The following is a 72,089-nucleotide window of genomic DNA, read 5'->3' on the forward strand; positions in this document are numbered from 1 at the left end:
TTATTGCCTCAGACGGAGGGAGCAACGAATACTCAAAGGTATAACTAGGTGTTTAACGTGGAGAGAGAATTATTTGAATAATATGGGTTCACAATCACTGACACCTACCCTTTTGTTGTTTTTTATGTCTCACAGTAAAGGCCACTTCCAGTCGACGTCCTGAGGAGAACCCTAAAGTAACCTCGGGGTTCGAAACGTGTTGAGCCTGGGCTGACGCAAGAATAGTAGTGGGGCGCTTCAGGGAATGATTAATAGGATGTACTCCCCCTGTCGAATTGAATAGTCTTCAGCCTAGTAAACAAGCAGGACCAGTTGGAACTATTTGTTGTCCGCTTGTTTATCCATGTATATGCTTTACATAAGGACTGGTGCCCTCTAAAAATGTTAGGAGGCATTTTACTTTTTACATGGTGTTCATGTCTTACATAGATGTTTATTATAGCCTTATAGCCCGCCGTAGCGGGCTATACCGGCTATTAAAGGCCCGCTGAATCGTTAAAGGCCCGAGCCGAAGGCGAGGGACTTTAACGAAACAGCAGGACTTTAATAGCCGGTATAGCCCTGCTACGAAGGGCTATAAGGCTATTAGAACATTCTGCCACTAGAGGGCAGAATGTTCTAACAAATTAAACAAAGGGTTCTCGAAGCTTGAGAAACCTTTGTAGAACATTGGAATGTTGCTCTGCGGGCCTTTACCGGCCCGTACAAGCAGGGAACACTCCATTGTCTGCAATGGAGCTCCCAACATTCCAATGTTCTAATATTCATTGTGTGGATTATGTTTTTGGAATTTTTGAAAGACTGACTTTGAGGATGCTATAAATTACTCAAGTCTGCCCGAATTGTGTGGGTAAAATTGATACCTAGTCACTTTGAATAAGAATGTACTTACGTCTCGTCTAACATTTGGAAGAAATATCTACTACTAATACAACAGGATACCGACATAACTTGAAGGAAATAAGAACGCCCTGAAGAAGTTCTGTTGTACAGAACGAAATGCGTCGGCTGGCTGTGGTACATAAACTTAAGGAAAATAAAAGCATTTGAATATACACCAAGATTCAGTGCTTCAATAAGGACTCTAAGTGATATGATTTGATTGGACTAATTGTGCAAGTGGTGCTGTGCCAAACCTTGGAATATTCTCCACTACTCTCTACTATTTACTCTCTACTACTCCACTACTCTCTAATACTCACTCTCTACTACTCATTCTCTACTACTCTACTACTCTACCACTCTCTCTCTACTACTCACTCCCTACTACTCACTATCTACTACTCTCTACTACTCACTCTCTACTACTCTCTACTCTCTACTACTCACTCTCTACTACTCTCTCTCTACTACTCACTCTTTACTACTCACTCTCTACTACTCTCTACTACTCACTCTCTACTTCTCACTCTCTACTACTCTCTACTACTCACTCTCTACTACTCTCTCTCTACTACTCACTCTCTACTACTGGCTCTACTACTCACTCTCTACTACTATCTACTACGCACTCTCTACTGCTCTCTCTCTACTACTCTCTACTACTCACTCTCTACTACTCTCTGCTATTCTCTCACTCTGATACTCACTCTCTACTACTCTCTACTACTCACTCTCTACTACTCTCTACTAATCACTCTTTACTACTCTCTACTACTCACTCTCTACTGTTCTCTACTACTCACTCTACTACTTACTCTCTACTACTCTGTAATACTCACACTCTACTACTCACTCTCTACTACTCTCTACTACTCACTCTACTATTCACTCTACTACTCTCTACTACTCACTCTCTGCTACTCTCTCTACTGCTCTCTACTACTCTCTACTACTCACTCTCTACTCTCTATTACTCACTCTCTACTCTCTACCTCTCTACCTCTCTCTACTTCTCTCTCTACTAGTCTCTACCTCTCTACCTCTCTACCTCTCTACCTCTCTACCTCTACCTCTCTACCTCTACCTCTCTACCTCTCTTCTCTACACGCACACATATACACATATATATGTGCATATATATGCATATGCATTTATATAGTTGCATGTATATATATATATTTCAAACCAAGGTTCCTTCAGCAGAAGGAAATTGCGGAGTCGCAGTCAAACCACTCAGTATAGCAAGGAGATTGCTTTCAAAATTATTTATTCATATCCAAAGGGTGCCAAAACAAAACAGAAACCAACGCGTTTCGACAGCCTCCGCTGTCTTGTTCACGGTCGGTTTGTCAAGTGCAAAAATACAAATTTAAGGAACAAACCCCATTGGCCCAATGTTACCTCCCCCTTGGGGGTGTAGTTTCAGTCAATGACCCGACCCTTGGGATTCTGGTCCATGTAGTCTATACATTATTTGGTAACATTTGGAGATAAGGCGTTTTTTACAAGTGTCCCCTTTGTTTCACAAATTATTTTAGTTCTGTTTAATTACAATCAGTTTGATTTTATCCATTCATTGGTGTGATACCTGTACCACTCGTTTGTAATCATTTCACTCGCTACTCCTGTATGGCATAACCCCGTTCAGGGGTTTTTGGATGATGTAGTTTTGTGATGTGTCCCATGATTGTTTTTCAAGGAGTCCCGCTTCAGTTCAAGAAACAATGTGGGACGCGTTGTATATTAAGCCCCCCAGTGGGCAGAGTGCATTATACATTGTATGTACAGGATTCACTATATTGTTTGAATTGTTTTTGTAATGCCGCTTAGTGGTGAATATTTGGGGTTTCATTGTTTACGCATCCGCTTGGTTTTTTGATGCTTTTGATCTGCCCTCTGGTGGGCATTAGTTGTTATCATATCGGTTGTTCCTATTTTTCTGACGTGAGTGAGGTGTTTCTTTAGTGAATTAAAATAGTTGTGTGTGCAAAGCGGGATGTTTTTTCAGGAATCGGATTGAGTTCAAAGTATGTTCATCTTTTCACAAATGTATGTAAAGTTCCTCCGATTGGTTGAGACCAAACGGAGTCATGGTCCTGAAATTGAGTATGTGTCTCGATTCCTTTTGCCTCAAAATTCTCTCATTGTGTCCGCCTCTTTCCGATAGTGTCATGGATTCGATGCCCCAAAACCGTAGTTGTTTCCAATCTCCTTGATGGTGGGTTTCCATGTGCTTTGCCACTGCATTGTTTCTATCCTTGTGAGTTGTTGCACGTGCATGTTCAAGGATCCGTTTTTTAAGTTCGCATATTGTACTCCCGATATATCGGAGTTTGCAAGGGCATTCGATCATGTATATCGTGTAGTTGCTGTTGCACGTTATGCACTCCTTGATCTGCCACATCTTTTTGTTTGGCATCAGAATTTGAGTTGTCGGTTTAGCGATTTCGCACGCTTTACAATTGTAGCATTTGACGAAGCCTTTTGTTTTTAACCACGCTTTTTTGGGGTTTGTTGTCTTGTAGTGGCTGTGCACTAGTTGGTCCTGTAGGTTTCTCGCTCTTCTATATGTGATAACGGGATGGTTGCCCATTTTCTTGCCGATTATTGGATCCAACTGAAGAATTTTCCAATTCTTTTTTATGATTTGATTGATTTTTCTTGATTCTTGGCTGTAATTCATTATTAGTCTGATTGGCTCTGATTTCTGGGTATCTGGTGTGGGTTTTTGTTCTAGGCATTCCTGCCTGGTTTTTTGATTCGCTCTACTCCAACAATTTTGGACCACTTTCCGGTTATATTTCCTTTGTGTAAATCTTTGGATAGTCTTGAAAGACTGACTTTGAGGATGCTATAAATTACTCAAGTCTGCCCGAATTGTGTGGGTAAAATTGATACCTAGTCACTTTGAATAAGAATGTACTTACGTCTCGTCTAACATTTGGAAGAAATATCTACTACTAATACAATAGGATACCGACATAACTTGAAGGAAATAAGAACGCCCTGAAGAAGTTCTGTTGTACAGAACGAAATGCGTCGGCTGGCTGTGGTACATAAACTTAAGGAAAATAAAAGCATTTGAATATACACCAAGATTCAGTGCTTCAATAAGGACTCTAAGTGATATGATTTGATTGGACTAATTGTGCAAGTGGTGCTGTGCCAAACCTTGGAATATTCTCCACTACTCTCTACTATTTACTCTCTACTACTCCACTACTCTCTAATACTCACTCTCTACTACTCATTCTCTACTACTCTACTACTCTACCACTCTCTCTCTACTACTCACTCCCTACTACTCACTATCTACTACTCTCTACTACTCACTCTCTACTACTCTCTACTCTCTACTACTCACTCTCTACTACTCTCTCTCTACTACTCACTCTTTAGTACTCACTCTCTACTACTCTCTACTACTCACTCTCTACTTCTCACTCTCTACTACTCTCTACTACTCACTCTCTACTACTCTCTCTCTACTACTCACTCTCTACTACTGGCTCTACTACTCACTCTCTACTACTATCTACTACGCACTCTCTACTGCTCTCTCTCTACTACTCTCTACTACTCACTCTCTACTACTCTCTGCTATTCTCTCACTCTGATACTCACTCTCTACTACTCTCTACTACTCACTCTCTACTACTCTCTACTAATCACTCTTTACTACTCTCTACTACTCACTCTCTACTGTTCTCTACTACTCACTCTACTACTTACTCTCTACTACTCTGTAATACTCACACTCTACTACTCACTCTCTACTACTCTCTACTACTCACTCTACTATTCACTCTACTACTCTCTACTACTCACTCTCTGCTACTCTCTCTACTGCTCTCTACTACTCTCTACTACTCACTCTCTACTCTCTATTACTCACTCTCTACTCTCTACCTCTCTACCTCTCTCTACTTCTCTCTCTACTAGTCTCTACCTCTCTACCTCTCTACCTCTCTACCTCTCTACCTCTACCTCTCTACCTCTACCTCTCTACCTCTCTTCTCTACACGCACACATATACACATATATATGTGCATATATATGCATATGCATTTATATAGTTGCATGTATATATATATATATATATATATATATATATACATACATATATAAACATATATAATCTGCATATCTATATAAATACAAATATAAATGCATGCATACAAATACATATATGCATACATATGCATGTTATTTACATGAAAGTTTTTAAAAACACTAACAAAAGCAAAGCTAAAAAGCCACCTCATTACAAACAGAATGGTTTTAACTTAAACGAGGGCGAGATCTATTGCATTTTCAATGCTTGTTTACTTTGGTTCTATCAAGAAGGCATTCAGATGTGTCACACATTTGCCATAAATTCTGAATGTTACCACTCTAGTTGCTCATTAGATCACTGTAGTAAAGCTACTGCTAACCAGGGAAGTCTGCTGCTGGTATTCAAAGTGCATGTTTAAGTCTGCATGTCAGAATTGTTTTAATGAAATAGAAGAGGATTTGAGAAGTCACTCAAAATGTGCCCTAATTTTTCTTTCTGAAGCACTAATCATACTTTCTATGGCAAAATGAACTCCCTCATTTTGTTCTTTTTTAAATTAAATGTTTTCAGACTTACCACTTCATTCCAATCAAGATGGCTTCAGGTGTGCCATAACTTTTTAATAAGTAGGACTGTTAGCGGTCTAGTTGTTCTTTAGAACACTCTAGGAGGCTGCAGTAGAACACAAAGGAATCAACTGACAGTCTCTGTCCTTGTTGGATGTACATGTTTTACTGAGAATGTCAGACTTCATTCTCACATGACTGAGAAAGATAATGTGAATTTACAGAAAATATGCTATCAGTTTAGCTTATAGAACTCCTTCCAAACTACTGTGGGAAAAGCATGAGATAATAGTTTTCTTTCAAACATGATTCATGATATCCCAGCAGAAGGCTTTTTCACATGGTAAAATCACCTTAGAACACACCACAATTCCTAAAATGAGTATGGTACCATCAACAAATGATTTATAATGTAACTAAAGTCCTAAAACCCTCTATTACCTACAAAGCTTTTTAATGAGGTGCTATCATGTATATTGGTCCCAAGATGGCTGCCAACACTTCTTGGATGAAGTGCTGACAGCCAATCAGATCTCACGCGTACCCCGCGATTTAAAAAAAAAAAAAAATTGGGGGGGCCTGGGGGTCCTTGTGGGACCCCCTGAGCAGGCCTAGGGGGTCAGGGTGCTTCTACCCTGCCCCCTTTCTGAGTTCTACACGTTTGTTTTTCTGCTTTCCTGTGCCTCAGTCTACCGAGGTACAAGATGGCTGCCAACAATTTCTGTTTTGGAGTGTTGACAGACATTGGCAGCCAATCTGAATGCAGCTCGTACTCGGGAAGGTACAGAGTACAGTAAGCTTACAGTAAGCTTACAGTAAGCTTATATAGATGTATATGTGTTTTTGAAGTTAATTTTCATAAAAACCACTGGAGCAATTTTCATCAAATATAGAAAAGGCACTTATGCGTACCAGTCTCTACAATTTTGCAAAGTTTGGTGTAATTCCATTCAGCGGTTCGGGCTGTAGCCGTGTCTGTCTGAACGTCCTATGGAAATTAACATGGGGAAAACACGTTTTGGGACCCCCCTTTTTTCTCGGCCCCCGCTTGATGAATCCTCCCAAAACTTTCAGGGAAGGAGCATAACTGAGCTGGTCAAAAGTTTTGAAAATTTCACACAATTTCCTCAATCGACGCCAAAGTTATTCCCAATAGAATGTTGTGGATTTCCTATGGAAACTAGGTCCTAACTATATATACTTACTGGCTATCACCAGTAGGTAATATATATATCTATCTATGTCTAGTCATGTGATCAAGGCCTTGCCAGGCCGAAACGCGTCATGGCAGAGTGGTGTTGGGTCTAAAATAAATTAACACGCACCAGATACTGATTTTGCCTCGTCCTTTGACTGAACCATTGGTTGCTGGGACGTCCACGTACCGAATATATATATATATATATATATATATATATATAACGCTCAAAGACTTCTCCGTGTTTGAAAAGAAGAAAGAGCAGCACTCCGGGGAGTTACTTAACAGCGTGCAGTTTATTTAGCACAAACAAACGTTTCGGCAAAAAGCCTTCGTCGGTGTCACAACCCATTATCCAAAACACACATTTAAATAAGATCATGTGATAATTCATGAACAACAACAAGGGACTCGACCCTCCAGCAATACCATGAGCGCCATCTTAGAATGGTTTTTTAAGATCAAAACCATACAGATTTAATCCATGAATTGGTTAAATCAAAATAGGCAGAGGGCAAAATTCAATATTACATTCCAACAATTGTACAAAAGATACAGCCGTGGATCGGCAGGGGTCCCTTGAATGAAGAAAATATACAAAATTCATGACCACATACAGTAATGTGCTGGAAAATATATATAGATATGTGCAAAATGGATGTAGCCTACTTCATATATCAGCAATCAAAACGAAATATATTAAGTGCTATAGATCCATCGTGAGTAAGTAGTAAAAAGAAGAAAAAGGTAATAAATCCTGCAACACAGCAAAGCAAACAGCTAGACGTCCGTCCAGCGGGGTACGTTCACTACACACTATATACAACTGGTCACAACTGTACAAAGAAGAATGGTCATATCCATGAAATCCATCCAATCATAAACTTGATTAGTGTAGAGAGTGATCAGGATCAGAGTATATATACACAAACATACAGATATTAGGACAATGTAAGAGGCGTGAGAATCCGATGCGAGACATAAAGTATATACATAATGATGGTAATGAAAGAATATACTATACTAGAGGAATCTAGTGATCACCGTAGGTGTATGACTTGACCATGTAATCTATACACTATATACACTATATACATTTATACATTTTCATAAATTGATATTGCTTTCAGATATTCAGACATAGTAGTATAGTGTACGGATGATATAGAGACAAGATAGGATATCCGATGCCAATGACTATGTACTCATATTCAACCCTTCATTTCCCCAGATGGACCACCATATCCTCACCGCTATTCATACCCTTGGGGAACTTGGTAGACAGATCGATTATGTATCTAGACTCAAGGCGTCTAAGCCTTCTCAGTCTGTCTCCACCCCGTGGATTGAATGGGACATAGTCCAAACCAAAGTAGCGTAATTTAGTTCTATCCCTTTTATGATGTTCGGCAAAGTGCCTCGCTACTGGGTACGCGGGGTCCACCTTTTCGATAGCCCTCTGATGTTCAAGCACTCTCAGTTTAAGTTGGTTGATGGTACTACCAATATATCTGAGACCGCATGGGCATATCAAACAGTACACAGCATAGGTGGTGCTACAGGTAATGAATTTATGAATTTTCTTGGTCCTACCAGCATCAGGAATGTCATATTGCAGAACCCTACGACTGTTGCTACAAGCTTTACATTTCCCGCATGGGAAAAAGCCACTCATTGTTTTCAGAGTGTTAGTATTAGTTTGAGTGGGTAGGGGTTCTAAATGACTGTGTACTAGCACATCTCCCAGAGACCTAGCTTTGCTAAAGGTCACTAGAGGATGCGGAGGCAGATCTTCTCTAAGTACTTCATCTGTAAGCAAGATGTGCCAATTTTTGCGCATCAAGCTCCTCAGTCTATCGGCACCTGCAGAGTAGGGAGTAATCATTCTAAAGACATTCCCAGTGTTCTTGTCTGGCCTCCTCGTTTTCTCAGCTAGTAGATCAGCTCTCGGAATCATTCTCACTTTTTTCAGTGTTTGGGACAACAGTGGCTCATCATAACCCCTGAGTCGGAAGCGGGATAGGCATTCCGAGGCAGCCGCCTCGAAATCCTTATCTTGGGTGCTGTTTCTTTTTATCCTCAAGAGTTCACCGTACGGGATACTCTTAACGAGCTTGGGTGGGTGGGCACTCCTAGCAAACAGAATGGAATTTCCTGCTGTCTCTTTGCGATAAAGAGACGTTTGGACTCGACCATCCTCAATGTAAACCCGTAGGTCCAGATAGTGTGCTGCCACCCCACTAATGGTACCAGACAGGTGCACATTGTAGATGTTATCATTGAGGATATCAATATATCTTCTGGCCGTTTCCTCTGTACCCTGCCACACGATGAACAAGTCATCTATGTAGCGGTACCAATGTACCACCTTCCCGCTTTCACCCTCTTCTTCATAGCTCCTGGGCACATGCTCCTCCCACCAGCCAACGAACAAGTTCGCATAGCTGGGAGCGAAGCATGTGCCCATCGCTGTCCCAGAGGTTTGTCGGTATAGACTATCTTCGAACAAAAAAATGTTGTTCTCTAAACAGAATTGCACAAATTCCATTAACATTGCATTATGTTGTGCAAAACGAATGGGACGTTTGTTGAGATAATGTTCAACAGCAGATAGTCCATGTACATGCTCAATGATGGTGTATAAGCTGGTAATATCCATCACTAAGAATAGGTAATCATCTTGCCAATCCATATTGTCCACTCTCTTCAAAAAGTCCTTTGTATCTTGGACATAAGAGTCTAGTCCCAGTACCAAAGGGAAGATGTAATTGTCCACAAATTTGGACATGTTCTCTGTTAGCCCGCCAATAGATGCCACAATCGGTCGGCCAGGAGGAGTGACATTGTTCTTATGCAGTTTCGGCAAATGATAAAAAGTAGGTGTCATTGGATTACTACTTCTTAAAAAGATGTGTTCGTCTTTGTCAAGCATAGAAAGGTTGTACCACTTGAGGATCAGATTATCGTACTCCCTAATACTTGCATCATATAGATCTTTAGTCGTGATGACATAGTATTTTATGTCCGAAAGTTGCCTTATTGCTTCCTGGTGATAGTACTCTCTTGTCATTAAGACGACATGTATATATATACGGTGATCAAGGCCTCTGTGCAGGCCGAAACGTTATGTCGAGGTGGGCCTTCCATGCCATTGAATAAAAACCACTGCTCACCTGCACTCTGGGTCTTCCTCTCTTTTTCTGCGCATGGTATCCAGAGATTGGGCTCCTGGCGAGAGATTCGGAGATTGTGTTTATATATAATATTACCTACTGGCGGTCGCCAGTAGGTATATATAGTTAGGATTTTTTCTCTAGGGGATTTTTGAAAATTCTATGTCTAATAACTTTGGCGTTTGTGGACGGAATTGGCTGAAATTTTCAGGAAAATGGCACATTTTGTTTCTGAGCAGCCCTTGAAAATTTGGGGGGGTTCGTCAAGGGGGGGCCGAGAAAAAAGGGGGGTCCCAAAACGTGTTTTTAACATTGAGTTTTCCATAGGGCGGTTGGCCTCACTTTTAGCCCGAACGGCTGAATGGATTTGCACGAAACTTGGCAAAATTGTAGGGACTGGTAGCCCGATGTGCCTTTTGTAGGTCTCAATATATGTGCTCCAGTGGATTTTGAGAAATTAACGTTTAAAAAAAGATATATATCTGTAACAGCGGACCGGGCAGCGCTCCAGTACGCGTACTTTTCGCGCAACGGAGCTTTGTGAAGCGAAGCTGATTGGTTCTCCGGCGTCTGTAAACATTCCAAACAGTCCGTAGCGGCCGCCATCTTGTCTCTCGGTAGGATCGAGAGACAAGCGGAGGCCAAACCGAAGGGGCAAATGACCATAAGGGGGCATAGTAGATCCTCCCTGACCGTTTAGGTTTGATGTGGAGGTTTTAAAAGGGCCCCGCGGGGCAAAAAACAAAAAAAAATAATAATAATCGAACAGCTGAATGGATTTGCACGAAACTTGGCAAAATTGTAGGGACTGGTAGCCCGATGTGCCTTTGCTAGATCTCAATATATGTGCTCCAGTGGATTTTGAGAAATTAACGTTCAAAAAAAGATATATATCTGTAACAGCGCACCGCTTCGCGTACTTTTCGCGTTACGGAGCTTTGCGAAGCGAAGCTGATTGGCTCTCCGGTGTCTGTAAACATTCCAAACATTCCGTAGCGGCCGCCATCTTGTCTCTCGGTAGGATCGAGAGACAAGAGGAGGCCAAAGCGAAGGGGCAAATGACCATAAGGGGGCATAGTAGATCCTCGCTGACCCCCTAGGTTTGATGTGGAGGTTTTAAAAGGGCCCCGCGGGGCAAAAAAAATAAAAAATAATAATAATCGAACGGCTGAATGGATTTGCACGAAACTTGGTAAAATATTAGGGACTGGTAGCCCGATGTGCCTTTGCTAGGTCTCAATATATGTGCTTCAGTGCATTTTGAGAAATTAACGTTCAAAAACAAGATATATATCTGTAACAGCGCTCCGCTTCGCGGAGATAAAATTATATCTGTATTACCTAGCTGTTGCTAACACCAGTTAGCAACGGCTAGTAGGAGATAGCGACCATCTTGGGCCCCACTTTGCATGTGAGTGATATTTATCACTAATGACATGCAAAGTGGGCATGCCAAGATGTTAGCGACTGGAAACAGTCGCTAACATCGCTATCTCCTATTATCAACTTTTGGAAATATTCGAGATAAGCGCGAATATCTCCAAAAGCTAGCACCTGCCCTGAGCAGTTCTTAGCCATGTTATCCAATGGGAGGTGGATAACATGGCTAAGAGCATTAGCTCGGTAATGCATGAATATCGCTGAGTTTTCAGCGATATTAATGCATTGCGGTCGTTTTTTATCGTATTTGCGATAAACCTTGATAATAGCAAGGTTTATCTGCGATAATTTCTGACGGTAAAAAAATCGTTGCTAAGCATCGTTAGGGATAAATATCGCTTAACTTTGGTAATATGCCCCAACGTCTGTTAACGTTCGATTCGAAGGAAATCAGGAAGTGTTGAAAAACATTGTCTGCGCCATCTTGTCCTTTTTCAAATGCCACACTTTTGTCGTGCACGGCAGCCATTTTAGATGCCTTGACCAGACCCACTCTGTGCACGCTGTCGATCCTTAGCATGGCTCCCCACCCTCGCAAGCATCTCCCCCAGGCAGTGGTCACCCCCGCTCTCTGTCTTATGCATGGGTAATAAACCTCCCCCCATCTGCGCTGCTCTTCCCTGAGAATCACACCCTGTGCCCGCCCGACACCTCCCTTTCGCCCTATTCACTACCGCACCCTCTGACACTCCTTTTCCTCTGTGTCCGATTGTCCAGGCTGGTCCTAGGGTATCAGCTAGCCCTGCAGATGTAGTTTATGGCCACAGCTGTAAAGAATCACCCCTCTTCAAAGGAGTTATAGTAGATCAAGGCCCACACTCGATGAGATCCGTCACAGCCGAAGCGTTGCTATTATCTGAAAACCATCCTGTATTGTGATTGGGGAGGGGACCGAGCCTGAAGCGGAAGATTCCAGGGATGACTCTTTGTACATCAAAGTTTTTACAATTATGTGTCACATTAAAAATATATAGCACTCCGACAAAGTAGTAAGATTATAAAACTTTAATAAGTTATAAATATATACAAGAAAACAAAAATAGTAATAACATATAAACATTTTTAGGGAAAAACAACGAAGTAGCGGTCAGCTGTGCGAATAGTCCCAACGCAGCACAACGTCCAGATTTCCGGCGTGGGGCGTCGCGGGGGGTGGGTCATCAGTAGCAAACTGTTGTGCGAATAGTTCCAAGGCAGCAGAACGCGTTGAAATCTAGATGACACGAAAGTGATGTCTAGTAAGTTGCCACCCAGCAAATAACGGCGTGGGGCGTCGCGGGGGGTGGGTCATCAGTAGCAAACTGTTGTGCGAATAGTTCCAAGGCAGCAGAACGATGGCACCAAGGTGATGTCCAGTAAGTTGCCGCACTGGTTTTGGTATCCTACAATGCTGCTCCGAATAACGGCGTGGGGCGCCCCGGGGGAGGCGGCGTGAACGGGCCTCTCCAGGTGGAGTGTCATCTGTTGTAGTGGGGCGCCCCTTTACAGTTTCAGTTGCCATTCCGTCCGTTTTTGGTCCACTGTGTCAAAAGCCGCAATTCAGCTGAGTTGCGCCCACTCTTGCGGTGCAGCGATAGGCGGCTGTCACAGGACTCTCAAAATGGCGGCAGGCTGTTTCCTTTTTGGGCCTGGTCCACTGAAATGGCCCTGGGACACCTTGGAAATCGGACGCTTGTCTGCTAGGTCTTGGACCCCATTCTCGAAAGCGTCCCCTCCGCCTTGAGAATTCATCAAAAGTTTTGGGAGCCCCGACTCCCGCAGGCTTCCGGTGGGGAGCGGCTGCCATGATTGCTCGCAGAATGACCACGACGGAGCCACGAGATGGTGGTGCTCTCATGCTGACGCCAGCTTCAGTCTGAAACATCCAGAAACAAGGTGGGGCTTTCATCGTTTGGGAAAAAAAAAAAGTTTTCATCCAATGAAAAGTGTTGTTTTTAGGTCATATGATCAAGCCTTCCATCATTAGGAAACCAAAAGTAAAATGAACCAATGAAAAGTTTTATAAACAAGTCACATGACCTGTTATGCGGCATAGGGTATAAAATGCGGAGAAAATACGTTGGCACGTGGGGCGGCGTCAGTAGCGGACCGATGTGCGAATAGGCCGAAGGCAATACAACGCGCCAAGATCCGGATGGCACCGAGGTGGTGTCCAGCAAGTTGCAGCACTGGTGTGGCCATCCTACAATGCTGAAAGTCGGCGTGGGGCGCCCCGTTGTCCTGTGAGTTTGCGTCAGTAGCGGACCGATGTGCGAATAGGCCGAAGGCAGCACAACGCGCCAAGATCCGGATGGCACCGAGGTGGTGTCTAGTAAGTTACCGCACTGGTGTGGCCATCCAACAATGCTGAAAGTCGGCGTGGGGCGCCCCGTTGGCCTGTGAGTTTGCATCAGTAGCGGACCGATGTGCGAATAGGCCGAAGGCAGCACAACGCGCCAAGATCCGGATGGCACCGAGGTGGTGTCTAGTAAGTTGCTGCACTGGTGTGGCCATCCTACAATGCTGAAAGTCGGCGTGGGGCGCCCCGTTGGCCTGTGAGATGGCGTCAGTAGCGGACCGATGTGTGAATGGGGCCGAAGGCAGCGCAACAATATTTTCGGAATAGAAGACACCACTAGGCGCTGAGATGCCAAGATCCGGATGGCACCGAGGTGGTGTGTAGCAAGTTGCCGCACTGGTGTGGCCATCCTACAATGCTGAAAGTCGGCGTGGGGCGCCCCGTTGGCCTGTGAGTTTGCGTCAGTAGCGGACCGATGTGCGAATGGGGCCAAAGGCAGCGCAACAATAGTTTCTGACTGACACCACAAGGCGCTGAGATGCCAAGATCCGGATGGCACCGAGGTGGTGTCATAGTTGAGAGTTCTGAGCAGCGGTTGTAACACTGTCTGAAGCTTATTTGCAGCTGCTGCAGCTTCACTACGCGTCAAGATCCGGATGGCACCGAGGTGGTGTCTAGTAAGGTGCACTGGTGTGGCCATCCTACAATGCTGAAAGTCGGCGTGGGGCGCCCCGTTGGCCTGTGAGTTTGCGTCAGTAGCGGACCGATGTGCGAATAGGCCGAAGGCAGCACAACGCGCCAAGATCCGGATGGCACCGAGGTGGTGTCTAGTAAGTTGTCGCACTTCTGTGGCCATCCTACAATGTTGAAAGTCGGCGTGGGGCGCCCCGTTGGCCTGTGAGATGGCGTCAGTAGCGGACCGATGTGCGAATGGGGCCAAAGGCAGCGCAACAATATTTTCTGATTTGAAGACACCACAAGGCGCTGAGATGCCAAGATCCGGATGGCACCGAGGTGGTGTCTAGCAAGTTGTGGCACTGGTGTGGCCATCGTACAATGGTAAAAGTCGGCGTGGGGCGCCCTGTTGGCCTGTGAGATGGTGTCAGTAGCGGACTGATGTGCGAATGGGGCCAAAGGCAGCGCAACAATATTTTCTGACTGACACCACAAGGCGCTGAGATGCCAAGATCCGGATGGCACCGAGGTGATGTCTAAGTTGCGGACTGATGTGCGAATGGGGCCAAAGGCAGCGTAACAATATTTTCTGTATGGAAGATACCACTAGGCGTTGAGATGCCAAGATTCGGATGGCACCGAGGTGATGTCTAGCAAGTTGCTGTACTGGTGTGGTCATCCTACAATGCTGAAACTCGGCGTGGGTCGCCCCATTAGCCTGTGAGATGGCGTCAGTAGCGGACCGATGTGCGAATAGGCCGAAGGCAGCACAACGCGCCAAGATCCGGATGTCACCGTGGTGGTTTCATAGTTGAGAGGCACTTCATCTGCAGTGGGGCGCCGAGATGCGGATGGCACCGAGGTGATGTCTAGCAAGTTGCTGTACTGGTGTGGTCATCCTACAATGCTGAAAGTCGGCGTGGGGCGCCCCATTAGCCTGTGAGATGGCGTCAGTAGCGGACTGATGTGCGAATGGGGCCAAAGGCAGCGCAACAATATTTTCTGAAGAGAAGACACCAAAAGGCGCTGACATTCCAAGATCCGGATGGCACCGAGGTGGTGTCTAGCAAGCTATGCAGTTGAGTTGTGTGCGCACTTGCGGCGAATAGGTCGAAGGCAGCATAACAATGTTTTCTGAATAGAAGACACCACAAGGCGTTGAGATTCGGTTACCACCGAGGTGATGTCTAGCAAGTTGCCGCACTGGTGTGGCCATCCTACAATACTGCTCCGAATAACGGCGTGGGGTGCCCGAAGGGGGGGGGAGCCGGCGTGAATGGGCCTTCCTAGGTGGAGGCTCGTCTGCTGTAGTGGGGCGCCCCTTTACCGTTTCAGTTGCCATTCAGCTGAGTTTCGGCTGCTCTTGATGCTACAGCGACAGGCGGCTGCAAGAGGACTCTCAAAATGGCGGCCTGTTCTTTGGATTTGGGCCTGGTCCACTAAAATGGCCCTGGGACACCTTAGAACTCGGACGCTCGATTTTTTTTTCCTTTCCTGTACATGCAAAAAAAGGTAAATGCCTGGTACGTTACACGCTTCATCTGCCACGATGAACTCTCCAGAGGAACCGAAAAAAATATAGTTGTGGTAACTATACCATGCATCGTCATATGGAGAGGTGGCACCAATTAATTATAGTGCTGCATAAAAGAGAGATTTGGAGGAGAACCCCATACCTGCTAGTACATTCATCAAAGAAGTAGCACTGAGAGCTTCAGAGGCAAGGGAAACGGTCCCAAATATTTAGAAGAACTTTGGAAAGATTAAAATGACATGTTTAGATTGTGGCAAATTAATTTCATGTGGACAGATGAGTGTTACTCTAATAAATACAGCATATGAACATCATCATAGTCGATGGTTGGTAGAGACATTTTGACTATATCCTGGACCTTCCCGTCCTCGCCCAAAATGGCGCCGGAATAAATGGGACTCGTAACTCCTTGTTGTGTACTGGTTGCAGAACCTTGAAATCACGAGATACGTATGCAGTTTTGAAGCACATGGCGGGCGGGGACGAGAATTGATTGAATATTTCGACATCCCTATTGATATTAAGTTCTGATGTGTTATTGATTACTGTACTGTTGAAAGTTCGAATTAACGTCACCCATGGTACTTGCCCTCAAATGTATATCTAGATAATTTTATTGTAACTGGCCCTGTCGTATTTTAATTATAAAATGTACGTCCACCGATTCCGTAACTGTTAGACACCTTAGTTCTTACAACCTAATGGCCCGCCCGTTACGTTCCTCTACAGTGTAAATGTCTATTCATCATATACGATTACAGTTTGCTCCGTGGCAGGCCCACGTGGTTATAGGCTCGTATTTGTATAATGAAATTTTCACAATAAAGGTTTTTAAAAGAAAACATGGTAGTAGTATATACATTGGTAAAGTTTTTAATAATAGTCACTGTTTTAGAATCATTAAAAGGCAAGTGAAATAAAGCAGACCAATTACATGAAGGGTAAAAGGTATAATACGAAGGAACGCAGTAAAGATAAATGGTCAAGGGCTGTTGTGTTTTCTATTCCTGCAACATAAAGTGATCGATAAGAATCTCATATTCAGGCGTATCGGCGACTAAGACAGCAGGTCGACCCTCTTTTGCTCAACGGCTCCGTCATGGGACGAAAAAACGCTCTTTTTCTCGAAAAAAGAATATATTTTACTTGCAGGACAGTTGTAAAATTTCCGGGAAAGTACATTAGCCTGGAACATTATAACATATATATAAGAAAAAATAATGTTCGGAAGTAATGAAAAGCGTAATTTTTAGGTCATATGACCAAGCCTTTCATCATTACAATAAGAAAAGTAAAATGAACCAATGAAAAGTTTTATTAACAAGTCACATGACTTGTTATGCTTACGTTACGCGCTGCGCGCCCCGGATGACTTCCGGATGCGCTAACGCGGCGCGTCATATGACGCATTACGCGACAACGCAGGTCCAGAATATAGTCAAAATGTCTCCACCAACCAGCGGTCGGAACACAACCCCTTTCAGCAGGCTAAATAGTTCTGTTAAATGACAACAGAAGGGACAGGCAACAAGAACCATCAGTCAAAGAGGGGAGGGCTAGTTCTTCTCTACCGGGTTACATTGGGGCGCTACCGGAACTGATCGAATTGGTAGTCTACAGTGTTTCTGGATGTTTCAGACTGAAGCTGGGGTTAGCATGAGAGCAGCACCATTTCGTAGCTCCGTCGTGGCCATTCCGCAACCAATCATGGCAGCCGCTCTTTATCGTTATTTTGGGCGGGGTGGGTGGCGGAGCCGAGCTGTTTTGCAGCCATCATTGTGTGGAGTTCAGTTCATCTCACTAGTTTTGTATTTGTCATGAGGGGTTGTTCCTAATGTTTCTATTTTAGCGAGGTCAAAAAGAGATCCCATTAGTGGCCTACTGATTTTGCTCGATTCCTTTTCTTTTTTTTTACACGATTTTTCGTTATCTGCAAAGACTAAACAGAGTATTGCGACTCTGTGTTTGTTTGTAAATAGAGAATGAACCAAAGAGAACTAATTCTAAAACAGTAAATACTTGGATAACAATCAATCAAATGGAGAGAGAAGCAGGCACGACGGATTACAACGGGGGCAAAGACCTGCGTTAACTACCTTTCACTATCTGCAAAGAGAGAGTACTCCTAATAGAAATGAGGGGGGGGGCACCATTCAAAGCAGATCAGTGTGCATAAACACGAAAATGTTTTCACTTACCACGTACTTGACATTCGACAGCTTATGATATTTGCTATTAAAAAACCATTGAAATTCACTGAAAAAACCATAGGTTATAGACCATATATAGTTAGGAATTAGCATTTACAAAACCTTGAAAATTCACTGAAAAAACCATAGGTTATAGACCATATATAGTTAGGAATTAGCATTTAAAAAACCTTATTTTACTCACACAAAACCATTGAAATTCCATATATAGTTAGTTGCACTAACTATATATCGGGCACCCGCAATCCACTGCTGATCATGTCACATATTACATCATTCATGACATGGTCAGTGACATCACTGATGACATCACTGATGACATCTCAAATGACATCACTGATGACATCACTGATGACATCTCAAATGACATCACTGATGACATCTCAAATGACATCACTGATGACATCACTGATGACATCTCAAATGACATCACTGATGACATCTCATTTGACATTACTGATCACATCACTGATGACATCATTCATGTGATAATACGATGAACCTCTTCAGACTCTAATATAACCTTAGATACACTCAGTGTAAACAGACACTCATAGACTGTCACTCATCCATGGAGTTACTCAGACACTTAGTCAGTCATGCAAAGAATCAATCACACCTCCATTTCCTCAACTATACAGTTATACACACCTTACTTATTCAAACATATACTAAAACATATTTACTCACTTATACAATCCTGGATACAAGTTCACAATGATCCATAGCCACTCACACATTCACTGGCTCTTATGCACAGTTATTTATATATGTCAACTCTCACATGTACTGTGTTTTACATATGTACTTACTTTGACATGTAGCACTGAGATATCCATTCACTCACCAATACACTCATGCACACAGTCAACCGCCCATACAGCTGTTTCCACATGCACTTTTGAACCCATACATCTAGTCAATCAACTGCTCACACATCTATGCAGAGAGTCATACACCTCCCAGCCACCCAGACACACACTCAGTCTCCCATACAAATGCTTGGGCAACCAATCAATAACCCATACAGTTAATCATATAGCTAATGATCAACACATGCAGCAGTTTACAGAACAACAGACATAATGATGCACAAATTAAGACAGTTTAGTCACTAACCCATGCACTCAGTGAGACACATTTAATCAGTCACTCATACAGTCAGCCATGCCCCTACTAAATCCTTCATCAAGACACTTATACATCCACTCATTCTTCAATATGTAAGACATATTTTAACTTTACAGAATTATACAGTCACTGGATGTAGTCATCAGTGATGTCATTTGAGATGTCATCAGTGATGTCATCAGTGATGTCATTTGAGATGTCATCAGTGATGTCATCAGTGATGCCATTTGAGATGTCATCAGTGATGTCATCAGTGATGTCACTGACCATGTCATGAATGATGTAATATGTGACATGATCAGCAGTGGATTGCGGGTGCGCGATATATAGTTAGTACAACTAACTATATATGGAATTTCAATGGTTTTGTGTGAGTAAAATAAGGTTTTTTAAATGCTAATTCCTAACTATATATGGTCTATAACCTATGGTTTTTTCAGTGAATATATATATATATATACACACACATATATATATATATATATATATATATATATACATATATATATATATATATATATATATATATATATATATATATATTATATATATATATATATGTATATGTATATATATATATATATATATATATATATATATATATATATATATATATATATATATATATTTATATATATATATATTCACTGAAAAAACCATAGGTTATAGACCATATATAGTTAGGAATTTGCATTTACAAAACCTTGAAAATTCACTGAAAAAAACCATAGGTTAGAGACCATATATAGTTAGCTGGACATTTTATTGACATAAAACCAATGAAATTCCATATATAGTTAGTTGCACTAACTATATATCGCGCACCCGCAATCCACTGCTGATGATGTCACATATTACATCATTCATGACATGGTCAGTGACATCACTGATGACATCACTGATGACATCTCAAATGACATCACTTTTGACATCACTGATGACATCTCAAATGACATCACTGATGACATCATCTAGTGTCTGTGTGTTTTTGTAAAGTTTAAATATGTTTTACATATTGAAGAATGAGTGGATGTATGGAAGACTGAGTGTGTGTGTGGCTGGCTGGGAGGTGTGTGACTCTGTGCATATCAATGTGTACTTGTATCAGTGATTGTATAAGAGAGTAAGTATGTGTTAGTATATGTGTGAAAAGTATGGTGTTCTGTGTTTAACTGTATAGATGAGGAAATCGAAGTGTGATTGATTCTTCACAGGACTGACTAGGTGTATGAGTGCATATGATAGTGTTGTAATAATGAGTGACTGTATGTATGAGTGATTGTATGGGTGAATGAGTGAATGTGTGTGTAGACGTAGGAATCAGTGAGTGCGTATGTAGTAACTGGTATTGGTGTGTCATGATGTCATCAGTGATGTCATTTGAGATGTCATCAGTGATGTCATTTGAGATGTCATCAGTGATGTCATCAGTGATGTCACTGAAGTATGGTGTTCTGTGTTTAACTGTATAGATGAGGAAATGGAAGTGTGATTGATTCTTTACAGGACTGACTAGGTGTGTGAGTAACTCCATGGATGAGTGGCAGTGTGTGAGTGTCTGCATAGGTGTATGAGTGCATATGATAGTGTTGTAATAATGAGTGACTGTATGTATGAGTGATTGTATGGGTGAATGAGTGAATGTGTGTGTAGACGTAGGAATCAGTGAGTGCGTATGTAGTAACTGGTATTGGTGTGTCATGATGTCATCAGTGATGTCATTTGAGATGTCATTTGAGATGTCATCAGTGATGTCATCAGTGATGTCACTGACCATGTCATGAATGATGTAATATGTGACATCATCAGCAGTGGATTGCGGGTGCGCGATATATAGTTAGTGCAACTAACTATATATGGAATTTCATTGGTTTTATGTCAATAAAATGTCCAGCTAACTATATATGGTCTCTAACCTATGGTTTTTTCAGTGAATTTTCAAGGTTTTGTAAATGCAAATTCCTAACTATATATGGTCTATAACCTATGGTTTTTTCAGTGAATTTCATTGGTTTTTTAAAAGCTAATATCTATAGCTGTAAAATATATTCTTTATTACGTGACGTATCACGTAGCCACGTGAGACGCCTCATGACGCGTCGCATAACCGTGACGTATCGGCTCTGCAGCGCAAACAAAACCCGTAACGTAAGCGTGCCGGAGCACGCTTACAGATATATATATTTTTTTTAACCTTAATTAGACAAAATCCACACGTGCACATATCTTGAGGCCTTGCAAAGGCACATCAAACAAACAGTCCCTACAATTTTGCCAAGTTTGTTGGAAATCTATTCCCTTAATTTTTTTTTTACTGTTTCTCTTGGTTTTCCCCTTGTTACGCTTACCGGGACGCTACCCGGTACGCGAACCGGACGCTCCAAAAACACAAGATGGCGGACTCCCGCTACGCTGCCGGTTAGCTGCGCGGTTAGCGTACCGGGAATCGCGTCTCTAGCGCGAAAAATCGCGGGGCACTTTAATATTCCCCTCATCAATCCTAGGGGGTCAGGAGTGGTCTACCTTGCCCCCTTTCCTTCATTTCCACCTTCGTTTTTCACCACATCTTGTCTCTCGATCGTACCGAGAGACAAGATGGCGGCCGCTCCGGACTGTTTAGAATGTTGACAGACACCGGAGAGCCAATCAGCTTCGCTTCGCGAAGTTCCGTTACGCGTCAAGTACGCGAACCGGGGCGCTAACTGGAGCGCTGTCACAGATATATATATTTTTTTAAACGTTAATTTCTCAAAATCCACTGGAGCACATATATTGAGACATAGCAAAGGCACGTCGGGCAAACCATATCTACAATTTTGCCAAGTTTCATGTAAATCTATTCAGCCGTTCGAGCTAAAAGTGAGTCCAACCGCCCTATGGAAAAATGAATGGGAAAAACGCGTTTTGGGACCCCCTTTTTTCTCGGCCCCCCCTTGACGAAACCCCCCCAAATTTTCAGGGGCTGCTCAGAAACAAAATGTGCCATTTTCCCGAAAATTTCAGCCAATTCCGTCCACAAACGCCAAAGTTATTAGACATAGAATTTTCAGAAATCCCATAGAGAAAAAATCCTAACTATATATACCCACTGGCTATCGCCAGTAGGTAATATACATATATAAACATATATAATCTGCATATCTATATAAATATAAATGCATGCATACATATACATATATGCATACATATGCATGTTATTTACATGAAAGTTTTAAAAACACTAATAAAAGCAAAGCTAAAAAGCCACCTCATTACAAACAGAATGGCTTTAACTTAAACGAGGGCGAGATCTATTGCATTTTCAATGCTTGTTTACTTTGGTTCTATCAAGAAGGCATTCAGATGTGTCACACATTTGCCATAAATTCTGAATGTTAGCACTCTAGTTGCTCATTAGATCACTGTAGTAAAGCTAGTGCTCACCAGGGAAGTCTGCTGGTAATCATGGTTTGCAGCCATTTTCCCGCATTTTTTATCCCGCAGACTTTCAGTCCGCATACCATTATCCCGCAAGGTCATTGACCTCGCATACCATTATCCCGCATTTTTTCAAAACGCATGTGCATTTATCGCGCATGCCTTTACAAAGAATTACGTTTTAAAGGCATGTATGGTAAATGCATTTGCGTTGTGAAAACCACGATGACGAGAGAGGTAAGTGGGTTTGTGTTAATTTTTTCGTGGGTTAGTGATTGTGTAGTGTAGTGTAGTGTTGTGTAGTGTAGTGTTGTGTTAGTGTAGTGTAGAGTTGTGGTGGTTGTTTAGTGTAGGGTCATGCTGGGGGTAGTGTTTTAGGGTTTAGGGTTGTGTTGTAGTGTTTGCGTAGTGTAGGGTCATGCTGGGGGTAGTGTTCTAGGGTTTAGGGTAGTGTTGTAATGTTTGCGTAGTGTAGGGTCATGCTGGGGGTAGTGTTTTAGGGTTTAGGGTTGTGTTGTAGTGTTTGCGTAGTGTAGGGTCATGCTGGGGCTAGTGTTTTAGGGTTTAGGGTAGTGTTGTAGTGTTTGCGTAGTGTAGGGTCATGCTGGGCGTAGTGTTTTAGGGTTTAGGGTAGTGTTGTAGTGTTTGCGTAGTGTAGGGTCATGCTGGGGGTAGTGTTTTAGGGTTTTGGGTAGTGTTGTAGTGTTTGCGTAGTGTAGGGTCATGCTGGGGTGTAGTATTTTAGGGTTTAGGGTAGTGTTGTAGTGTTTGCGTAGTGTAGGGTCATGCTGGGGGTAGTGTTTTAGGGTTTTGGGTAGTGTTGTAGTGTTTGCGTAGTGTAGGGTCATGCTGGGGGTAGTGTTTTAGGGTTTTGGGTAGTGTTGTAGTGTTTGCGTAGTGTAGGGTCATGCTGGGGTGTAGTGTTTTAGGGTTTTGGGTAGTGTTGTAGTGTTTGCGTAGTGTAGGGTCATGCTGGGGTGTAGTGTTTTAGGGTTTTGGGTAGTGTTGTAGTGTTTGCGTAGTGTAGGGTCATGCTGGGGGTAGTGTTTTAGGGTTTTGGGTAGTGTTGTAGTGTTTGCGTAGTGTAGGGTCATGCTGGGGGTAGTGTTTTAGGGTTTTGGGTAGTGTTGTAGTGTTTGCGTAGTGTAGGGTCATGCTGGGGGGTAGTGTTTTAGGGTTTTGGGTAGTGTTGTAGTGTTTGCGTAGTGTAGGGTCATGCTGGGGGTAGTGTTTTAGGGTTTTGGGTAGTGTTGTAGTGTTTGCGTAGTGTAGGGTCATGCTGGGGGTAGTGTTTTAGGGTTTAGGATAGTGTTGTAGTGTTTGCGTAGTGTAGGGTCATGCTGGGGGTAGTGTTTTAGGGTTTAGGGTAGTGTTGTAGTGTTTGCGTAGTGTAGGGTCATGCTGGGGGTAGTGTTTTAGGGTTTAGGGTAGTGTTGTAGTGTTTGCGTAGTGTAGGGTCATGCTGGGGGTAGTGTTTTAGGGTTTAGGGTAGTGTTGTAGTGTTTGCGTAGTGTAGGGTCATGCTGGGGGTAGTGTTTTAGGGTTTAGGGTAGTGTTGTAGTGTTTGCGTAGTGTAGGGTCATGCTGGGGTGTAGTGTTTTAGGGTTTTGGGTAGTGTTGTAGTGTTTGCGTAGTGTAGGGTCATGCTGGGTGTAGTTTTTTAGGGTTTAGGGTAGTGTTGTAGTGTTTGCGTAGTGTAGGGTCATGCTGGGGTGTAGTGTTTTAGGGTTTTGGGTAGTGTTGTAGTGTTTGCGTAGTGTAGGGTCATGCTGGGGGTAGTGTTTTAGGGTTTAGGGTAGTGTTGTAGTGTTTGCGTAGTGTAGGGTCATGCTGGGGGTAGTGTTTTAGGGTTTAGGGTTGTGTTGTAGTGTTTGCGTAGTGTAGGGTCATGCTGGGGGTAGTGTTTTAGGGTTTAGGGTTGTGTTGTAGTGTTTGTGTAGTGTAGGGTCATGCTGGGGGTAGTGTTTTAGGGTTTAGGGTAGTGTTGTAGTGTTTGCGTAGTGTATGGTCATGCTGGGGTGTAGTGTTTTAGGGTTTTGGGTAGTGTTGTAGTGTTTGCGTAGTGTAGGGTCATGCTGGGGGTAGTGTTTTAGGGTTTAGGGTAGTGTTGTAGTGTTTGTGTAGTGTAGGGTCATGCTGGGGGTATTGTTTTAGGGTTTAGGGTAGTGTTGTACTGTTTGTGTAGTGTAGGGTCATGCTGGGGGTAGTGTTTTAGGGTTTAGGGTAGTTTAGTTGTTTAGTGTATGCTAAAGGCATATTCGTTCTAAAAGTTTTCGTTATTTTAATTTGCGGCCTAATAGTACATGCGGGAGTTTTTTTTGCGGACTGATGGTATGCGGGATTTCGTCATATATTCGCTAATCATACTTTCTATGGCAAAATGATTCCCTCATTTTGTTCCTTTTTAAATTAAATGTTTTAAGAGTTACCACTTTATTCCAATCAAGATGGCTTCAGGTGTGCCATACCTTTGTATTAAGTAGGACTGTTAGCACTCTAGTTGTTCTTTAGAACACTCTGGGACATTCTGTCATTGGGCTATAGTTGGGCTACATCTGGCTGATATTTGGGCTACATTTGTTTTTTTTGTCTCTGGTGGCCATCTTTGGGCTACATTGTGCTACATTGGGCTACATTGGGCTACATTGGCTACATTTGGGCTCCAACATATATATAGCCCAATGTAGCCCAATATATATTTTTCAAAGTTAATTTTCGTAAAAACCACTGGAGCCTATATCTTGAGACATAGCAAAGGCACATCGGGCTACCAGTCCCTACAATTTTGCCAAGTTTGGTGTAAATCCATTCAGCCGTTCAGGCTAAAAGTGAGGCCAACCGCCCTATGGAAAATTGCATGGGAAAAACACGTTTTGGGACCCCCCTTTTTTCTCGGCCCCCCCTTGACGAAACCCCCCCAAATGTTCAGGGGCTGCTCAGAAACAAAATGTTCCATTTTCCTGAAAATTTCAGCCAATTCTGTCCTCAAACGCCAAAGTTATTCGACATAGAATTTTCAAAAATCCCATAGGAAAAAAATCCTAACTATATATACCTACTGGCTATCGCCAGTAGGTAATATATATATATATATATATATATATATTTCACCAAATTAGCACGCACTCCCAAAATCCTGTATTTCCAATTTACTTTTATTTGCAGTCAAAACTCCAGTTCCAAAGAATACCGATGCGTTTCGTCAGTTACCACTGACTTGGTCAAGGTAAGTATATGGATTTTACGAAGTAACCTATAAGCATTGTTCATTACAAGCATGTGACTCATTACCTCACTATTACATAAGCATACATGGCATTATAGTACTTGTAGGCACATTATATAACTAAGCCCCAAGTTTTTTTGGTGTATTACTTTCTTTATTTTTGGATTTGAAATTTCTGTTTTGCCCTTTGATGGGCAGGTTTGGTATTTTAGGCATGTTTATGTGTTTATTTTTGGTGGGGATGACATCCCTCCTATTTCTTATTACCCAAGCCTCTTCCCAACAGATGAAAACAGGGATATTCTTTGTACAGTTAAAAACTTCACCAATTACTCATGGTTTACAGTTTCTAGAAATGTACATATAATTCCTCACTCTGGTTTAATCCCCAGGGTGTGAAAGTCCTGAAATTACATATTTGGCGGGATTCCTTCCTCCTTAAGTTCTTCTCTCTATCTCCGCCTCTCACATGTTGTGGTGTTGTCTCCAGAGCATAGAACCGTAGCAATTTTCAGTCCCCTTCGTGGTTATTTTCCATATGTTTCGCAACAGCATTGCTGCGATCTTTCTTAAATATATCTATATGACGCTCCGAAAAGAAAACCAGTACACACGGGGGGGTGAATCCCCCTTTGGATTTATTTGGCACAAATTCAATATACACAAACGCGTTTCAGCGGTACGCCTTCATCAATGTGAAGCGGCCGCCATAACCAACCTTATTTAAATAAACAAACAATCATCATCATCAGGTCACATGGGTGGTGTCACGACAAGGCCCCATCTTAGTGTCAGGCATAGCGTTGTTCTTTGCCAATAGTCAATAAAGCATTTTGTCCATAGCAAAATCAGCAATAAATCAATTCTCCACATCAAAATAAAATGTACGAACTGTTTCTGCACCAATAGATAATTAGACAGTTTAATTCATCACTGCGAAAGTACTTGTCAAATCAGTCTCAAATAGCGAAATCGCTAGTACAAATCGTTATGATGCGTAATTAGGTCTACTGGGACAATGCGTTATGCATAAGAGATGAAAGGGAAACATATACTGTCCCATCCTATAGTTTAGAAACCATAATAGTGCAAAAACTCATATGTGGTTCTGTGTCTCTAGCTGCATGAAGACCAACAATACAGAAATATAGCCCTGGAGGGGCTAGAGTTCACAGCACAAACAAAGGAAACATAGATGAGCCCACATGTCAGTACTCCCTAAACGCCAACATAAATGTACTGTAGTGTGCAGAGAAGCAGAGTTGGCTCGCCCATAGTCCTCCACTCCAAACCTTAAAGTGATACTATATACATATTTACAAGTGTACCCTAAGTTCTTCTCCCATATTTAGTCCTGAAGGGGCTTTGGTGGCTAGATCTATAATGTAACGAGACTCTAGTCTCCTGAGACGTCTTTTCCTGTCACCGCCTCGCGAGTCTCGAGGCAAATGGTCCAATCAAAAGTACCTTAACAGTTTTCGATTGCTATTGTGGTGCAACTGGAAATGTCGTGCTACTGGGTAATTACTGTCATTATTCTGGATAGCCCTCTGGTGTTCTAGTATTCGTATTTTGGCAGCATGTATCTTGCTGGACACGTACCTAAGGCCACATGGGCAGCTCAGGCAGTAAACCACAAAGGGTGTATTGCAGTTCATGAATTTTGAGATTTTCACAGGATCTTTACGTCCAGGGATTGAGTATGATGTGATTTTCTTACTATCGGCACATGCCTTGCATTTACTGCATGGATAAAAACCCGATAGTCCCTGTATACCTTTCTGGATCGTTGGCAGATGGCTTTTGACCAGATGATCCTTAAGGGATCTGGTCTCGCGGAAAGTTAAGGAGGTGTGAGGGGGGATGTCTCTGCCAATAACTGCATCTGATTTCAAAATACACCAATTAGACTGGATTATTTTCTTAAGGCTCTTTGCTGCAGTGGAGTAGTTGGTAATTAGCCTAAAGTTATTGGCGTTATTGGTAGATCTTTGTTTAGGGGTGTCAGTAAGCAGTTCTGTTCTATTCTTGGATTCTGTTTTCTTCCACGCCTCCCTCAATACCTTTTCTTGGTAGCCTCTCTCACGGAACCTAGTTATACTGTCCGCAGCTGCCTGCTGGAAGTCCTCTGATCTAGTACTATTACGTTTTATACGCAATAGTTCCCCGTACGGGATGCTGTTCTTCAGATTGACGGGGTGGCTACTCCGTGCGTGAAGCACTGAGTTACCCGCCGTGGGTTTCCTAAATAGTGCTTTTTGCATCTTGTCATCTGCCACAAAGACCCTTACATCTAAATAGGGGACCTCTGTTGCGCTTATATTGCTGGTAAACCTTACATTCAGACTGTTGCTATTCAGATTATCTATATATTCCATGGCTGACTCTTTGTTGCCTCACCAGAATGAAAGAGATCGTCTATGTACAGTCTCCAAATAAAGGTTTTATCAACCCAATGATCACATGAGCCCGCCCATGCTGCCTGCTTCTCCCACCGGCCAACGAAAAGGTTCGCGTAGCTTGGGGGGAAGCAGGCTCCCATGGTCCTTCCCCGTTTCTGTCTGTAGATTTGATCCTGAAAAATAAAGATGCAAAACTGTAAAAAATCAATAAGCATTTTGCTGTGTTCCACAAATCTTGATGGACGTTGTTTAAAAAAACTGTCGAATAGCATCAATCCCTTCCTCATGGGCGATGCTAGTGTATCGACTAGCTATATCAAGCGTGATCATCAGGAAGTCTGATTCCCATGGAATTCCTTCTATGTACCTCAGGAAATCCTTTGTGTCACTCGTATAGTATCTCTCCAGTACAAAAGGGAATATATAGAAATCAATGAATCTGGACATATTTTCCAGGAGGCCGCCAATAGAGGAAATGATAGGTCGTCCTGGCGGTTTCTCCGCATCCTTATGCACCTTTAGCAGGTGATTGAAGGTGGGTAGTCTTGGTGGGGAACCTGTAGGAATCTATACTCTTCTATAGAAAGTATTCCTCTCAAATGCCATTTCTGAATCAATATGCCATATTGTGTAATGCTCTCCATATATTCCCCCATAGTTATCGGTGAATAGTTGTCACAATTGCTTAGTTGAAGAAGAGCTTCCTTACAGTAGTTGATACGTGTCTGCAGCACTACATGAGGGTTTAATTACTATGTTCTCATCAGATTCAAGATCTCTCACAGCTTTCCTTTGTGCGTATGTGAGGTTCCACATCGATTTGTTATTGCTTCTGCCATTTTCTCTGAATTCACGAAGGTCCAACATTACTTTCTCATGGAAGATGTCGATCGTGTCAGTAGGTGTCTGAGGTAGAAATTACCTACTGGCGGTCGCCAGTAGGTATATATAGTTAGGATTTTTTCTCTATGGGATTTTTGAAAATTCTATGTCTAATAACTTTGGCGTTTGTGGACGGAATTGGCTGAAATTTTCAGGAAAATGGCACATTTTGTTTCTGAGCAGCCCTTGAAAATTTGGGGGGGGGGTTCGTCAAGGGGGGGCCGAGAAAAAAGGGGGGTCCCAAAACGTGTTTTTAACATTGAGTTTTCCTTTTTTTTTTTTTTATTTCTTTTTTTTATTAGCATCATGAGTAGCATCAAATACATATATACACAGTATCAGACAGGTCATATAAAGTGAGGCGTCAAAAAGGAAGACAGAAAAAACAAAACAAAAACAAAACAAAAAAAAAAAAAAAGAAAAAAACAATACTATAAATCAATATTGCTATGTGGACATTAAGACATAATTACTCCCCAGATTTCTTGTACCTTCTGTTTTTGCCTCTGTCCCTTAATTATCGCCAGAGAGTTTTCCATATTATAAATGTCTTTAACCAAAAGCCACCATTCCATGACCGTGGGGGGGTGGCTTTGAATCCAGGCCCTGGCAATAGTTAATCTAGCACATGTAAAAAGTATGTTCATCAAGTCCCGAAGTCTATTATTTATCCCAACAACCCCAATCATAATGTCCAGTTGTGTGGGTACAATTGGCCTAGCCATTTTGGTCGAAATAACACCAGCTACATCCTTCCAGAAATTAGATAACTCTGGGCATAAAAAAAACATATGAACAATATTTGCCCCCTTGAATGCACATTTAGGGCATTTTGTACGATCATTCAATACATTAGATTCGTTATTACAAGCCCATCTTAGAATCCTGTCAGGAGAGTAGTACAGTTGAAACAGAGTTCTAAACAGCTGTAGTTTCAGACTTGATGATTGAACTGCATTGTTTAAGCTGTTTAATGAGGAGGTTATCATATCTGGTGTTACATTCACATCTAGCTTTGTGCTCCACTTTTCTGCCACTTTACTGATATCGTCCTTGTGCAAGATAGAAAAAGTCTTATAACCACAGCTGATCAGAGCCTTGTCGGAATCCCTATACATACAGTCCCAGATTTCGGATTCAGATATACCATCAAGGCCTGTTCTGCGGGTAATGTAATCCTTGATCTGGTTGTATTTAAACCACGCCCTTTCTGGTAGATTATACCTCGTCTTTAGCTTTTCAAAAGTAGAAAATCCAGTATGATCATATAGGTCTCCCAAATATTTTATACCATTATCCGAAAACGTAATGCTAGCTGAGTCGTGAAAAACACCTGGTAGCCCTGGATTATGCCAGATTGGTGTTTTAGCATGAAATAGAGAGATATTGTTCCTATTAAGGATGGATCGCCAGATATTTACCGTGTCTCGAATTGTCTTGAACCGTACTCGTTTAAAGTAGTTGGGGTCATTGAGTCTGTACAGGAACATAATAGCCTCCCCCCCCTAGTATTAATTTATGAAAATAAAGACATTTATCAGGGATAAGTAGGCTACGAAAGCGGGTTAAAAAAGCAGCCCAATAATATAATTTAAAGTCGGGTAGCCCAAGTCCGCCTTGGTCATAGGGGAGTTTAAGCAAAGATACCGCCCGCCGTGCTTTCTTATACCCCCATATGAAACTGCTAATTATACCCTCCAATCTGCTAAAATAAGTATTACACACTCTTAAGGGTATAGACCGGAAAAGATATAGAAATCTAGGTAAAATCTTCATTTTAATTAGATTGATTCGCCCCAGGATCCCCATTGGAAGTTTATGCCATTTCTTAAGAAGAAGAGAAGTTTCTTTTAACAAGGGTTCATAGTTAAGTGCAATTATTGAGTCAAGATTAGAGGAGATTTTTACCCCGAGATACGTTGCCACATTACATACTCCATCCATTGGTGTGAGTAAAGTAAAGTTTGTAATTATTTGCGTTTTGCTGGTATTTAGCCTATACCCTGATACCATACCATATTTATCTGCTTCAATACCTATACCAGATATCGCATCAGGGACATTTGTGGAGAAGACCGCTACATCGTCTGCGTAGGCAGTTATTTTTAGTGTTTTGAGGTTATTTTTAAACGGTGCAATCATCTCTTGCTTATGCAAAGCAATCAAAAAGGGTTCTATTGCTAAAGCAAATAACAAAGGGGAAAGAGGGCACCCTTGTCGTGTACCACGTTCAATTGGAAAGAAAGGTGAGCATAGTCCTAAGTAGCATACTTTACCCCTTGGTTGATCATACAGGGATTTAACCCATTTCAAGTATTGACCTTTGATGCCGAATGCGGCCAGAGCTGCCCAGAGGAAGTCCCACCCCACGCGGTCAAATGCCTTTTCCGCATCTAAAAGGATCATACCGAGTGGGGTGGGACACATCTTCGCAACATCGAATGCAGCTATAGCAGTATTAATATGAGCAGTGGTATCCCTTTTAGGGATAAACCCATGTTGAAATGGTGAAACCATCTGTGGCATTAATAACGCAAGCCTTGTTGCTAGTATTTTTGCAAATATCTTTGCATCGGTATTAATTAGTGAGATTGGTCTATAAGACCCTCTCTCTAGTGGGGGTTTCCCTTTTTTAAGAAAAAATATAATCTGAGTGTGATTCCAGGATTTTGGAGCTTGTTCTCCTTTGCCAATAGCTTTGATAACCATTATCAGGAGAGGGATTAATTCTTCCATGCATTTTTTATAAAGTTCTAGAGGAATTGAATCTTCGCCTGCAGCTTTTCCCAATGCTAGGGAGTTAATAGCTGCCTGAATTTCTCCTGCAGTTATATCTTCTTCTAGGTAATCAGCTTGCTCCTCCTCTATATTCTGTACAACATTTTCTGTCAGATAAGCTTTTATATTATCTCCTGTTGGGGTTGCTTCAGGCGTGTATAATTTTTGATAATATGTAACAAACTGGAGTAATATTGCTTTAGAATCTTGATGTACTTGTCCGTTGTCATCTTTTATTTCCTTAATCAGCATTTGGGCTCGGTCTTCTGCCACTTTATATGCTAAAATTTTTCCTATCCTCTCCCCACTTTCATATTGATTCAGCCTGTATTTAGCTAATTTAGAAATGCTTTTCTCCCTAAAGATATTTTTCAATGCTAATCTTGATTCCATCAATTTTATGTTTAAATCTTCGATTTCTTTTTCCCTTGTAGTATTAGTAGTATTAGTAGTAGTAGTAGTATCTAATATCTTAGATAGCCTCTCTTCGATATTAGATATACCATCTAATAATTTTTTATTTTGAATCCTACCGGTTTTATTTTGCTGCCAGACAAACTGTTGTGTGAACCCACGAATGCTGGCCTTACATGCATCCCACACCATCAAGGAAGATGTTGAAGACCCATTGATGTCGATAAAATCTTTTATATGTCCTTTCAGCAAATTCACAAACTCAGTGTCAGATAGTAAATATCTAGGAAAGGAGAAGGGCCTAGGTGGGTGCCTGCCTGTATCAATTTCTGTTGTGAATGATATCGGGTTGTGGTCCGAAGTTACTCTAGGGCATATTGACATTGTACTGGTTGACAATATAGAGTTAGAAGCAAAGACCATATCGATGCGTGAGCAAAGTTTATGGGCGGATGAATAATAAGTATAGCCTGCTGATTGAGGATATAAATACCTCCAAGCATCTTTGATTGCATGTATATTAGCTAGATCTATAATGGCAGCCCTCGTCTTACGCATCCTCTGAAACGCACCCTTTCTAGTTGTGTCCAAACTATAATCCATAACACAATTAAAATCCCCCAACACTATTCGCTCCCCTTCCCACGTAAGTAACTCCATGTTGACCTGATCAATTACTCTCGGTTCATCCTGATTTGAAGCATAAACCCCACAGATTGTGTATTGGAGACCTTCCAAAGTCACTTGTACCATGGCCCACCTGCCCGCTTTATCCGTCATTTTTCTGTTAGATACTATTTTTAGCTGTTTATGCTTCAGTATGGCCACTCCACGGATTGAAGCATTAAACTCCGTGCTGACCAGAAGATCATAGCCTAACTGTGTCAATAGACGTCTATCCTTGTATGCAATATGAGTCTCAGTTATAACTGCTATCTGAGGGTTATACATCCTAAGTTCTTCATATATTAGTCTCCTCTTAGTCCGACTGTTTAAACCAGCCACATTCCAAACTAAAAGTTTTAATTGAAACATTTAATTGGTATTAATAAGTAATCTAAAATGACTTAGACCCAAAAAACAAAGCAAAGCATTTTGCAAACCATATAAGCTTTTTTTAGCCAATAAAACACAGATATATTTATACTCATGATGCATTTTTTTTAATTTTTACCCTCCACCATTTCCCACCCAGTGACTACCTTCTGGTCCCCCCATTCGGTTGACTGCCGTTCCCTTGGCAGTCGGCGAGCGGATAGGACGCCGATAGGGTCCAGGCATTCAATACCAATCATAGCAACACCATAAAAAAAAAAGACCCGTGCTACCCAATGCTCATTCATAGGAGCAGTCGTTTTGGATACCCCGGAGATTTTTTAAAGCTAGCAAGCTATACCTGAAAAAAAAAAAAAAAGGGGGAGGGGATCTGAGGGATCCACAAAGCCGTATACGCTAAACATTAGTCACTACCTTAATCATAAATCATTATCTTAATCATTTCCCAAGTCGCCAGGAAGCAATAGCTCTTTCAACCTCATTTACTTCCGAAAAGAAATAGGATCGGCCGTTTTTAATCACTTTAAGCTTTGCTGGTTCCTGCAAGTAAACTTGATATCCAAGTTCTTTAATCGGATCAATGAATTGCTTCAATTTCCATCGTCTTTCTAGCGAAAGTTTGCTTAGATCCGATCTCACAAAAAAAATAACAGAGTCAATAGTGACTGGGGTATTAGGCCGTGCTTTTGAAGAAATAGCTTGTCGAAGCAAGTAGTTACCTATATAAATCAAGATTGGTCGTGGAAATTTCCCACTCTTATCTTTTTGAACTAGAGGTAATCGATGAGCACGCTGGATCTGAGAATCCCAGTCCCAATCTGAGAGCTCTGGGAAGGCCCTCTGGAATAATTGGGTAATATATGCTCTCGGGTCCATTGAGTTTTCCATAGGGCGGTTGGCCTCACTTTTAGCCCGAACGGCTGAATGGATTTGCATGAAACTTGGCAAAATTGTAGGGACTGGTAGCCCGATGTGCCTTTTGTAGGTCTCAATATATGTGCTACAGTGGATTTTGAGAAATTAACGTTTAAAAAAAGATATATATCTGTAACAGCGGACCGGGCAGCGCTCCAGGACGCGTACTTTTCGCGCAACGGAGCTTTGTGAAGCGAAGCTGATTGGTTCTCCGGCGTCTGTCAACATTCCAAACAGTCCGTAGCGGCCGCGATCTTGTCTCTCGGTAGGATCGAGAGACAAGAGGAGGCGAAAGCGAAGGGGCAAATGACCATAAGGGGGAATAGTAGATCCTCGCTGACCCCCTAGGTTTGATGTGGAGGTTTTAAAAGGGCCCCGCGGGGCAAAAAAAAAAATAAATAATAATAATCGAACGGCTGAATGGATTTGCACGAAACTTGGTAAAATATTAGGGACTGGTAGCCCGATGTGCCTTTGCTAGGTCTCAATATATGTGCTCCAGTGGATTTTGAGAAATGAACGTTCAAAAAAAGATATATATCTGTAACAGCGCTCCGCTTCGCGTAACGGAGGTTTGCGACGCTGATTGGTCATTCTGTCACTGGGCTATAGTTGGGCTACATCTGGCTGATATTTGGGCTACATTTGTTTTTTTTCGTCTCTGGCGGCCATCTTTGGGCTACATTGGGCTACATTGGGCTTCATTGGGCTTCATTGGGCTACATTGGGCTACATTTGGGTTCCAACATATATATAGGCCAATGTAGCCCAATATATATTTTTCAAAGTTAATTTTCGTAAAAACCACTGGAGCATATATCTTGAGACATAGCAAAGGCACATCGGGCTACCAGTCCCTACAATTTTGCCAAGTTTCGTGCAAATCCATTCAGCCGTTCGAGCTAAAAGTGAGTCCAACCGCCCTATGGAAATGAAGGAAATGAATGGGTAATTTGTAATTAGCAAATAGCTCATCGCAAACTAGGAATGGTAAAGAATCGCTATTTATTCCTTAAAGTTCGCTATTTAGGAAATGCAAAAAACTTTGATGATACATATGGCGGTTCATCTCTAACAAGATAAGAAGCATAGGGATAGATTTATGATAGATTTATGATGACTGGCGCATCACCAGGGATGTGTTAGTCATTCTGTGCCGCTGTTCCGTCACCTATGGTGTGCTGCATTTACAATGCGGCGCATCATGGGGCAAAAACAGCACAGATGCGTGATGTATCTGTGCCGTAAAGGTGGCGCATTGCTGGAGTTGGAGTTGTATCGCAAGTGTGATGAAGCTCCAGCAAGGGTTGGGGGTGCCCCTGTCACAGGGTTTCTGTTCTCACACAGAACTGTGGACAGAGGATTGGAACCTCGGCGAATTAGGGTGTCCCAAAACTCACCTTAGTAATCAAAAACCCCTTAGCAAGCTAGGTACAGTGTCACATTGGATATAACAAACTCTCAATGTTTAGACAATCCAGAATATGAACTTATAGTACCTCAGGATACGTGGAACTCATGAACAGTCGGTCGTTATATATTTCTTAGAAACCAGAACATGGAGTTAAGAAGAGCACATGTGTATTTGAAATGTTTATTTACTAATGCCGTCTTCTCAGGCGTAGTATCTTAGATAATACAAGTACACATATTATCAGTAGCAAAATTACCAGCATAGTTACTAGTACATAAAAAGCGAATGGTGACAGTATGTTAACATGCTGTAAATGAATAAGAGTTAGCAACACTTATAAGCAGCCGCGGGCCGTGGAGGGAGTTACGGTGGGGCAGGGAGGCGGGGAGGGGGAGGGGCAGGGTGGAGAGGGCTCCACCCTGCTTCTCCCCCTCCCCGCCTCCCTGCCTCACCGTAACTCCCTCCACGGCCCGCGGCTGCTTATATCTCACCCTCCCTAATACACATATTATATTATTTGCTAAGAAGGTCTCTTTGTGTTGGTTTAGGGCGTGCCCATACTTTAGTGTCTTAGATTTGAAGGAATCACATCAGCATACACCAGCTCTCTCTTCATGTGAACCGCATCAAGTGTTGTGTATGTGTGTTCGGCAAAGCAATATAAAACCCGCCTCATGCCCAGAATTGGCAGAAGTTGCACTTATGTTATGAGTATGAAGTCGTGGAGATCAGACCTCATAACAATTCTGTATCGTGTTGTTCTTGAAACTTTAGCACTCGCTGTACAGATATAGTTTAACAAGCAAAGCAGATAGTAGAGCAATAACATATTATTCTCATGTAAACCACGATGAACTACTAGGTTGAAAGCTAAAGCAACAACTAAGTGTCGTGTGCAGAAGTTGCAAAAAAGGAAAAATGGCGTTTAAACCGGTAATGAGCCCATGCTAACTTAACACGGTGTAAAGATATCCAGGACGTAGATGACACCTCCCCATGATCCAGAAACGAACTGAATAAGATAATAGAAGTGCCATCTCATGAGAGCAGATTGCAAGTTTATATGTGGACGGTCCGCAAGGTAAAGCATTAAAAACTAGGAAAATGTAATGCTAAAGAAAAATAAAACAGCCAAGTACTTTATCGAGTCTTAAGCCAATAGGCAAGGTAAATAATAAAAACTTGACAAATAAGTCAATGAATTGTCAATGAAATGCTAGTACTCAGCATATCAAACATGAAAAAGGTCTATGACATAACTGTGTATGCAAAATAAGCTGCAACAGCCTCCAATAGGAAGTCACCGTCTTCATCCGAAAACAGTTCAGCCATCCAATTTAAAAGCGGAAAAGAACATACGTGCTCTCCCAGCACCGGATCCTCTATCACCATCAGAGGACAGCTCGGTGGGTTTTCAAGAAAGCTCTGTTCCAAGAAAGACTGTGTTGCCGCCAGTAAATTCCAGGGACCAATTAGTCCATGCATCAATGCCACAGCCATAATCCTTTCGCCAGGACAAACCAACTCGTGAGTAATGATAGGAGTCATCAGCTGATTAAAGTCGACGTCAGGAGAAACCGGTCCGCAGAGACACAAATCAATGGCCCAATCGAAATCACAGGTCAGGCAGTGAAATACAGGCTGGACACAGGTGAAGTAGGAGAATCGAAAAGATAATCCATATGCCGTGCTTAATATCGCCAACGGCATTGTGCCATAATATTCTAGCATGCGATTGCGGAACAGTGTCAGCAGCTGCAGGGCGGGAGGTTGCATAGGAGGGACATCCATATTTAAAAATGTAAAAAAGCACAAGAGCGTCCGCTGGTAATGCAAGTAAAAATGGCAATCCACGAAGCAGAGTGGAAAAAATCGAATGAAAGAAAGCAGGGATGACTCCAAAGATTTTCTCAAATGAAGTCACAAAACCACTGGTAACAACTTTAAAAAAGTGCGCCAGGGCCTTTGTGGAGGATGCGTTAGAGATAGTCCGAACCATCTTGCTGAAATGGAAAGGCAAATCTGAATTGAAAAGGGTCTGCACCTCTGTACGGGTGTTCGCTATGTGAAGCACGAAAGTTTCACGGGCCGAACTCAAGGCCACCTCTCTCTGAGACAAAAGAGCTCTTATTCTTGCCATGCCGTTGAAATCTGCTCCCAAGGTTGGTATTTGTGGCGAGATTGAAAACTCCCTATGTTCATGTGTGGGAGGAAATAGAACATTTCTGCAGCAAATAACCCGTTCACTTACTGTTACGATAAAAGGAATACTTTTAATTAACCCAGAACAATCTTCATTATTGAGCATCAAATAACTACCATTTTCCAACAACTTGAACGTGGGGATGATAGCAGGAACTGGCGTGCCTTGCAACACGCAAGCCATATTTGGTCGGTGTTTGTTGCATGAACCGTGTAACTGTATGTGCCTACACATTAGTGAATGATCTGGCGTCTCAGTGCATTCCTCTCCATTCAGATAAACTTCTTGATCATCTTTGAAACATCTGTATGTGTATGGAAGCGACCAGACCTCATGAAGAAAAGCACTACCTAAAGGTTCATAACGACCTATTGGTATATATTTCATACAATTTGAAAACTTATATAAAGCAAAAGGCAGCGTTATTAAACCGTGGATAAGGCACGTTGCCAAAAAACCCGCAATCCTCTGCTGATGATGTCACTGAGCATGTCATGAATGATGTAATATGTGACATCATCAGCAGTGGATTACGGGTAATAGTATCTCTAGTTTACTCCCCTATAGCTGTCTTTCTTTTAACATAAGTGTCTGTTTCCTTCCCTTATACTTACTGTTTTTGGTTCACTTCCGGTTCGCCTACCGGCGAGCGAACTGGGAAGCAAACTAAGAGAAATAGAGGTTGGCACAGTTCCAAATATTGTACCAATTTTTTAATAACGGGGAGGTAGTTCTGAAAAGAACTTTTTTTTAATTGTTTTTGTTGTTTTATATTTTTTTTATTATTTTTCGGAACATTTTTTTACTTTTTTTGAATTTTTCTGAACAGTTTTATATTTTTTTGGGTTTTTCTTGGAGGGGGCAATGAAAACGATTCATTGTAAAGGGCTCAACAGGAGCAACAAAACAAAAAAAGAAGTATTTATTATTTTGGGCGTTTCGTACAAACTTGTATATGATAGTCAATAGCTCTGTTGATCAGAGTGATGCTTCTTTCGCCGTAGGAAATGAATCCATCTCAAAATACGCAGATGTGTTTTACTTCACCAAATTTCATTTGTATATTTGGCACCATCTCCCTGCCCTCTGGTCCCGTTACTTCCGGTACAACAGATCTTCTGGCCATAATAGGGAGATTATCTAGGTAGTTCCGAAACTGTGCAGCACTGTAGTTGTTAGGATGCCACCTAGTCATATGGCGATGCATTGTGTAGTTTCCGAAACTGTATTTTTTCTCGGTTCCTCTGGACAGTCTATCTTGACATATAAGGCAAGTTACGTATCTTGCATTTACTTTTTTCTGACCTTTGGGAATTTTAAAAAATTGCCAAATGAAGTTTTCTTTCCGGTGAGACGTCCTGGGCTGCTCAGGCAAAAACTGCCTCTCTTCGTGCTCGTCGTCCTGTTCCTCTTCTTCCTCTTCTTGTTGAATTATAACTTGAGCAGGTGGTCCACTCTTCCTTGGATGTGGTGGGGAAGCACCAGCTGAAGCTACTAAAGAAGCCATTGCTCAGTGATCACAAAGGGTCTTTCTCTCACAATGATGAAAGTCAGAGTGAGGAAAGAAGGAGGGATTTTCATCATTTGGGAAAAACAAGAGTTCTCAACCAATGAAAAGTGTTCATTTTAGATTATATGACCTAGTCTTACATCATTAGGAAACCAAAAGTGAAATGAACCAATGAAAAGTGTTATTACCAAGTCACATGACCTGCTGTGTTTACGTTAAGCGCTTTGCAGGGCCTCCCGGTTTGCTTCCAGAAACCTGCGCTTTGCGACTCGCTTCGCGTACCAGTTCGCTAACGTAGCACGTCATATGACGTATCACGCGACAACGCGAAACGTCATGCGGACGGGAGGCGTCACGATGTTGTTTTCTAACGTGGCAGTTGCGGTAAAGAAACGTTTACCGGCTCGCGGTCTATTTCGCGGCATCAAGGTCAGCTAACGGGAAGCTTCCCGATTCGCGAAGCGGGAACGAAGAAAAAAAAATATTAAAAAAAAAAATTATTCATAAACATATAAAATATATTTTTGGATTTAAAGAAGAATACATTTTACAGCTACAGATATTAGCTGTTAAAAAACCAATGAAATTCACTGAAAAAACCATAGGTTATAGACCATATATAGTTAGGAATTAGCATTTACAAAACCTTGAAAATTCACTGAAAAAAACATAGGTTATAGACCATATATAGTTAGGAATTAGCATTTACAAAACCTTATTTTACTCACACAAAACCATTGAAATTCCATATATAGTTAGTTGCACTAACTATATATCGCGCACCCGCAATCCACTGCTGATGATGTCACATATTACATCATTCATGACATGGTCAGTGACATCACTGATGACATCACTGATGACATCTCAAATGACATCACTGATGACATCACTGATGACATCTCATTTGACATCAATGACCACATCACTGATGATATCATTCATGTGACAATACAATGCATCTCCTCACATTTTAATATAACCTCTGTTTCACCCAGTGTTAAATACAGAGTATAAATTTTGAAACCATTGACACACCAATACTAGTTACTACATACGCACTCACTGATTCCTACGTCTACACACACCTTCACTCATTCACCCATACAATCATTCATACATACAATCACTCATCTTTACAACACTATCATATGCACTCATACACCTATACAGACAGTCACAGTCTGCCACTCATCCATGGAGTTACTCACTCACCTAGTCAGTCATGTAAAGAATCAATGACACTTCCATTTTCTTGTCTATACAGTTAAACATAGAGCACCTTACATTTTCAAATGTTGTATAGCTCCTATATATCCTTATATCGTGTTAAGTTAGCATAGGTACATTTGAGATTTAAACGCTATTTTTCCTTTCTTGCAACTTCTGCACACGACCCTTAATTGTTGACTTAGCTTTCAACCTAGTGGTTTGCCGTGGTGTATGTGAGAATAATATGTTATTGCTCTGATATCAGTTTTGTTTAATAAACCATGTCTGCACGGAGAGTGCTGAAGTTTCAGGAGCAACACGATATGGAATTGTTATGAGGTCTGATCTCCACGCCTTCATAGTCATAACACAAGTGCAGCCTTTGCCAACTTGGGCTTGAGGCGGGATTGATATTGCTTTGCAGGAGGATAGTTAACACACTTGATGCGGTGCACATGCAGAGAGAGCTGGTGTATGCTGATGTGATTCCTTCATGCTAGGACACTAAGGTATGGGCCCGCCCTAAAACAACCCAAAGAGACCTTCTTAGCTAATAATATAATATATGTGTTAGGGAGGGTGAGATATAAGTGTTGTTAACTCTTATTCATTACAGCATGTTAACATGCTGTCACCATTCGCTTTTTATGTCTTAGTAACTATGCTGATAATTTTGCTACTGATAATAAGTATACTTGTATTATCTAAGATACTGCGCCTGAGAAGACGGCATTAGTAAATAAACATTTCAAATGCACATGTGTCTTCTTTACTCCATGTTCTGGTTTGTAATGATAATATAACGAAAGAGTGTTCATGAGTCCCACGTACCCTGAGGTACTGTAAGTTCATGTTCTGGTTTGTCTAAACATTGGAAGTTTGATATGTCCAATGAGACACTGTAGCTAGCTCGGTAAGGGGTGAGTTGGTTGCTAAGGTAAGTTTTGGGACACCCTAATTTGCCGAGGTTCCACTCCTCTGTGCACAGTTCTGTGTGAGTACAGAAACCCTGCAACATGGCGCCCAACGGTTTCGGTGGTCTTATATCATGACACTCGAGTAGTTTATCGTTCATGCCTTAACCCCTTCACATCCGTTTCCGGAAAACGGGGTGTCGGTGAAACCTACCTATTTTTTGAAATAGGTCTTTATTCAAGCTTGATTCTTTCTTAAACGGTTTCTTTGAATTACTACCCAGTTGTGCTACAAAGTATTCTTTGTGTGTTCTTGTTTCCAGTGTTGTCATGGCGGCGGTGGCTATTGCGCAGCATAGTCGCGTAGCGGTACGCAATCATCTTCAGACGTACCAAGTCCCAGTAGATGGGATGGCTGTGATTTTCGTGGTATGTGCAGATCCGGCGTTTCCTTACGAGTTGTTTTACTCTTGGGTTACGTTTCCGGCTGTGGACGCTAATTCTGGTTTGTTCCACTCCTACACCGCCTCGGATGTCCCGGCTGAATATACGCCGTACAGGGCATTGGAAATACCTATTGATCATTGGCAGCATCGAGTTTGGTTTGATGGCGCCCTCCCCCACTCTTTGTCCGCTGCGAGGTTAGGTCCACTCTCAATTCCAGGTACAAATTGGCCTGCGTTGGGTGGCTTTACCCCGCACCCGAATCACGGGGCTTGTACCCTGGCAGAAATTCGCAGGCTACATGTTGTTTCCATTTCCGTGATTCGTGCTTTAGTGCAATACATCGGTCGACATCTTCCTGGTGGTCCCCAGGGGGGTGCGGCCGCTCCCATGGAACGAGGCGGAATGCGTCTCAATCCAGTGATGGTTAATTCGGTTTTTGGTGCGCGTCCTGTTGACAACGATGACTTCCCATTCTGGCTAGCAGAGAAGTTTGATCAACTGGAGGCGGTTTTTCCGAATTCTACTCCTGCTGATAAACATAGAATGTTAACGATTACTCTACCGAAGGATATTACTCCTGAACTTGCTGACTGTGAAAGCTGGGGAAAAACTTTTGCGGCAGTTTATACGAGGTGCTTCGGCACCCCGTCTATGAATGCTCTGCCTGAAATCATTAGACGTGTTCAGAATGATCACGGTCCAGAGGCAGCGGTTGAATTGGGTATGCGCCTGTGTGGTTCTTTTGAGATTGTAAGTGATCTCATTCTCTCCAATGTTAAGGGAGATGCAGTTAACTTTCAGGTGTCGAATGCTTTGGCTGCTCTGCCCGATGCCGACAAACCCCGCCAGTTAGCAAAGATTGTGGTGGCCGCTTATAAGACAATTGGCCGCACAAGTAGAGGTCTGAAATATTTTCCAGTGAAGGATAAAAAACAACCTCAGGGACAATCTGCAGTGACAGATGTCCAGCCCAAATCCAAAAAACAGAATTGGCCTAAAAAACAGACACAGGGGAAGCAGACTAGGCAAACTCAGGATTCTGTTCCTGCAATACAAGCTCCTGCGCCGGCAGACAGAGTTTATGATTTGCGCGATCGCGCGATGATTAAATCACCTGATCGTTTTCAGGGTTCTGATCAACGCTCTCCTCGTTCCTTTCAGGAAACATCGGCCCAGAAGACCGGTGGTGGAGGAGGGGGTGGACGTGGACGTGGTGGCCAGCAAGGACGTGGTCAGTCCCGCCAGACAGACGGCGCAGTGAAGCAGGAGGATTCTACGCCTAAGCGTCCGCAGTTTGCGAAGAAGAAAGTCGCGGCCTTAACAGCGCATAGATATGCCACAGATAGTGAGAACGCGGCTTCGGAATCTGACGTGGGCTCTGACCTTGCTGGACAGCGCGGCGGAGATTACCATAGTCAGAGAGGCGCTCCGTCCACTACTGAGGGTGACAGCGACTGAAGTTTTTGTTGTTATAGAAACAGCCGATACGAGATTGGCTCCCCCTGAAAGACTTTTTGAAATTGTCCTGTTAATTGAAGGTGACATACAGCGTACTGTCAGAGGGGTATTTTGGGAGAACCTTTCGTCTACGTACGACATTTTGCTTTCCGAGGCTGACTGGCCCCCACCTTTTGTGCTCGCAGCGCCGCGAGGGGAGGAGGTAATCCTTCCCAGTTTCGCGCACACTGTCTCAACTGAGCATGCGCAGCATTTTGCAGAAGAGTGGGCTCGTGCTCTTGCACCGGCTCTCTACCGCAACCAATGTGGTTGGGACAAATTGTCCCCATGCCACGAAATTCCTTTGCGGTCTGAGCCGCAGCCTCAGCCTCAATATCCCATACGGCGTGAAGCTAAAGCGGCCGTCGCAGAAATCCTTGAACAATTGGAATATCAGGGAGTTATTGAAACGTGTGTGTCACCAATGAATAATCCCCTTTTTACTGTGACCAAACCTGACGGATCATATCGTTTGGTATTGGATTACCGGCATTTGAACTCGCATTGCCGTAACTGTGCAGTACAGAATACTCACGGCTCTGCCCTAGTGGATAGTCTAGTGCGTAAGCGTTTCAAGACAACGCTTGACATTTCCAATGGTTTTTATGCCCACAGACTGGATGGCTTTAGCTCCCAATGGACAAGTTTTACGTCCGCTGGTGTGCAAAAATGCTTCCGGCGACTCCCAATGGGCTACAAAAATAGTCCTGGGGTCTTCACCTCCAGAATAGTCACACTATTGGAGGGAATCGATCCGGATGCATGTTCTTATGTGGATGATATTTATCTCACAGACAACGAAATTTGGATGCATCTGTGTCGAGTGAATTCCATAATTTGTACCTTTGCAGACATGGGTTACAAATTTAATTTTGCAAAATCGCACATTGCAGAACACACAGTGTTGTTTTTGGGCTATGAGCTCAACAATGAAGGTAGAGGTTTGGCTCCTCACTTCTTAGAGAAGTGCGCACAATTGCGCGCTCCAACAACACTGAAAAAATTACAATCTTTACTGGGTTTTTTGAATTTCGGCAGAACTTACATTCCGGATTATGCCCAGCGTATCAAGCCTTTGTATGCTTTGATACAACCAACTTTCTCAAAATCATGCTGGCTGCCTGAGCATTCAGCCATTTTGCAATCCTTGCAGGCTGATCTGCTCGCTTCTAAATATTTACTGACTCGTGATAACCACACCAACCTGGTAATAAGAATAATTCCTGGGACGGTGGGTTTCACATACCTCACTTTTAATGAAGGTGACACAGTACCTATTGCTTACAAGTCACACTTGTACACTTCGGCTGAGATGCGGTTTCCCACAGTGGAAAAGGTTTTAACTGCTGTACAGATGGCTATTCTAAAGGAACGAGCACTGTCTCAGGGGAAACGCATGCTAGTGGTAACACCCTGTCCTCACTTGGAGGCGGTCACGAAAGCCAGTGTACCGAATTCAAAGGCTTTGCACCCTCGGTGGATTCAGTGGGCAGCGTCATTGTCATCCACGGATGTCATGTTTATTTTTGACGCTTCCTTACGGTCGCAGGAGTACTTGCAGTATGAATTCGTTCATCCTGCTCCTCTGGCTATGCGACCTTTGGAGGACTTCCATTGCATCATTTACACTGATGGGTCGGCGCAGGTTGCGCATGGCTCTAAACATGCCTACGTTTCCGCATGCGCCATTGTGGTCGGTGCTATGTTGAATGATGAGTTCGTTTCCAGGGAAGTGCACACGTTGCCCCTGGGCGATTGCACCGCACAATTGGCAGAGCTTCGTGCTCTCTTACTAGCTTTGGAGTACGCAGATCCAAGTGTTACTACTCTAATTGTAAGTGATTATTACTACTGTGTCCAATCTTACAATGAAAACTTGTTCTTTTGGATTCAAAATGATTTTCATGATTCCAAGGGTAGCACAATAAAACATAAAATGATCTGGGTTCGAGTGGCAGAGCTTAAGGCTATGTTGCCACTCGTTTATGTGATTCATACTCTCGGTCATCAGCGCGTAGGAGTTCACGCTGTTGGCAACTCGCTTGCTGATGAAGCAGCGAAATCAGCAGTATCTACATACTTAGTTGCAGCAGTTACTAGGTCTAAAACCAAGATTGATAGCGACGTCTTGGCAGCGATTGCTGCCTCTGAGAAGGGAAGTAAACATCCTGCGGGATTCCCTTCGAAGTATAAATACCACTTAAGTCCCGAAAAGGTTCCTTTTGTGACAATTCCTGATGTTGGGGAACGGCTAATTCCCAACTCGGATCGCAGAACAGACTTGATTACAGCGGCTCATGAAGGTGTGGCGTCTGCGCATGCGGGCGTCTCAGCCACTGTAACGCAACTACAACAACGTTTCTGGTGGCGGGGACTGTACAAACAGACGCGTGATTATGTCCTTCTTTGTGACATATGCCAGCAGATTAAACCTTCAACTGCTACGCGTCCGCCACAGACTCAGTTGTACATTTCTAATAAACCACTAGGCTGTGTTTATTTAGATCACTGCGGTCCTTTTTCATCTGATACTGCGTATAAGTACATCTTAGTAGCAGTTGACTCATGCACACGCTTTGTGTGGGTATGGCCACATCGCAGCGCTGATTCACGGACTGTCATTAGAGATTTGCGTATCTTTATAGGGATTTTTGCCTGTGGTACCTTCCATTCGGATCAGGGTCCGGCTTTCGCCTCTAAGGCGTATAAGGATGCCATGACTTCGATGGGGGTCCAAGTCAAGTTTTCGTCACCCTACAGACCTGAGGGTAATAGTGTAGTTGAACGAATGAACCGTGATTTAAAGCAATCTTTGACAGCCCGAGTTATAGGCACTGGCAGAAACTGGCTGGCTCACCTCTATGGCGTGCAGCGTGCTCTTAATAATCTCCCTAGAAGGTCTCTGGGTGGGCGGACCCCATACGAAATGCTCTTTGGCATCAAGATGTACGTCCCTGACCTTGACGGTCTAGACTCTGTGGTTCGCGCCACTTCCTTTGACGCAGATGAACATTGCAATGTTTTACAGAATCTACAAAAGACCAGAGACAGTCTTGCAAAGGAACATTTGCCCTCCACATCGGATGATGCGTTGCAGATCCCGGTAGTTGGCTGGCTACCCCAAGTTGGAGAACTGGTTCGAGAGAAGATTGACAACAAGAAAGAGTTTGGTCCCTCCTATCGAGCTCCAGTCCCAGTGCTTGGAGTGAAGGGCACAAGAACAGTCATTTTACCACCACTTCCAGGTCGTAAGGAAAACAGGTTTATTTCTATTGACAATGTCAAGATACACAGAGTGGCCGATTCTTCTTAGCATGACACCAGCTGTTTCCTGTCCTTCCATTGTGAGAAATTCAATTATGCCCACTGCTTCTAATAATGAACCTGAGGTGGCCATCGAATTACCTGCTGTTTCCAGTCCATTATTAAATAATTTACCCGGAACTAACATTGATGAGACAGACTATACATACCCCACTGATTTGTCCATGCCTGACCTGCAAGCTCGTTTAGCCACGGAATCCAGATTTTCATTTGACTCTGCTTCCCTTGCCTCGAAAAAACCCTCTCAAATTGCGGTATATGCTAGCCTGTTTAAAAAACATTTTTTGATTCCTCCTTGGATATACATTTGGCTGGTCCTTTTTTCGGTTTACCTTTTTATGTCAATTGGTTTTGTGTTTTATTTTTTTCGGATTATGAATGGACACTATGTCGAGGAGAGAACTTGCATTACTCATTTAAATGGAACATTGGCCCCACTTTCCTCTTCACATTCTACACACAGATTAAAAAGAGACTTGACTTTGGTTAACATCACAGCATGGCCTGTTCTGGATGGAATCGCGTGGGATGCAGTTCGTTTTCAGATCCATGGCCCAACGGAAGTCGTTAATGTTCCTAATGTACTAAGAGTTAATATGGGGGATGTGGTGAAACAAAACATTCGTTCTGATGATTGGGATGTTAATGCTGTGGAAAGTTTGTTTTCTGATTTGAAATACTATGCTGCTTTTGATGCTGAGGATTTATATTTAGAATCTGCTAATTATGGTGAATTGTTCTGTTACCAACATTATGGCAATCACTTCTTACACAAAACATCTTCCCGAAGGGATGCTGTTAATTTTACTCAGTGGGAACATTGCCCAGCACCTACACAAGGGAGTTCAGAAACGTTTCTTAAAAAGTATACTTATTTCACTGACTTTAACCAGTCCAATCCCGAGTCCTTTTATTTTAAATTTCACAAACAGCCACTGTCCAAGGTTAGACTTACCGATACAAAATTGTTGTATTCGAAGGCCTTCCTAGATCAATTAGTTACTGGGGGCTATGAGTTATGGAAGGAAACAATAGACCTTAAATCGGTTTGGGGTTCAAGGGCCTGGCAGGTACGAGGCACTGAGGCTTTGCACCGTGCATGTCTCATCCCGAATCATATGTTGTTTTTAAATGAAACCATTTCCCAGACCACATGCTTTGGATTGGCTACATCTAAAAGGTTAAACACCCCGTCTTTCCCGGAGTTGGAGGAATATGAAGATTGGAGTAATTTTACTCGATTGTCCATTAAAGATATACAGGCTCTGCTTCTTAATTCCTCCTTTAACATTTCCAGTATGAATCCCAAGGGTTGGCTGCTTTGGCACCGTAGTGCTGATTCTTGCCAAAAAAGATTTTTAAATATAACTGACGGTTTTAAGACTGTTAGATCTGATCCCCGGTTTGATTTGAGTCATACTGTCACCTCTTACTCTGTGGGCAAGTTGTGTCAAGCTTGGCTGAAACATTCAACTTTACCTGCGGTTAAGTATCACCTTTCCAAACTGAATGCAGACGTGGATTTGAATGATTTCATTAAAGGCCCAGCTAGTGGCAGGTCGAAACGGTGGTTATATGGGGTTTACAATGAAATTTGGAAACTCTCACAGATTGAGGCTGCTTCACGCCTTAGGGCTATTGATCAGGCGAATCTTGAGAAAGTGCTTGCAGTTGTTGACAATAGCATTAACGTGCTTTCCTCTAGAATTTACACATTAGATAATATTGTGTCGTCTGTTGTTGATATTGTGCATGATGAAGTGTCAGTATTATACCATGGTCAAAATCAATTACGGTCAATCATGCAGTTTGCATGGACACTTCAGACTCTGAAAATGGGTAAAGTTCCCTGGGGATACATGAACGTTTCCTCTTTATTTTCACCGTTTAATTTGACAGACAAACAACGCTTGCTTTCAATGCGTGATGCTTCCTTTTCTATGCTCCATATTGAAAGGTTGGAATCTTTACCTTTTTCTGTGGCAGAAGCCACTACTGCTACGTGGCTTATCCACGGTTTAATAACACTGCCTTTTGCTTTATATAAGTTTTCAAATTGTATGAAATATGTGCCAATAGGTCGTTTTGAACCCTTAGGTAGCGGTTTTCTTCATGAGGTCTGGTCACTCCCATACACATACAGATGTTTCAAGGATGAACAAGAAGTTTATCTAACGGGGGATGAGTGTACTGAGACGCCAGATCATTCTTTAATGTGCAGACACATACAGTTACACGGTTCATGTAACAAGGACCGACCGAATATGGCTTGCGTTTTACAGGGCACGCCAGTTCCTGCTATCATCCCCATGTTTAAATTGTTAGAGAATGGTAGTTATTTAATGCTCAATAATGAAAACTGTTGTGGTTTAATTAAAGGTATAGCTTTCATAGTAACAGTAAGTGAGCGAGTTATTTGCTGCAGAAATGTTCTTTATCCTCCCACACGTGAACATAGGGAGTCTTCCATTTGGCCACAGATACCGACCTTGGGAGCAGAATTCAGCGGCATGGCTAGAATAAGAGCTCTATTGTCCCAGAAAGAGGTGGCCTTGAGCTCGGCCCGTGAAACTTTCGTGCTTCACATTGCTAACACCCGTACGGAGGTTCAGGCTCTTTTAAATACTGATTTGCCTTTGCATTTCGGAGCCATGGTCCGTTCTATTTTTAACGCATCCTCCACAACGGGCCTAGCACATTTTTTTAAAGTTGTTAGCGGTGGTCTCGTGACTTCCTTTGAGAAGATTTTTGGAGTCATCCCTGCCTTCTTCCATTCTATTTTTTCATCCTTATTTGGAGGGTTCCCGTTTTTACTTGCATTAGCGGCTGGCGCATTGGTGGTTTTCTGCCTTTTTAAATATGGATGTCCATCCTGTGCAAGACCACGCTCAGCTGCTACTGACGCGGTTTCGCAACCGCATGCTTGATTATTATGGCACACTGCCGTTGGCGACTCTAAGCACGGCTTTTGGATTATCTTTTCGGTTCTCCTATTTCACCTGTGTCCAGCCTGTATTTCGCTGCCTGACCTGTGATTTCCTTTGGGCCATTGATTTGTGTCTCTGCGGACCAATATCTTCTGACGTCGATTTTGATCAACTGATGAGTCCTATCATTGCTCACGAGTTGGTTTGTTCTGACGAAAGGATTATGGCCTTGGCGGTGGCACATGGACTAATGGGTCCCTGGGATGTGTTGTCGGCAGCGCAAAATTTCTTGGAACGAAGTTTTCTTGAAAACCCACCGAGCTGTCCTCTGATGGTTATAGAGGATCCGGTGCTGGAAGATCACGTATGTTCCTTTCATCTTTTAAATTGGATGGCTGAACTGTTTTCGGATAAGGACAGTGACTTCCTCCTGGAGGCTGTTGCAGCATACTTTTCATATACAGTCTTATCATAGACACTGCCTCAAATTGACATGCTGATTGATAGCATTTCCTTGATTTTATTGACTTTTGGTCAAGACATTTTATTTTTGCTTGCCTATTGGCTTGAGCCACATTATACTTGTGGGCTATTTTTTAGCATTAGTTTTTATAATTGAATTTTTATTCATGCTCGTTTATAATTGGATTCTGCTCTCATGTGATGGCACTTCTGTTATCTTATTTAGTCCGTTCTCGGATCATGGGGGGGTGTTGTATAGCTCCTATATATCCTTATATCGTGTTAAGTTAGCATAGGTACATTTGAGATTTAAACGCCATTTTTCCTTTCTTGCAACTTCTGCACACGACCCTTAATTGTTGACTTAGCTTTCAACCTAGTGGTTTGCCGTGGTGTATGTGAGAATAATATGTTATTGCTCTGATATCAGTTTTGTTTAATAAACCATGTCTGCACGGAGAGTGCTGAAGTTTCAGGAGCAACACGATATGGAATTGTTATGAGGTCTGATCTCCACGCCTTCATAGTCATAACACAAGTGCAGCCTTTGCCAACTTGGGCTTGAGGCGGGATTGATATTGCTTTGCAGGAGGATAGTTAACACACTTGATGCGGTGCACATGCAGAGAGAGCTGGTGTATGCTGATGTGATTCCTTCATGCTAGGACACTAAGGTATGGGCCCGCCCTAAAACAACCCAAAGAGACCTTCTTAGCTAATAATATAATATATGTGTTAGGGAGGGTGAGATATAAGTGTTGTTAACTCTTATTCATTACAGCATGTTAACATGCTGTCACCATTCGCTTTTTATGTCTTAGTAACTATGCTGATAATTTTGCTACTGATAATAAGTATACTTGTATTATCTAAGATACTGCGCCTGAGAAGACGGCATTAGTAAATAAACATTTCAAATGCACATGTGTCTTCTTTACTCCATGTTCTGGTTTGTAATGATAATATAACGAAAGAGTGTTCATGAGTCCCACGTACCCTGAGGTACTGTAAGTTCATGTTCTGGTTTGTCTAAACATTGGAAGTTTGATATGTCCAATGAGACACTGTAGCTAGCTCGGTAAGGGGTGAGTTGGTTGCTAAGGTAAGTTTTGGGACACCCTAATTTGCCGAGGTTCCACTCCTCTGTGCACAGTTCTGTGTGAGTACAGAAACCCTGCAACACAAACATATACTAACACATACTTACCTTCTTATACAATCATTGATACAAGTACACATTGATCTGCACAGAGTCACACACCTCCCAGCCAGCCACACACACACTCAGTCTCCCATACAAATACCTGGGCAATCAATCAATAACCCATATAGTTACTCATACAGCTACTGATCAACACATGCAGCAGTTTACAGAACAACAGACATAATGATGCACAAATTAAGACAGTTTAGTCACTAACCCATGCACTCAGTGAGACACATTTAATCACTCACTCATACAGTTAGTCATGCACCTACTAAATCCTTCGTCCAGACACTTACACATCCACTCAATCTTCAATATGTAAGACATATTTAAACTTTACAGAAACAAAAAATCACTGGATGTTGTTATCAGTCATGTCATCAGTGATGTCATTTGAGATGTCATCAGTGATGTCATCAGTGATGTCACTGACCATGTCATGAATGATGTAATATGTGACATCATCAGCAGTGGATTGCGGGTGCGCGATATATAGTTAGTGCAACTAACTATATATGGAATTTCAATGGTTTTGTGTGAGTAAAATAAGGTTTTGTAAATGCTAATTCCTAACTATATATGGTCTATAACCTATGGTTTTTTCAGTGAATATATATATATATATAGGGAAATGCCATAATGCCATAAAACCAAGAGCCCTAATTATAATAGTATTAAAGAGGTAAGAGCAACTATGACCCTAATGAGATATGTTGCAGTAGCATATCAATATATATTTGAAATCGGGAATATAGTAGGAACAAGCATTGACAAAGCCAGTAGGTCTGGTGTTGGCTACCCACCTTCCTGGGTTTGTCAATGAGTATTTTGATTTAACATAGATTTTGTAAAACTATGTTCTTGGGGAAGCTGTTGGGCCCTCAGCAAAAGTAAGCAATCTGGATGAAAGCAAGAATATTTCTAGATTCACAAAGCACACACAGTAGACCATGGCACTGACAGTTTTTGGATGTGCTCTTTGTGCAAAATGCAGAATACCATCCCTCGCAGCACATTTAGCCAATGGCTGAAGTTGGCTGACACACGTGGTATATTGTACGGGAGGAAGAAAAATTGGAATGGCACAATAAGAAACCAATGGATGAAGGGGCTGACTGAAAGCCCATCTAAGTAGAGGATATATGCAATTTTATAAAAATGAAAAGCTCTTGGCTAATGTGAGACCTAAGAAGTGAACACACAGTGGTACGATTCAGGTGCATGTATTGTATATTGAAATATTTGCAAGGACAGTGAATGTCAGCTACGGAGTACATGCGCACAATGTTCCAACTACTTTGTTATTTTTGTCTAGTTACTTGAAGTGAGATCAATCAATCAATCAATTAGAGTACTTGTAGAGAGTGCTACTTACCCGTTTGGGTCTCAAGGTGCTGAGGGGCGGGGGTGCTGCTACTGCTCGAAGAACCAGGTCTTGAGGAGTCTTCTGAAGGCGAGTAAGTCTTGAGTCTGCCGTATGTGGGTAGGGAGAGTGTTCCAGGTCTTGGCGGCGAGGTAGGAGAAGGATCTGCTGCTGGAGGTCGTTCGTTGGATGCGAGGCTGGTGGAGCGGAGCTGGTGGGTGGGGGTGTGGAAGCTGAGTCTGCTGTTAAGGTAGGCTGGTCCAGCGTTATGGAGTGCTTTGTGTACGTGGGTGAGGAGCTTGAAGGTGATCCTCTTGTTGACGGGTAGCCAGTGTAGGTCTCTCAGGTGGGGGGGTGATGTGGCTGCGGCGGGGGACGTTGACGATCAGTCAGGCGGAGGCGTTTTGGATGCATTGTAGTCGTCGTAGGTGTTTGGCTGGGATTCCTGTGTAGAGTGCGTTGCCGTAGTCTAGTCTGCTGCTGACGAGGGCCTTTGTCACCGTTCTTCTTGTTTCGGTCGGGATCCACATGTAGTTCCTGCGGAGCATGCAGAGCGTGTTGTAGCAGGAGGAGGAGACGGCGCAAACCTGCTTAGCCATGGAGAGGGAAGAGTCGAGGATGAATCCTAGGTTGCGTGCATATTCGGTGGGTGTTGGTGCTGTTCCCAGTGTGGCCGGCCACCAGGAGTCGTCCCAGGCTGAAGGGTGGGTCTGAGGATGAGTACCTCGGTCTTGTCCGAATTCAGCTTCAGATGGCTGCTCCTCATCCAGTTGGCGACGGCCTTCATTCCCTCGTGGAGGTTGGTTTTGGCAGTGGGTGGTTCCTTTGTGAGGGAGAGGATGAGCTGGGTGTCGTCGGCGTAGGAGATGATGTTGAGGTCGTGCTGGCGGGCCACTTGTGCGAGCGGGGCAATGTAGATCTTGAACAGCGTCGGGCTGAGGGATGAGCCCTGGAGGACGCCGCAGATGATGTTGGTGGCTTCGGATCGGAAGGGTGGGAGGAGGACGCTCTCGGTTCTGCCGGTGAAAAAGCACGTGGTCCCGTCACGGGCCTTCTCTTGGATTCCGGCTTCTAGGAGGCGTGTCTTTAGAGTGCGATGGCAGACTGTGTTGAAGGCGGCCGACAGGTCCCGGAGGATGAGTGCTGATGTTTCGCTGTTGTCTAGTTGGTGCCTGATGTCGTCTGTGGCAGTGATGAGGGCTGTCTCGGTGCTGTGGTTTCGTCTGAATCTGGACTGGGGCGGGTCCAGTTGAATGTTGACGATTTTTTCGATGACCTTTGCCGGGAACGGGAGCAGGGAGATGGGCCTGACGTTCTTGAGGTCCTTGGGGTCCGCCATGGGCTTCTTGAGGAGGGCATTGATTTCGGCGTGCTTCCAGCTTACCGGGAATGTTGCTGTTTCAAAGGAGATGTTGATGACCTTCCGTAGTTGGGGTGTGATGGCTGCATCTGCTTTGTTGAATACGTGGTGTGGGCACGAGTCTGATGGAGATCCTGAGTGGATGGAGTTCATGACCTTGCATGTCTCGTCGTCGTTGACGTTGGACCAGGAGGTCAGGCGGATGGCGCTGGTGGGGTACGCAGGGGAGGTGGAGTCTGATGTAGTCGGGGGGGGGGGGTCGTGGTGCTGAAGTTGTCATGGATGTCAGCGATCTTGCAGTGCAAGAAGATGGCTAGTGAGTCGCACAGTTCTTGTGAGGGCGGGATGTCGTTGACGTTGGTGCTGGGGTTGGAGAGTTCCTTTACGATGCTGAAGAGCTCTTTGTTGTTGTGTGCATTGTTGTCCAAGCAGTCTTTGAAGGAGGATCTCTTGGCTAATCTGATGAGGTGGTGATGTCTGCGGGTTGCGTCCTTGTGGGCTTCATGGTTGTCCGGTGTGCGTTCATGGAGCCATATTTTCTCCAGTTTCTGGCATGCGCATTTGGAGGTCTGGAGCTCGTCAGTGAACCAGGTGGCTCTCTTGCTGGCATGGTTGTTTTAGGGCTTCTTGAACGGGGCGAGGGTGTTGGCGTAGTCGTCGATCCACTGTCTGAGGTTGTGGGCTGTGGCGTCTGGGTTGGTGGGGTCGGTGGGTGGGTTCTGGGCGAGGGTGGCGATCAGCCGGTCTTCTGTGACTTTGCTCCAGCAGCGGAGAGGCAGCTGTTGGGTGCGGTGGTGCGAGTTTGGTTTCTTGAAGGTGAAATGAATGCAGCAGTAGTCGGTCCAGTGGTGTTCGGTGGTGTGGTCGAATGTGACGTGGGTGTCTGTGGAGAAGACAGGGTCCAGCGTGTGGCTGGCGGCGTGGGTGGGTACAGTGACGAGTTGTTTGAGGCCAAGGTTGGCGAGGTTGTCGATCAGGGTGGAGGAGTTAGTGCCGTTGTTGTTCTGGAGGTGGAATTTCAGGTCCCCTAGGAGGATGTAGTCCATGGAAGCGAGTGCGTGGGTGCTGGCGAGGTCGACGATGGAGTCACTGAACTGAGCCCGAGGTCTGTAGACTAGTGTTCCTCTGAGGGTGGTGTTGGGGTCAGTGTGGATCTGGAAGTGCAGGTGTTCGGCGGTGTGGAGGGTGTCGTCTGCGTGGGTGGCGACCTTGAGGGTGGACTTGTGGATGATGGCTATTCCTCCTCCGGTTCCGTTGGCGCGATCCCTTCGGGTGATCTTGTAGCCGTCCGGGATGGCTGTGGCAATGTCGGGCGCCAAGGAGTCGTTCCACCAGGTTTCGGTCAGGAAGGCCAAGTCTGGGGCGGAGGTGTCGAGCAGATCCCAGAGCTCAACAGCGTGTTTGCGTGCGGAGCGGGTGTTGAGGATTATGCAACGGAGGTGGTTGGATCCAGTCCTTGGAGTTTTTTGTGGTTCTGTCACAGGTGAAACTGCAGGAGTTCCAGGAGAAGGGTCCGTGGGTCCGTTTCGGGGTGAGTGTGTGGAGGCTGCTGGCGTCGTAGTGGAGTTTGGTGTTGTGGCGTTCGCGGGGTCCAGGGGTTCAAGAGCTGGGGGCAGTCCAGGCGCGGACGGGCACAGACGGGCTTGCCTTAGGCGCGCAGCTGGCGCCAATTGAAGGGGAGCTGGGAGGGAGGAGCAGCTGGGAAGCGGGAGGCAGGGGACTGTGAATGAGCGCAGGGGGGCGGGGCCGCCTGGGCAGCAGCGGCGGGAAATTGAGCAATGGGAGGGGGGGGCAATGGAAAACAGCACCCAGGAGGGCAGAGAGAAGGATGCTGGCACAAGCCCTGGAGGAGCTGCAGCGGGTGGGGAGCGACCTACCAGGCAAGGTCAAGAGTCGCTCTCCTCACCGCGCAGTTGGCGCCTCGTAAAAACTCGTCCATTCCATGGACAGATCTTTCCAAACTCCGCCCCATCTCTCTAATGCCATTTTTTAGCAAATTGACCGAGAAACATGTGAACACTCATGTGTCCAATTTCATCGAGGCAACAGGGGGTCCCGACTATTCTCAATGTGGGTTCAGACCCAACTACAGCACCAAATCTGTGCTCCTCTCTGTGGCAGATAACATCAAGATAACACAAGATAGAGGAGGCTCTATGATTCTGGTGCTGTTAGACCTGTCTGCAGCCTTCGACACTCTGTCACATGAGATTCTTCTCGGTCGCTTGCAGAGAGTGGGGATTGGAGGTATGGCACTGTCCTGGCTGGAGAGCTTTCTCTCTGGCCGCTCACAAAGTGTCAGCCTGGGCTCCTATTGTTCCACTTCTAGGGAGCTCACTAAGGGGGTTCCTCAGGGCTCATGTCTAAGCCCCACATTATTTAATGTGTACGTGGCCCCCCTTGCTGACATTGTGAGAGCACACGGATTCATCCCAGTGTCGTACGCTGACGACACCCAGCTTTTGTTTCCCTTCCAGACTCTCACTCCTGCCACTAAGAATGCTTTTGCTGAGGGCATGAGAGCAGTGTCCAATTGGATGGCCTCCAATTGCCTTCAATGCAACGTGGGCAAGACCGAGGTCATGTTGTTTGGGAAAGCTAACCTCTTATGGTCACCAGACTGGTGGCCTTTGGACTTAGGACCGGTCCCATGCCCTAAGCAATCAGTGAAGAATCTGGGAGTGCGACTAGATCAGGGGCTAGTTCTAAAAGAACATGTGAACGTGGTGACCGGATCATGCTTCCGGACAATTGGTCTTCTAAGACGAGTTTTTCTTTTTCTATCAGACGTCTACAGAAAGACCCTTGTCCAGGCCCTTGTAATAAGTCGGTTAGACTGTTGCAATGGTCTTCTCATTTCCGCTAATGAAGACGTGCTCAACCGACTGCAACTGGCCCAAAATACAGCGGCCAGACTAGTCCTTAATGTTCCATCGAGAACTCCATCCAGGCCCCTTTTGGAAGAGCTTCACTGGCTGCGCATCCGCCAGCGTATAAAATTCAATATCTGCTGCATAATACATAAAAGCCTCTTCGACACAGGTCCGCATTATCTAGCCTAAAAATTTCAGATTCATAAACCGGAACGCCTTCTGCGCTCCAGCAGCCAACTTCTATTAAAAACTCCTCCAATTAGGAAGGCCAGGCAGGGTGGTCGAGCCCTTTCGTACATAGGGCCCACCCTCTGGAATAAACTCCCTATTAGCATGAGGCAAAACTCCAACCTTCTTTCTTTCAGGAAAGCATTAAAGACGCACCTGTTTTTAGAATCATAGTTTTGTTGGCACCTCCTAAAGGCTCGGATTCTGGTATTAATGGCAAATAAAGCGCGGAGATACCCCTTCGGGGGGTCGAGTCCGGCGCTATATAAGCGTATAAATAAATGAAGGGAAGCTGGGATGGAATGTTGGGCATGGTAGAAAACATGTTTCATAACACAATCTTGTTCTTGTTCTTTTATTTGATTGCAAGAATCATCCAGTGAAAATAAGGCAGCAGTTGCATGCTTCAGCATAGTACAACTCTCACTCAATGCCTGCCACTCAACTGCACAGCATACAATGCTCCCCCTAAGTCTAACATGAATCTCTTCTGTCCCCGCACATCCTCCATTCCCACTGCTCACTTATCTGCAGAAATACTTTCACTGCCATTCATTTATTACCCGCTCAAAGCAATTGGGAGCACAAAAAAGCTAATTATTCACCCTGACATGTTATTCCCAATAACTTGTCATAGCTCTGCTTAGGTACCAGTTAGAACCATACATTATGGTCTAAGCTCGCATCTAAACCCAGGCTGATTGCTTAGACTACCCGGGAACTATGGGGCTGATGCAGTTGATTGTACAATTGATACAGGAGGAATGACACATCCTAAGTAGTGTCGTACTCTCCAGCAGCCTTTGTACTAATGAGATCAAGACTCAAGTAGTGGGATGGTGAGACCACACATTTACTACCAGAATTATTGACTATGGTTCGGTCATTACAAACGTTCTTCATAATACAGAACAGTGCACAAGCCTTAAACCAATATACTGTAAGGGGACATTATAGAATCTGACTCTGAGAGTGCTTAATATGTGTGGTTGTTTCAAGTGGCGGGCATTGACATTAATTTCTTGAGACCTGGACATTTTTTTCATCATCGTGCCTTTACCCAGAGTAAGTGACAGAAAGACTGAATGAGGGGAAAGAATTTGGGTAAAGAAAGATAGAAAAAAAGTTGCGAGGGGTGAAAGCAGGGATGAAAAAGAATCTGCAAAAATTGAATATGGAGACAAGACGCTTAGGATAGGGAAAGAAATTTAAATGAGTTCAAATCAAAATTAGGCAGACTCTTTGCTTGGCATCCAGAATGTGTTAATTTAAGCGCATGTGCCTAAGAAAAACTTTGGCCCTACACTTATATCTTTCAGCACTGCTGGCTACATGTGCTTTGATTTTGGTCAACACAATGTGGAAGGAGATTTAACTAAATTGTTTATATTCTTGACCACAATCAGATTGTGCATGCATAGGAGGACCGCACATCTGACCCTGTTTTTTTTCTCACGTTTTGGATTACAAATAAGCCTACACGAAGCTCTAAACACTTTATGTGTATTTACAGCTTACTCTTGGACTACCTTCCCCAGGATCTTTTAAATTTGTTACAGGCTGAAACATTTTTTTTTCTTCTGAACTAAAAATATGTTGCTGACAAACACATTGGGCTCTATCAGACAAGTTATATTTCCCCTTCAGGAGTAGGTCCTTGAGGTTATCTAGAATTATATTAAATCTACCCCTCTTGAGAAAACTGGCTTTGACAAGAAACCTGGTCTGTATTGATGTAACATAAACATATATTTTGATCCCCCAGGCTGTTTGAAGAACTCAGGGGTCATTCAAAATCTTCCTCTGGAAAAATGTTACCTTGAACTTCATGTTAACAATGGGGGAGGAGAACATTCTTACCTTGAACTCCTCTTCCCCAGGCTCATCCTTCATCAATGACAAAGCATCCTACCAAAGTCCTTTGTGGGAAGAACATCCACTGGGAGTAACTGAACTGTTGGCGGTTGAAGTAGAGTCTAAAGTATATTGTAGAGCCAGCGAAGGGACCCCTGTATCCACCAACCCAGGCAGAGTCCCAATCAAACACCCACATCTGTGAGATTTATCCAGCATAGAAAAAGCCTGTACATAACACCCAGTCTCCTTCATAAAGTCATTGCCAAATGGAGATCCCTGATTGTTCAGTTCAACCTCAGAATCAGCAAGATCCCTCAGTTTTAGGTGTAGTGTGAGTAAAATCATCTCACACCTTTCGTACTACAATAGATACTTCTGCCTTCTACTAAACCTACGCTCAATTACTCCTTTTTTAATTTAAATTGCCGCTCTCTTTCAAAACATAAAAGAGATATTTTTGATCTCTTGACCAATGAATCTCCAGCTGCCTTGTTCCTCACTGAGACGTGGCTTCACGATAGTTCAGGCCCTGACATCGCAGATGCCTTACCAGCGGACTATGCTATTGTAAGAGTGGATAGGCAAAAAAAACTGGCGGAGGAATCGCTATAATTTTTAATAAAAAATATCAGTGCAAGTTAACTTCGCTAAACCTGACCAACTGTGAAGCAGCGCTATTTCAACTTTTTTTAAACCCTAGTTTCACATGCTCAGGCATTTTAGTTTATCGCCCACCAGGACCTCTTCAGTCCTGGTCTGTACAACTGTCAAGTCTAGTGTCATTAAGTTTAATGAACTCATCTAACTTTTCGGTTCTTGGAGATGTTAACCTTCATCTCGAGGACAAGCATGACTTGGCCAGTCGAAATCTGATAGCCGACCTAGCCGCCATGAATATGATGCTATGTAATTCAGGTCCCACGCACATAGCGGGACATCTGCTCGACCCAATTTTTTCTAATCTTCCTAATATGTTCTGTTCTCCTGCATTGCCTGTACAATGGTCCGATCACTTCTTAACTAAATTCAACATCATATTGGATGTCACTCCAGAAGTTCTCCATTCAAGGGCCAGTATTCGCAAAAGAGACTGGAGTAAATTAAATATAGAGCTTCTAAAACAGAATTTAGATGACCACCTGCCTTCCTTTACGAATGTACAAGATGATATTGAATGTATATCGAGAAGTATGGACAGCTGGCTTCTTAAAGCAGCAGATGCTTGCCATCCCCTTTCTATCAAAAAATTTAATTCTCACAAAGCTCCAGCCCCTTGGTTCAACAAAACTCTTAAACTAGAAAAGTCCAAGTGTAAGCACTTAGAACGAGTATGGAGGAAAGATTACTCCTTGGAGTCCAAAGAAAATTATAAAATAGAATTAAAACAATATCATAAAGCATGTACAACTGCTCGAGCCAACTATGTAGCCACGACCATTAAAGAGGCCACTAATAAACCTAAAACTCTGCTCACATTAGTGAAAGAACTAGCTGGCTCAAAAACCACTGCTACTATACCTCCCCTGAATGGTAAAAAATGTGAAGAATTAGCCCAATTTTTTGCAAATAAAATTGACAACATCTATAAGTAAATAGCTACACATCAGGGTCACAGTCCCCATGTTCCCCTAACCCCCATATGGAACCCATTGCCAAATCTTGATCCAGTCTGTACTACCCCAGTCCTTAATTGTTGGCCACCTCTTAGCTTTGAGAATTTGAGGGTTATTCTAGGAAATTTAAAGTCAGGATCACCGAATGATCCGCTTCCCGTGCCTATACTTAAACAACTCAGCACTTCTCAGCTCTCTGTGATTTGTAACACTCTAAACTTGTCATTACAAAATGCCACTGTTCAAGCGGTCTGGAAGCACACAATGGTTTCACCATTATTGAAAAAAACAACGGCCGACCCAAATGTCCCTTCCAATTTCCGTCCCATCTCCTTACTACCAGCTTTTTCTAAAATTCTTGAAAAGCACATCCACTACCATCTTGCTCAGTTTATTGAAGATAATCATATACTCCACTTATCACAATCTGGTTTCCGCCCTGGTTTTTCCACAGAGACTACCTTGCTAGGTGTTACAGAAAACTTACGTAGGCTTTTGGACAAAGGTGAGACAGTGGCACTGATTTTATTAGATCTCAGTGCCGCTTTCGACACCATCTCACATCCCATACTTATTAAAACCTTAGTTGATGTGGGCGTGGGCGGACTGGCCTTGGGTTGATTGAGCTCATTTCTGATGAAACATACGTTCCAAATTTTTTCCAACTCTGCAACCTCTAATCTACATATGTCTCCTTATGGTGTACCCCAAGGCTCAGTATTGAGCACGCTTCTTTTTAATCTTTATGTTAGACAATTATCATACATAGCAGAACAAGAAGGCCTCACACTTTTTACCTACGCCGATGATTCCCAGATCGCATTCTCCCTCTCGAATACTGCCCAGGATTCGCCACCTCTCCTACAGTCAGGGTTGAGGAAAATTGCTGACTGGATGAATCTTAATTTTTTGAAACTCAACGGCGAGAAAATTGAGGTGCTAATACTGGGCCGGCAACATGACTTATGGTCTGCCAAGCATTGGCCCTCTGAAATGGGTTCGCACCCCCTTCCATCAGATCATGTTCGCAATTTAGGCTTTGTCATTGATAATGCACTGACAATGCAAGATCAAGTCAACAAGGTCTCGGCTACATGTTTCATCATACTGCGCTGGCTAAAGATAATTCTTTGGATGTTGCCAGAAGATTCTCAAAAATCCGTAGTCCACGCCCTCATAACTTCCCGCTTGGACTACGGAAACATTCTTTTCTTAGGGGCAAAGAAAGCTGTAATAGGGCGACTGCAATTGGTAAAAAATGCAGCAGCAAGATTGCTGTGCAAATTACCTAGATCTAGCCATATTTCAGGTCCTTTACGTAGTCTCCACTGGCTTAAAATAGATAGTCGTATCAAATTTAAGACACTGAGCTACATGTTTAAAATTAAAACTGACCTAGCCCCCCATTACCTTAAGTCCCTTGTTCACACTCATGTACCTTCCCGGAATTTGAGATATGCCCACATGGCCTATTTTGTTGTGCCTAGAATTAGACTAGCCAGAATGGGGGGTAGATCTTTTGCTCAGTTAGGTCCCATCTTGTGGAACTCCTTGCCATTGCACATTCAAACTGAAACTAATTATGTGCAGTTCCGCAGAGCCACTTAAACCTGGCTCTTCAACCAATAACTCTTTTGCAGTTGAAACGGAGATTTAATGGAACTTGCCTGTCCAGCGCCGGGAAACCCTTTTTGGGTAGCTGCCGTGCTTAACAAACTCAAATAATAAATAAATAAATAAAATACTTGCATCCCCCAAAAGCTGCACAACCCTCTGGACCCACCTGGAAAGGATCCCCAGGTCGAGAGGTTCAACAGCGTGCTTTGCGTGCTCTACCAAGCAAAATATTCTTGTGAGTGGACACAGAATATCCAGCATCTTGTCCTGACATGAAGCCCATACTCTATCAATAACCCTTCATGGATCCTTACCCATTCTACTCCAAAACATTTCATTTTTGCATCAAGAACTGGAGTCAAAGCAGGGTATAGTAACAAACCTGGTTCAATCACCCTCTACGGCTTATCCGCATATTTTAGCATTTTCAATGTATTAGCATCATCATTGGTATAATATGCATCTTTGTCACATAGGTCATCAGAATATTGGGCATTTAAATGATCAAATAGCCTTTTATGTTCATCACAAAATGCACCTGAAATTGGGTCCTGTCATAGGAACTTTAAGTCATTTTTACTTTCTGAGATTTGAGTTGCAACATTCCACATGATGCTTATTCCCATGAGAAGTGTCAACAATTAACATATGCTTATTCTTCATTATTATTTTCAACTTGTGAGTGCAAAGTAATCATAATTGCAGTTACCACTGAGTTACCAATAATGGTAGTCACGTTTTTAAAATACAAGGAGACAGCCTTATGTTTGAGCTGGCCACAGTGTCCAGAAAATCACAGTGGTTTGTCTTCAATACCTCATCTTCCTCTGTGTCGCTACTATTCACATTACAGTTTTCATTATTATTATTATTAATAATATTATTATTATTATTATTCATGACAACAATATTCCATCAATAGGGAATTGAAACCACATAAACTCTAATCTTTAGATGATAACCAAAAGTCATCTGCAAATGGGAAAACAGAACATGTGCAGTTATTTAAACTTGGCCCATTAATCTCCTAGTTTACTTTCCCTGCCATCTATTAATTTAGAACAGTATTAAAATGCCAAAAAGCAGCACCTCCCTGCACACAATTTACACATGGTGTCGCTGAACATTGGAACTCTTTTGTAATTAGCCAGACTTCATATGAACATTAAGACCCTGAGGACTCAAACCTTTTACGTTTAAAATAAGGATCTTAAAGAAAAAGGCTCCAGCTTCGGAGGCAGCCAGAGCCTAAATTAGATTAAAACCCTTCAAACTAAACAAGCCTTGACAAAAGACTCTCTCACAGAAAACTGTTTCAGTCTTTAAATTGTTCAGCGGTCAAAGGTTTCATTAATCAAGAAACAGTGCTCAGTTTAGAAGTCACCCCTCATCAGCCAGGCTAGCTTGACTCCAGTGGAATGGTGAGCACGCGACCCATGTCTGGGCATACTCTTCACACTTAGGGTGACAAATTCAAAAAGAACAAATGATGGATGGAATGCTGAACAATGTCAAACTTTCACCCCAGGACCTTGATCTGGGCCTAAATCCATTGTTTGCCTACTGTGCCACTTGATTCAAGCTAGCATGGCTGATGAGAGTTAATACCTTGAAATCGGTCCCAGGCTGCTTGTTTCCAGTCTGGCAGTTTGGACTGGACTGTTCCCATGAGGAGCAGGATCAAGACTGATTTGAATATGGCTGGGTCCAAACTGAGTTTGCATGCTGAGCAAAAGAACGATGGATTCAACCCAAATCTCTTGACTGGGGGTGAGTGGTTGAAAACGTTCAGCAGTCTGCCCATCATCTTGTTGAGTTTGCTGTGTTCACCCTAAGTGGCCAAGGATATGCTTAGACGTGGGACCCTTGCTTGCTGTGCCACTAGATTCAAGCTAGACTGACTGATGAGGGGTGATACCCTGACACCGGTCGTGTAGTGTGGTTTATGGGCCTCTTTCTGCATGCATGTTAAGTAAGCATGGCTTATTAGAAGTTTAAACGCCATTTTTCCTTTTTGCTGCTTTTTGCACACAACACTGCTTAGCTGTTTTTGCTGAGTTAGCTTTCACGAAGGTCATGAGAAAAGGTTTGTTTTTCGACATCTCGAGAAATACATAGTGTCCCCAGTTTGTACAGTGAGTGCTGAGCCGCCAACATTATCAAAACGTGCAAGCATGTTTATCGGCGTGTCCGTGTAACACATTCTAGACACAACAATTTGGCAGCTGCAAGCCAAGTAGGATTCTGGCGCCTTTATCATAGCACACTTGCCAGAATTGAACACACTTGGAAGATTCCAGGCATGCAGAGAGACTAACCGATCCTGTGTAATTTACCACTTACTGAGTGGACAGGTAAGTGGGGTCCCCCTAAGAAAGCTCAAGAGACCTTCTATAGTTTTATAATACATACTTCCTAGATAGGGACGGTGCTTTAAATAGGCGGTTTTATCACCTGTTTGCACTATCATTGTAATATGATTCCTCCTTCTGTATTTTGTGGAATTGTAACCATGCGGACTGTATTATTCTTAATAATATGTATACTTATTTCGATTAAAATACTGCGCTTGAGATCACATCGTTAAAATAAACATTTTAACCTTACCGTGTCTCTATTTTACTCCTGTTGTGGACTGGTATGAACGTATAACAAAAGAGTGTTCTCACTTTCCACCATTCCTGAGATGATCCTCAGTCGTATGTTCTAGGTTGTCTAATCATAGGTTTCTTTGCTATAGGACGAAGAGCTAATGTGACACTGATTGCTTGTCTGGTAGGGGATTTTGGGTACTAAGGTGAGTTTTGGCGCACACTAATTCACTGAGGTCCTAAGTCTCTGTGCACAGTTCTGTGTTTGTGCAGAATCCCTGTCACAGTCCCAGGATGCTTGTTTCTGGTCCAAGGAGGACATGGCTTGGTAGTTCAGGCTGGAATATTCACAAGAGGAGAAGAGTCAAGAATGATTTGCATATGGCGGGTCTAAACTGGTGTGGCATGGTGAGCAAAAGAACAATGGATTCAACCCAGATCTCTTGACTGGGGGTGATTGGTTGTAAATATTGGCTCATTCCTCTCCTTAAAAACATGGGTTTTATAAACTTTTTACCTGCGTACAGAACTCTGAAGTCTGATCCCTCTCCACAGATAGTGTTCGCAGTGGCAAAGTATTTAACGGCAATGTGGCACTCACGTTCACGCTTTCTCAAGCTGGACGCAGATTCTTAAATCCGTTTTATATAAATTGCATTTGGTTATTGCTTTTAGCTCTTAGCATAGATTATTTGACTTATAGTGATGTGACCAATTTTTATAATCATTGATGTATTGTATAAATTTCATGTGATTGTGATGTGTTTACATCTTTTATGATCTTATTGGTCGAAATAAAGATTTCAAACGTTGAAACGTTGGTTGTAAAAATTCAGCACTCCGTCCATCATCTTTCTTTCAAATTTCTTTATTTTGGTTTAGCAAACCGTCCATCATCTTGTTGCGTTTGCTACTTTTAGAAAGTTGCCATTTACTTGCTGTTAGAAACGGGACCCCCGGCCGGCCAAAGCTCACGCCAAGGTCAGTCAGGGATCATCATTTCTAAGTCAGGGCAAGGGAGTCACACACCAAGATAACCCCTGCTCACCCTCTAGGTAACGTGACGCGAGCAGCAAGGCTAATCTCGGAGGCGATGTGTAAAGCGTTTGCGCGCGCACCCCAGCAACAACACCCTAGGCCCACCACAAAGGAAACTCCACACAAGGTTATATCAAAAATAGCCTTTGTATTATAATAAAAACACATTAGATAAGACACACACTTTACAATGTGCCAACAGGCACGGGCAAGATTTACAAGGGATTATGTACAAGACAGGGCCACCTGGACCACTGTCAGGGGTATGCACTTTTTAGAAATAATACTTGTAGGTATAACACTTAGCACATAAACATATAATGACTGTAACACAGAAATAGTAAATGTAGCATACAACCAGTAACTACTGGTAAAGGGAAAATACCTCCTACGCCACCCTAAACACTGTAGGGAAATCACGCAGGGAACTAGGACCTTATCATCAGGACCTATGGAAGGAAAACCATCACCTAAGCAAGTCACATTTAGCAAAGGGGAGCAAACCTAAAATAATCACCTAAGCAAGTCACATTTAGCAAAGGCAATAAAACATCAACATTCCTCTCAGAAGGTCACTTTTAGCAAAGGGAAATAAAAGCATAAGGAATCACCTAAGCAGGTCACTTTTAGCAAAGGGGATAAAACATAAACAATTACCTAAGCAGGTCACTTTTAGCAAAGGTAACAACAAACATTCCTCTAAGCAGGTCACTTTTAGCAAAGGGGAATAAAAACACAAAGAATTACCTAAGCAGGTCACTTTTAGCAAAGGTAATAACATACATTCCACTAAGCAGGTCACTTTTAGCAAAGGGGAATAAAACATAAAGAATCACCTAAGCAGGTCACTTTTAGCAAAGGTAATAACAAACAATTGCACATGAAACATTAAAACACATTCAGAGGTGCAGGTAGAACATTTGCGCAGGAATCACATAAGCAGTAAATCATAAATTGCGCAGTGTGCACGTAGCACCACACTAGAACTGTCCCTCAGGCCAACTGGCCTCGCAAGGGCTGGAATGCCCTGAGTCTCAATGTCAGGGGGTCTGCGCAGGCAACCAGAACACAAAGCCTAAACGTAGCAACTGTCCACTAAGTGCTGGACAGTTGTAAATCACTGATGGGCAACGTTGGAGCCTCTGGGGCTCTAGAACAAATGTGGGCACTGTGAGCCTACTCTGGGCTCTGAACCAAGAACTGCCCCCTCGAGCCTCGTATGGGCTCTAAATAAACTATGGCACTCAAAGAGCCTCTCTAGGCTCTAAAACAAATGGGGGCTGGGAGCCTTCTCTATCAATGCCCAGGGCGGTGGAGTCCCTCTGGGGGGACTCGAGAAATGAATATTGCCCAAGAGCCTCTCGTGGCTCTAAAAAATATGGCCCCGCGTTGGAGTCCCTCCCAGGGGACTCTGAATCAACAGAATGCCCCAGAGCCCTCCTCCGGGCTGGAACACACGGGCGCCTCAGTGGAGTCCCTCAGCGGGGACTCGGAACAGTGTCAAATGCCCCCAGGAGCCTATCGAGGCTCCACACAACAGCGAGCGTGGGATCGCGCTACGGGGGAGGGGCGGACACCGACAATGTGTCCCGACGCCCCTCTCCCGTTACCGGCACTTACCGGGTCTCGCGGCGGCTGGAGGGACGGTCTCGCAGCTCCTCTGTTACTCCGGGACTCCCTCTCACTCGGGAGCCTCGGAAAGACGCGGCAGGCAGCTTCCTGCTTCTCCGGCCTGGCCCCGTCACACGGCAATCCGCCTGACTTCCTCTGGGGCCGCCAATGGCAGCGCGGCCCTGGGGATACGGAGGCGGGACTTCCGGGTCGCACTAGGCAGCGGTCCGGCAACGGCTTCACTGTATCTGGGCTGCGGCGGTGATTTCGGGGCAATGCCGGGTGGGCACCGGCTTTTAAATAATTAAATAAACCGGGGCATTGCCGGGTGGGCACCGGCTTCCAAATTAAATATAAAGCGAGGTAGGCACTCGCTATGCCGAAAATCGGCAAAATAAAACGGGCAGATGCCGGGTGGGCACCGGCTGCACAAAAAGTGCTCCCAAGCGCTAGGCACCCAAAATGAAGCGCTTTCAAGCGCCAAGGGCTCAAATAAAGCACTCCTCAGCGCTAAGGAAAATAAACAGCGCTCCCCAGCGCTAAAGGACAGGGGAACAGCGCTCCCAGGCAACAGCAAAGCTCCAGCAGGGTCTGGAGGCAGGCAGGGGGGCAAGGCAGGGCCAGAGCCAGCACACTGGGTCTCCAGGCAGGGAGACAAGCCAAGTGGCGGTCCTCCTGGCCCCAGCAGCAGCAGCAGCCCCCTCTGGCAAGGATCCAAAAGTAGAACAGAGAACCAATTGTAAGGGGACACAGCCCCTTCTTATACTGTAAATTCCTTTGTCTTCAGGGTGCAGGGTGGGGGGAAACCAGTTGCAGCTGGCTTGGGAGTACCCTTGATGGCCCAACCACCCCTTTCATTCACTGGGGAGGCTTGGGTCGTTAGACAAACCACAGGGGGGCGGAGCCAGCATTGTGTGGGGAAAAACCCAGCCCATCCAGGACCCAGGTGCACTCCTCCCACACATCACTCATGCTGATCTTACACTCACCACCGGGCAGACCCATCCAGACATCCTGGAGCCTGGCATGCCAGCCAGCTCCAGCCAATCATGCTCCAGCACCCTTACTGCACACATACATCAATGTCCAGAAGTAGCACTTCCCTTCTAGACACCTACAAGCCGCACATACCATCGCGCAGCATTCATTCTCACGAGTTCACACATACCAAACTCGCGCCTGCACTCCCCACACATCAGGAACTAACATGGACACACACATTCCCCATGCATTCCTATGGGAGGGCAGGCCAGCCATACTACACGCACGCACTTTCACTCTGGGACACAGGGAAAAAGTGCGCAGAGACCCAAAAATCACTACACAGGGTCACAAATAAAAGCAAAAAGATTAGGGGTGAACCTGCCCTAAGGGCCAAGTCCAACACAACCCCCTTCCAGCCAAAACACAGGGCAGACCAATCACCACCGTGATGGACTTCCCTGCTTGGGGCGATAAAACACGGACGCGGGCCCACAACTGCAGGGACACCCTCCTGTTTTACGCCACGGTGAACCCCTAGGGTTCCTTCTAAAACTACTGTAGGGACTAACTGGGGTACCCCAGTGGTACTCTCCAGCTGCCCTCGGCCAGGACCAGGCTATAGGCCATCCAGGTGCCACTGGATCCTGCCTACTCACAAAGTGGGGGGTAGTAACCCCTGGCACATAATAGCCATTTTCCACCCTTCCTGTCTGCAAGACAGGGCTAGACTGCCACTGGTTCTCCAGCCTAGGGTCTACAACCTCAGGCGGACCAGGAGTCTCAGGGAAGGCTCTCCTCCCCCTACCTCTTCTTCTAGGGTTCCTCCTCCTCCTACGAGGGGTACCCTCTAAACACCGTCCTCCCAACCTAGGGTTTAACCCCTCAGGTTGCACCGGGGTCAGAGGTGGGCTCTCCCACCCTCTGCACCCCCTTCCAGAGTCCTGCTCCCTCCCAACCGGGGTGGTACCTCTGGAAAAAGAACTGGTCAGGACACTGATTACAGTAGTCCCACCCTTCAGGTCAGGCGGATCCTGAACCTGGCCTTCCAACCTCTGGTCTAAAACCTTTGGTGGAACCAATGCCTGGCACTCCAGGACTTCTGGGGACTCACATACTATTCCCCAATCACTCCTTTCGCTGGACTCCTGTACCCTCCCCACTGGAGCGGTACTGCCAGACTCTAGAACCATAGAAGCTCCGCTTACAGATGCTCCAGGTCCTCTACACACTAGGAGATCTCCCTCAAGTGAACTAACAGGCAAGCTTAGGTTCCCATCCTGGTGTTCCCTAAAGAAACCATCCAGGCTCTGTGACAGGGCTTCGGGCGTCTGGGGACTCTCGGTCACACACTCACTCCTGCTCCACTGAGACAGGCAGTCAGCCCCTACACCCTCCTCACTAACCTGGGACCTAGCTGGGCTACTCTCACCCTCCTCTACCACACTGGGCTGGAGGACACCTGACCCACTATTGTTGGAATCACTCACTAGTGACTCTAAAGAACCTCTCGCACTGTCCCAGCGCTCTGCTTCTTCTGCAAGGTCCCAAGGACAAAAACATTTCAACTCCAGCAGGTGCTGGCGCAACTCTGGACACACCACACTGAGCAACTTCTCCTCGAGAAACATATTGACTACTCCGTCCACCTCATTGTCCGAGTTAGCCGTCAGCCAATCCCACATTGCATCAGAACAGTCATCCACAAAATACTCCCACCCCTGGTGAGGTGGTTTCCTAAGGTTCCTGAATTTCACCCTGTTCTCCTCTTCTAGGGAAACAGGTACCAGACTCGGGGAACTGGGAGTGGGACTGTCTACACTAACACTTAAATAGCTGCCACCACTGGACTCAACCCTCCCTGGGGAATCCAGAAAATCAAAATTGCACTCAGGGGATAACCTACCCTCTAGGGTTACCTTCTCCCTGAACAAGGCCCTTTCAGCCTCTAGCTTGGCGTGCTCCAACCTGAGCTGTTCCATCGCTAGCTGATACTCCCGCTCTTCCCTCCTATCCAACCACTCCTCTGGGGACAGGACAAGGGATGGGGCGCTGGTACTGACACTGGACCCAGCAAGGGACTCCCTATCTATGGGGTCCTCACTATCTGCTGATATCCATCCACTGTCATCATCATACAACTCACATTTTTCAGGGCTCTCCACAAACTCACCACCCTCATGGCGTGCGGCCCCGGCCCTATCTCTCTCACTGTGCTCAAGATCCCACTGACCCTTTTGCCATTGGATCAGGCAGTCCCTAAGCTGGGACTGAGTATCCAACTCACTCACCTCCATGCCGCCCTCTTCACAGAATCTGACCTGCTCTGACCTACTGTACCTAAAAAGACAACAGAGATCAAAAACAGGCTCCATTTTGGCGGAAGTTCTCAAGAAGAGTTTGACACAGGGAACCTGGGGGTCTGAGCTTACACAGGAGTACACAATTACAAAATTCAGCAAGATTCCTATCTCAGAGAACGGGCACTCCTCTGTCCAGTGTAACACACCACTCATTCACACACACCCTCCCCTCGGACCGGTAAGGCAGTTTCTACCACCCCTGACTTCTCAACCTGACCATAAAGCGACACAGGTACCAAACTCTGGAAGCAGGGCGGGGAACAAATGTACTGGACAGAAATTACAAAATGACACCTTTCAGGAGAAGCAATACTGATCTTCCCTAAAAAACAATAATCCCCAAAATCTGGTTATCTAAAATTGCAGAGTTTTGTAGTGTGGCCTGTCGCCACTGTGGTACAGCGCAAACGCAAGTCCAATCCGCACCGCTTGCCACCAATGTTAGAAATGGGACCCCCCGCCGGCCAAGGCTCACGCCAAGGTCAGTCAGGGATCATCATTTCTAAGTCAGGGCAAGGGAGTCACACACCAAGATAACCCCTGCTCACCCTCTTGGTAACGTGACGCGAGCAGCAAGGCTAATCTCGGAGGCGATGTGTAAAGCGTTTGCGCGCGCACCCCAGCGACAACACCCTAGGCCCACCACAAAGGAAACTCCACACAAGGTTATATCAAAAATAGCCTTTGTATTATAATAAAAACACATTAGATAAGACACACACTTTACAATGTGCCAACAGGCACGGGCAAGATTTACAAGGGATTATGTACAAGACAGGGCCACCTGGACCACTGTCAGGGGTATGCACTTTTTAGAAATAATACTTGTAGGTATAACACTTAGCACATAAACATATAATGACTGTAACACAGAAATAGTAAATGTAGCATACAACCAGTAACTACTGGTAAAGGGAAAATACCTCCTACGCCACCCTAAACACTGTAGGGAAATCACGCAGGGAACTAGGACCTTATCATCAGGACCTATGGAAGGAAAACCATCACCTAAGCAAGTCACATTTAGCAAAGGGGAGGAAACCTAAAATAATCACCTAAGCAAGTCACATTTAGCAAAGGCAATAAAACATCAACATTCCTCTCAGCAGGTCACTTTTAGCAAAGGGAAATAAAATCATAAGGAATCACCTAAGCAGGTCACTTTTAGCAAAGGGGATAAAACATAAACAATTACCTAAGCAGGTCACTTTTAGCAAAGGTAACAACAAACATTCCTCTAAGC

This window comes from Lissotriton helveticus, chromosome 7 (genome assembly GCF_964261635.1).
Source record: "Lissotriton helveticus chromosome 7, aLisHel1.1, whole genome shotgun sequence".
In the NCBI taxonomy this organism is placed as follows: Eukaryota; Metazoa; Chordata; class Amphibia; order Caudata; family Salamandridae; genus Lissotriton; species Lissotriton helveticus.